Source organism: Harpegnathos saltator, unplaced genomic scaffold, assembly GCF_003227715.2.
Source record: "Harpegnathos saltator strain DR-91 unplaced genomic scaffold, Hsal_v8.6 scaffold454, whole genome shotgun sequence".
Taxonomy (NCBI): Eukaryota; Metazoa; Arthropoda; class Insecta; order Hymenoptera; family Formicidae; genus Harpegnathos; species Harpegnathos saltator.
In genome coordinates, this window is record NW_020230266.1 from 24531 (window position 1) to 93636 (window position 69106).

General features: G+C 36.9%; 4 protein-coding genes across 10 annotated transcripts; 1 reads left to right on the forward strand and 3 right to left on the reverse strand.

The window, feature by feature from the left end:
- Positions 1-1563: 1563 nt before the first annotated feature.
- Positions 1564-7004, reverse strand: LOC112589270 (uncharacterized). The gene is made up of 4 exons (XM_025301866.1): positions 6862-7004; positions 2347-2409; positions 1675-2178; positions 1564-1574 (listed from the first exon to the last, which is right to left on the reverse strand). Exons 1-4 carry the CDS (start codon positions 6923-6925, stop codon positions 1564-1566), a joined length of 642 nt encoding a protein of 213 aa, XP_025157651.1. The 5' UTR covers positions 6926-7004.
- Positions 7005-30949: 23945 nt separating this feature from the next.
- Positions 30950-47071, reverse strand: rho-4 (rhomboid-4). Of its 7 annotated transcripts, none has more exons than XM_025301868.1 (6): positions 46778-47071; positions 46435-46609; positions 33680-33758; positions 33288-33476; positions 32740-33185; positions 30950-32357 (listed from the first exon to the last, which is right to left on the reverse strand). In XM_025301868.1, the coding sequence occupies exons 2-6, from the start codon at positions 46485-46487 to the stop codon at positions 31844-31846; spliced, it is 1281 nt and encodes a 426-aa protein (XP_025157653.1). In that variant the 5' UTR covers positions 46488-46609; positions 46778-47071; the 3' UTR covers positions 30950-31843. The 7 variants fall into 7 exon arrangements, with proteins under 7 accessions (XP_025157653.1, XP_011135622.1, XP_011135619.1 ...); XM_011137320.3 differs by having other exon boundaries at positions 32740-32958; positions 33073-33185; positions 46435-47068; XM_011137317.3 differs by having other exon boundaries at positions 46435-47071.
- On the forward strand, positions 40045-48616 carry Mks1 (Meckel syndrome, type 1). Its single transcript, XM_019840403.2, has 5 exons — positions 40045-40344; positions 42732-43031; positions 44359-44764; positions 47633-47991; positions 48148-48616. Exons 1-5 carry the CDS (start codon positions 40256-40258, stop codon positions 48551-48553), a joined length of 1560 nt encoding a protein of 519 aa, XP_019695962.1. The 5' UTR covers positions 40045-40255; the 3' UTR covers positions 48554-48616.
- A 5589-nt stretch (positions 48617-54205) lies between these two features.
- On the reverse strand, positions 54206-60315 carry LOC112589271 (uncharacterized). Its single transcript, XM_025301867.1, has 3 exons — positions 60122-60315; positions 59661-60044; positions 54206-54470 (listed from the first exon to the last, which is right to left on the reverse strand). Exons 1-3 carry the CDS (start codon positions 60220-60222, stop codon positions 54206-54208), a joined length of 750 nt encoding a protein of 249 aa, XP_025157652.1. The 5' UTR covers positions 60223-60315.
- Positions 60316-69106: the final 8791 nt, after the last annotated feature.

Here is a 69106-nt window from a genome sequence, read left to right on the forward strand (position 1 = left end):
ATAACGATATTCCTCATCAAGTTGCTGCAGATGATACAACAGGTGTTCTGAGAAGAGACTTAATTAGCCAAAGACTTCCAATAAGACTCATATAAATCTTAAAACAGTTCTAATTTTGCTAGGAATGCAATATATTTTTTATTTTAAAGAAGTTTACAAGTTATTATCTTTTATACTTTTGTAACATAGATATAAACTAATATGTACATGTTTAATAAAATAAAAATAGTATAACATATAAAAGAATTCTTTATTTATTTTTATAATAGTATTATATTTAAAAATTGCCATTTCCGTGTTACTTCTAAAATAATAAGTACATCCTCTTCGTTATTAATTTATTTAGGACAGAAAGTAAAAGAATAAAATGAAAGATACATTTTGTTATTGATATTAATTTTATAATAGTTTATAATTAATTTTTAACACATACAATTACTCCCCTCGACAGAATAAACATAAAATACTTTGTATTGTCTTGAGGTACAATAAAAATAAAAGCAAGTTATATATATGTAATATTGTTGGTTATACATAAAGAACTAATATCACCAACCCTGCTTAACTTAATCGGTCGACCAAGCATTAATATTAATTAATCATTCCCTTCGACAAAATAAAAATGAAATACTTTGTATTGTCTTGAGGTACAATAAAAATAAAAACAAGTTACATATATGTAACACTGTATAAGTAATACTAAATATAATGTAATACTTAGTTATACATAAAGAACTAATATCACTAACTCTGGTTAACTTTTTCGATCGACCAAGCAGCAAAATTAATGAACCAATTTATTTTTCTGATCAATATGATTGATTAATTTTGTTATAATAGACTAATTAAGTTAACTGAATGTAGTAATTCTGTTCCACATAACTTTCATCAGAAATATTTACCAAACATTTTAATTGTTCCAACATAGAAAGAAAAATTTTATTTTATATATCAGTGTTCTTAACATTAAGTATCACTTATGCATATAACCATTATTCAATTTATCACAGATATATACAAGAAGTTATTAATCTTTTGCTATTATAACTGTTATTTGTACGATTTTCACAACTTTATGCGTTGCGTCTATGACCATGTTTACGCAACAACTTTATCTAACTAATTAACTATATTATAAAAATATGTATGTATAGGCATAAAGTTGAAAATCGTCAAAATAATTCAAATTACAATGGGAAGACATTAGTGAATACTTATGTGTATAAACTTAATATTAATTATTAATATTAAAAAATAAAGCAAATTTTAAGAATATGTTTAAAATATTAAGGAAGGCAGAACGCAGTATAATAGATGTACCAGCTACTATACTATATTTTACAAAACTAAATAAAATATTAATTGTACTAAAAGAAGTAAACAAGAAAATAAATGGTACATGTTTTATCAAAAACAAAAGAAACAATCTTATAATTTGTACAACTCCGTTTTATCTTTGTTGCATGTAAATTAAAATAAAAACATTTATAATTTGTCTAAAATTTTACCCATGAATTCTAGCATTTGCTTTTTAAAGTCCATGTTTTCTTTGTGCCTTTGTGATCACTGTTGTTCTCAGCCAATTTCCGACTTCGTAAAATTGATTCAGCAATGTTTGATGTACTTTCTTGTGCCTTGCGTTTCCGACAATTTGAATAGCTAAATTTTCATTACTTGAGTTTGCATTGTTACATATATTTGCATTTGATAAGTTAGATTCTCTATTAGATCTGGAATTAGAACACATACTGCTTGAAGAGGCTATTGCTGGAGGCGACATAAAAGGTCGTTCACCAAGCAAAGATTCCATGACTTCCATATAAGGCCATGTTCTAAGATTATTCCCTGATTTGCTATTGTGATCTTTTATAGATTTATAAGTTCGTTTCATTCCGTGAAATTTTGAAAGACATTGAGGTCCAGTGACATTATAGCCTTTAACAGATAATGCTGATGCAATATTATTCCATACTTTTTTCTGGGACATTTTACCCGATACAATGTTATTTTCTTGCAGCCGATACTTTTCTACCAGCAATAGAATTGCCGCATGAGACCATTTAAACATTGATTCATTATTATCCTCAGAATTGGAAGACTCCATTGAAAGACTTGCTGCATCAAAATCTGAATCTTGTGATTTTGCTCTTTTTAGAAGATAAGTAGCAAATATCGTATCTAAAAGAATAACGAATAATATCTATATATTAAAGGAGATATAAATCAATCACATTCTTTTATTATAATCTAATTTATTAATTTCCATTATATCAACTGATCTATCTTCTATACTTTGATAATTATTAGCATATAGAATACTTATATAACCTCTGTCATCATAATTACCATTTTCTGCACGCGCTGCATCATTTGGCGATACTTTTATTGTATATGTCACGTCGTTTTCATCTAAAAGATGAATTTCGACATTTTCAGATATTTGACTAACAAGGGACATTCGGCAACGCGGAAATTCAAAAAAATCTGAAACTCTGCATAATTGTAGAGCAGATATACCTAATAACAAAACAATTTTTCGTTGGTGCCCAAAAACGGTTTTAAGGGTGGAAACAACCCCTTGAACAAAGTTGATTTTTGTCTTTCTAAGCGAATATTATCGAAACTATTAAAGATATGAAAAAATGTTTTAGACAAAAGTTTTATGGTTTTAAAAGTACTTTATTATGCTATATTTAGATTTTTTAAAAATGTAAAATTGTGTATAAAATACCCCCCCTCCTTCTCTTTTTTCAAATTGTTAAAATCAATTGTCCAACCAAAATAAAGCTTATTTTATGACAAATTCAACCATATATAATAACATTATGTTTGGAAAAGGTAATATTGAAAAAAAAATTAAACATGCTCTTATATATATGCTACGCGTACCAAACTTAAGGATTCGCTACTTGACGATGGCATTTCTTTCTTTCTCAAATCTTCCTCATAATTGCAAACTGTAAAAGATAAAGAAGGAAGAAAATAGAAAATCTAAAAAAGCAATAAAGTTGATGTTAAGAAGTAAGTTGAAGAAGAACAGCATGATAAGGAGGACGCAAAGAGAGTGTATATAACCCTAATATAGATAATCTTTTAAATTCAATTGTAAAGAACAAATAAGGAAATGAATGATATGAAGAAAAAAGGAGAACACACACGGATTTAATAATGAAAAATATAATTTATAAATTTATTCAGTGTACATTTGTGTGTATATGTTTTGCTTCATTCAGTATATAGGTTTTATTAATTAAGTAGTCGATATAGATATTCGAGTGAAAGATATCTTATATTTTGGTATGGATTATAATATATACAAATTTTACAGGAATTGAGGACAGTAAAATATTATTTATTCTATATAATTATTACAATAATGATATTGCTCAAAGAAATGTTCAAAACAAAAATATTGCTTGCACCATGCACAACGTATAAAAGCCATTTTACCACAAATGCTACATTTTGGTATACGTTTTTCTTCTTTAAAATAACAATAATCGATTGGATTATGAAATTTTTCAGGCCGTGTTGATAAATAACCACTTTTATACCAGCTATATCTAAATAAATTTCGAAATCTTGGAGAAGACAGTTGATTGTGTGTTAAAGATTGCAATTTTATTATGTTATTACGTAAATGTAAATTTATGTCATAATTATTTATAATAACACTATCAGAAAAGCTTCGAACAAAATTTTTCCAGATTCTGAAACCAAAAACATCTAATGGCTGTATAAAAGCAGTTGTTTTTTTTGGTATTGTTAGAATATTTACATGTTTGTCTTTTGGTACAAGTTCTTCCAATTGGTTCGGGCAATGTCCTGTCCATGAATCAAGCAGTAGTATACTTTTCTCTCCAGTGTTTGGTAGATACACTTCTTGGAACCAATTTTTGAAATGTTCAGTTGTCAATTTCCCTGATTTTGAAGCCGCAATATAAATATTCACTGGTCTAAAAAGAGTTTGTTCTACTTGTGGTCCAAAAACACCAGTAGATTCTTTTAATACTATATACAAAGGCGAAAGGAGATGTCCATCTGCAGATATAATAGGCATAATGGTGTAGCTATGAGTCATAGCAGATAAAGATTGGATAGTAGCTCCAACTGTCTTCACTCCTACATTAGCTAATGTTCTTCCTGCATGTATTTCTAAATTAAAGCCACTTTCGTCCGCATTATAAGTTGATTCAGCACCGATTACATTAATATGTGGCTTTACTGTATTTACAAATTCCTCAGCGTTTTGACGTATAGTTAGATCAGTTAAATGAGAAGACCGCGTTTTAAATGCAGTTATTTTACGTGATGTAATACGATGTGCCTTTTTAAAATTCCATATCCACCAATTTCCTGCTTTAAATGAAGAAAAATCCACTTGTTCCTTTGCTTCTAGTGCCCATTTTCGCAGATTTATATCATGAATAATAAGTCCTCTATTAACAGCTTCTTGGAATTTTATAAGAACATATTCAGCAATAACTACAAGTTTGTCTGTATTTGAACCCCCACGCATTACATGTTCTTGCCATCTGTGCAATTGTTGAATAGATTTTACCTAGAAGAAAACAAATCTCAATATTAAACAATTCGAATTCAAAAATAAAAGAAGTTATATACGAATTAAATGTTCACGAAACATCAAATTGTAAAACTTAAAATAAAAAACAACGCGACTCTAACTATATAATTTACAGCTTTGGTCATAAGTATAAAGCATCTCTAACTCATTGTATTTTCCTAGAAATCAATGCATATACTCATAGTAAATATATAATCTCTTTACAATAAATATTATATTAATATTTTATAATATAATGTGTATATTATATTTATGTATATTATATTTATATTATAATTTATATTATATTAATATTATATTATATTATATTACAATAAATATTGTAAAATAAATATTATTTTCCACATATTCTTATATTATATTTTTTTACTATATTATTTTTCCATATACTCGTATACTATATTATGTTCTCCATATATTCATATAGTATGTTTTTGTTACACAATTTAAATCAATTTTTTGGAATGCTTTATACTTATAGTCAAAGCTGTATGTACAATGACCGACAATGATGCGTTCCGCGAGAGGGGAAATAGAGTTCTCTCTGTCGCGGAACGAATCACTGCCGGTCACTGTACACCGTAAAAGCCTCAAGTATTTTACTATGTATTATTCTTCTTATTTTTTAATTAAACTTTACTTTTATAAAACGATGTTGTACAGAAGTAAGAGATAAATGTCCTTTCTTTCCACTCTTCCAAAATTCGATTGCCTTTTTCTTATAATTTAAGTTTACATTTCCACCTTCATCATCCACAGTGCAAACTTCATTTCCATAATTATCTTCTTCAGCATCAATATCGTACACACCTACAAATTGTACGTCATGCGGTTCTGATGGATCGTCAAAATCAAGTCCCCACTCATGTTCGATCGTAATATCGTGATGTATAGCACTCTTTATTAAATCAGTAATTGTATCATGGAGTTCCACCTCTTGATGATTAACAGGAGTTATTGCAATATTTGTGAAATGAAATGTCGCAATTAACAAATTAATAACATTAGCTGGATTTATTACTGACATTATGATACAAATCTTAAGGATATTTTAATTAAACATTTCTCACAGCAATAATAATATACGTACTGCTTCAATAACTGCTTCAATAACACTGAAATGTATTCCAAAATGGACAGCTTTTATATGCAAATGAATGAAGATAACATATGTCAATATAATGAACCTTGATTGCACTGTACTTGATAAAGAGTGCTATTTTGGTCGCACAGTCATAAAACTTGTGACAAGTGTTTTGCATGTTGCCATGATGTACACACACGTGCGCACGTACAAAAACACACATACACACACACACATATTTATTTATATTTACGTGTCGTTTAAATTAATGAAAAAGGTAGCCGCAATGTTGGCAAAATAAACGTCTATTACGTGAAATTTTATAATTTATAACATTTTTAAATATTAGTGACTGTATCCTTATCATGCTATTTTCCTCCTACTTACTTCTTAACATCAACTTTATTGCTTTTTTAGATTTTCTATTTTCTTCCTTCCTTATCTTTTACAGTTTGCAATTATGAGGAAGATTTGAGGAAGAAAGAAATGCCATCGTCAAGTAGCGAATCCTTAAGTTTGGTACGCGTAGCATACATATAAGAGCATGTTTAATTTTTTTTTCAATATTGCCTTTTCCAAACATAATGTTATTATATATGGTTGAATTTGTCATAAAATAAGCTTTATTTTGGTTGGACAATTGATTTTAACAATTTAAAAAAAGAGAAGGAGGGGGGGGGGTATTTTATACACAATTTTACATTTTTAAAAAATATAGCATAATAAATATAGCATAATAAAGTACTTTTAAAACCATAAAACTTTTGTCTAAAACATTTTTTCATATCTTTAATAGTTTCGATAATATTCGCTTAGAAAGACAAAAATCAACTTTGTTCAAGGGGTTGTTTCCACCCTTAAAACCGTTTTTGGGCACCAACGAAAAATTGTTTTGTTATTAAGTATATCTGCTCTACAATTATGCAGAGTTTCAGATTTTTTTGAATTTCCGCGTTGCCGAATGTCCCTTGTAAGTGGTTGAGCCATTGTGAATACAGTTTCTCACAGTTTAATAAATTGTCTTTATTTGACTTTTGGCGCAATTGGTTTGTTCTTTCTGGTTGCACTGTTGTAATTGGTTGAAAGAACAGCAGTTAAAAAGAACAGATCATAGACTAACACTTTAAAGCACAATCGAACGTTCGAGGAGAGAATAAGCGCCAATTAGCGCTAATAGCATTTGCTGCCCTACCTCGAAAATGATAGCGAAAAATTGCGCGAATAATGACGTCACGCTGCTTTGAGAGTGATGTCATTATCGATTTTATAGCGCCACAAAGCGTCTCCTCGAACGGTCTTAGATACTTATTGTGCGAATAGCGTGCTCCCCGAACGCACCCACCGAAGGAGTGTATCCACAGACTTCTATAGTATAACTACACTAAGAAAAAAGTCTGGTAATACTTACCAAATCCATTTGGTTACGCATTTCAGTATAATATTTGGTAAATAGTAACCAATATAGTAATTGTTACTAAATGTTTGGTAATTATTACAAAATGAGTAGTAATGGGCTTACGATAACGAGAATGGAGCGAGTGAGATCTGAATCTGAAGAGAGCAATACACACTCTCATCTACAACTATTATATTTCATGGTTGCTCCTAATCCTACTCCCTTGCTGTCTCAAGCGTCGTCTACAATGGCAATAAGCAGTAAGAAGTAAGTGTAAGCGGTAAGAAATAAATCAATCACAGTCGATTATGACAAAAATAATCAACTGTGGTTGGTCCATTTCTTACTGTTCACGCTTACTTCTTACTGCTTACTGCCATTGTAGACGACGCTTCAAGCGTGGTCTATAAGAAGTAAGCATGAACAGTAAAGGCCATCACACGTAGAAAATTTTTAACCGTTATCGTAATTCGATAAAAATTGACCAATCTTAATCGCCTGTTATACTGTAACAAAAGAAAGAATCGACTGTGATTGGCCAATACGGAAATTACGATTACGGTTAGGTTAATGATTTTCACGTGCAAAGGCCTTAAGGACCATCACATGTAGAAAAATTGTAATGTCACAAGAGAATGGATCGACTGTGATTGGTCAGTTTTCTTACAACCTTACGGTTACGGTTAAAATTTTTCTACGTGTGATGGCCTTAAGAAATGGACCAACTACAGTTGATTATTTTTGTCATAATCAACTGTGATTGGTTTATTTCTTACCGCTTACGCTTACTTCTTACTGCTTACTGTCATTGTAGACCACGTTTAAAACGTTTAAAACGTAGTCTACAATGACAGTAAAGGTCTTTGCACGTAGAAAAGTTTTAACCGTAACCGTAATTCCGTAAGAAAATTGACCAATTACAGTCGATTATTACAATAACACAAGAGAAAGAATCGACTGATTGGTCAATTTTCTTACGGAATTACGGTTACGGTTAAAACTTTTCTACGTGCAAAGGACTTAAGCAGTAAGAAGTAAGCGTAAGCGGTAAGAAATAAACCAATTACAGTCGATTATGACAAAAATAATCAACTGTAGTTGGTCCATTTCTTATGCTACGTTTATAATGGGGTCGTAAAGTCGTGAAGTCGTAAAGTCGTGAGCTGGGTCCTATGGCGATGCTTGTATAAAGTTCAATTAGTCGCTGGATCGGAGTGTAAACCAATCAGAGAGCAGGATATTGTCCGTACATAATACGAATGATCGATTGTGTTTATGTGTGTTATTGAAATAGAAATATAATGGAATTCCGTGCAATTTGTAGTATTTCTTTGTTATTAAATGCTTACCATTTGAATTTAATATCGATATATTTATATCTAAAACAAAAAAGACAAAGAAGATAGTGGATAAGACCTATAAATAGAAGCAGAGATTATTTAGGATATTTCAATAAACAATTCAAAGAGGCATATGAGACAGATTATGAAAAATTTTTTAGTATGACACGAATGACACCTGTCCAATATGATTATTTGTGCCATATTGTCAGACCTTTTTTTAGAAAAAGGAGATATATAAAAAGATATATAAAAAGGAGATATATAAGATGATATATCTTATGAAAATCTGTTGATACCACAAAGCAAGGCTATTGTTTCATGATTAAATTGTATGTTCCACAAAAGTATTACTTTTAATATTCATATTGAGTTTTCTTCTTTTAACAGTACAACTGTTATATAGAGAATATAGAGAAGAAAGTTTTGCAACTGTGTAAAAATACGTGAATCTAATTGATGGTATGCTTTTAATCTTGATTGAATTTAAAAATATATACTAATCAGATCAATTTTATAACATTTACATAACTTTCTCTGCTGATTGCTGACAATATTCCATATAGAATCCAACTACACTATAACATATGCTATAATAGGACAATTATATTTTTAATATTTTCTATCAGCAATGACTATATAATTATTCACTCATGCTGAAATGATTCCGATATTTCCAACAGTTTGATAAAACATTTAATTTTTGGTTGCATAGGTACACGTTTTATTCCATGTAATAAGACTGTCACCATACTTTTCTCTTCTTTTGTATCTGGCGTGAAAGTTGTACTGTTCAGCAATGCTGGCAAAGCTGAACAGGCTGCAGTAACAGCCTGTGATGATTCCATAATTAGAAAATTCACATCAAGACTTATATTCTTTCTTTTCCTGATATCTGTTTTAGGCACTTTGAGGTTATGTTTATTTGCTGGATCAATATTCTCGCTATCTGAAATTTATTTAGAAGTGTTAAGAATGTAATTAATGATTAAGTTTTCTGTGGAAAATAGTAATTTATTAATCATTTACCTTCAGAAATATTAATAAAATTTTTATTGCAAGTAGGCAATTTTGCTGATAAATTCTTTATCATTGATCCTTGTGATACTGATGAAATTTGTAAAGGTGACTTTATCAAAAATGAATAAATAAGTGCCGTCCACACACCGATATCATTTTCCCACGTTGTTTTCATAGCGTGATATATAAAATCTTTCCTCTGATTGGTCTATTGTAGCTCAAGTCGTTACAATAGTCGCTGAAATTGGATTGGAACCAACTCAAGCGACTGTGCTTGTAAGCGTTTTGCGATCGAAAATAACTTTTCAGTCGACCATTGCTACGACTCTACGACCGTATTCTATGACTTTATGACTCTATTGTAGACGATCCTAACTTGAACGACAGCGATTACGATCTCTCAAGCGACTACCACCACGACTCTACGACCATATTTTATTACTCTACGACCCCATTGTAGACGAGGCATTAAATGCCATCACACATAAAATTCCGTAAGAACGTAAGACGTAAACTTAAGATGTAAGACGTAAAGTCCATGACATACAGTTGGCGTAAAACGTAAAAGTCAGCCAATGGAAAATGCAGAAAGATTCCTTTGCATTTCGTAAAGTTTAACCTGAAATGTCAATGTTAGTACCATTCCACCAAACAGTAAGTATGCTTCCTTTGTAACGGTAACGCCCGCGGGGTTCGGTGCGATCAGTCGCCCCACCGTCGCGCCCGGCTCGCCGCTTCCGCGACGCCACGCTCGCCGCCGCGTCGGTGCGTTACTCGGGTGAAGGGCTGGTTCTCGTAGAAAAGGTAGTTCAAGGTAGCTTCGCGGAAGAAATGGTGTGTTCAGCGTTTGAGATATTAACCAAAGTGGTGCGCGAGGCACCCTGTTTATTTAAAAAGAACAAAACAAGATAGGCTATATATATATATATAAGTGTATGTGGGCGGCTCGCTGTCCCGGTGTGGCGTCGGCGATGCCCGTTCCTCGGTGCCCGTGACTTCCCGCTTAGCCGCAAGGACGGTCTCCTGTCCGCGGGGTCAGAGGGGATGTCCCGCGGCCTCGTGGCAGTCCGACATCCTCGGCCACGAGTCCTGTTGAGGGCGATTTACGCCAGCTATCCTCTGGATAAGTTGGAGGTGGTTTATTCCGGGTAGCTCACCACAGTCACAAAGTCGGACTAGCACTGATGATTTCGCGAACAGATACTTCGGAAATATTCTTCGTCGGTGGCCAACGGCTGCCGACGCAGACGGACGAACACTTGTAAATCGGTGAACAGATACTTAGAAATATCCTGTGCCGGTGGCTAACTGCTGCCGACACAGACGGACGAGCACATATGAATCCGCGAACAGATACTTAGAAATATTCTGTGTCGGTGGCTAACTGCTGCCGACACAGAGGGACGAGCACTTATATTCACGAACAGAACTTCGAAATTATTCTATGTCGGTGGCCACGGCCGCCGACACAGACGGATGTACACTTAGAAATCGCGGAACGGCGGCTAACTGCTGCCGTTCGTTCAGAAACAGATACTTAGTCTAAGTCGGCGCGGCGGCTAATTGCTGCCTAACGTCGACGGACGAGCACTTAGCAATCGCGGAACGGCGGCTAACTGCTGCCGTTCGTTCGGAAACAGATATTTAGAAATATTTTGTGCCGGTGGCTAACTGCTGCCGACACAGACGGACGAGCACGTATAAATCCGCGAACAGATATCTAGAAATATTCTGTGCCGGTGGTTAACTGCTGCCGACACAGACGGACGAATACGGTAATCTCGCGAACAGGTACTTAGAATTATTCTGTGTCGGTGGCTAACTGCTGCCGACACAGACGGACGAATACGGTAATCTCGCGAACAGGTACTTAGAATTATTCTGTGTCGGTGGCTAACTGCTGCCGACACAGACGGACGAATACGGTATAAATCCGCGAACGGATACTTAGAAATATTCTGTGCCGGTGGCTAACTGCTGCCGACACAGACGGACGAATACGGTAATCTCGCGAACAGATACTTAGAATTATTCTGTGTCGGTGGCTAACTACTGCCGACACAGATGGACGAATACGGTAACTTCGCGAACGGATACTTAGAAATATTCTGTGCCGGTGGCTAACTGCTGCCGACACAGACGGACGTATACGGTAATTTAGCGAACGGATACTTAGAGATATTCTGTGCCGGTGACTAACTGCTGCCGACACAGACGGACAAGTACGGTAAAATCGCGATGCCTGGTCGGCCGACGAGGCTCGGCTGCCGGGTCTTGTAAAAGTTCCCGGTGGTTCGGTACGGTGTGGAAGCTGTACTCACCGGCGGATGCCTTGCCTTCTCGTCGACTTCTCTTCGCGGTTCTCGCTGGAGCTCTCCTTGGTAACTGATCTAGTGGACTCACTGTCTCTCACGGTCTGCCTCGATCTTTCGTCGAGAGCGGGTTTTATACCCTAAATTCCTCTCGACGATCGGTGGTCGATAATCGAGGGATTAGTTCCCCCCGATTTCCCGGAAAGTCGTGCATGCGATTTTCGCGAATTACTCCTTTCTGGGGGGACCGATCTTCCCCGACCGCTTCGCAGAATTCGGCTTTTTCCGGCGGTCTGGCGGGTTGCCGCGGCATAGGTGTTGCCGGGCGCTTAGCGATGATTTCTCGCGATCGTGTGACGATCGGTGGTCGCCGTCACACGATAGTAACGGGGGTAAAACTCCTCGTTACACCTTTTTATTGAATTTCAAATTTTACAATAATATAAAATGTATTTAGATGTATGAATATTAGAATCATTGACACTTTGATAACAAAGAGTGTTTTATAAAAAAAGAATGCATCATTTAGATTTTGTTTAAGTAAGGTTTAAGTAAGTAAGGTGTTCTATTAATATTTCTTTCAATGACAATTAGGAAAAAAATTGCCAGTTTTAGTAACAAACTTAAGTTACGTATATCTTGTAAAGGAACATAGTACAGAAGTAATTGTATATACGTATGAAACCATTTTTCAGGTCATTTATTGAAGGAATTTGTTAAACACTTGCAAATGACAGAAGAGGATATATTACTTACAGGAGGATATATTACTTACCATCAAATGCCCATCGCATAATAAGAGAAGCATATAATCAAAGAGACTTGTTAGCAAATTTCTTTGTCACTTCTGAAGGTAAACTTCCATGGCAGTATACATATGTCCGCAGAGGTTTCAATTGTGATGATACTCCAGACATGTAATTATATATGTTTGTAATAAATTTCCAATGTACGTATAATTACAAGATATTGTTTGAATGTTTCATTTATTGCAAAATATAAAATATCAATAATCTATATATTTTATATATTATATAAAGAAAGATTATATAATATTATATAAAGAAAGATACAGAAGAATATATATGGAATAACTCTCTTTCTCTGAGCACGTCTACATATAATTACAGTTAAATATCTTGAATATAAAAACGTAAGCATAAAATATTATAAAGAACAAGAAAATAACATAGCATCCTATCTAAAAATAAACATTAGGAACATTAGGAACACAAATACGAAATTAATAATATGCTATCTAAAACTTAAAATATAAAAATGGTTCGTAACTTTGCTGTCATTTTCGTCTTCAAGAATTATATAAGGTCCATACAAAATTTGCATAATTGCTTGCTGGCGTTCATATTTTTCATATGATGGTAACTTTTCTAATTGATTCGCGATTAACCTTGCAAAAGTTTCTTCCGAGGAACCAATAATTTCGGAATTACGATTATTCTGGAGACGTTGGTGCATAGTTTGACAAAGTAAAACTAGAGAACTCTCCAATGCGCTCGAGTTATCTTTTTCCTTATATGGTGGTTGTCGCGACACTGGCGTAGCTTGCAAACTCTTGAATGCTGAAGAAGGTATTGACTCTCTTGTTGAAAACAATGTAGATTCTTCAGATTCATCAAGAATACTAGGTATATTTGGACAACATTTGGGTGAAGTACTTGAACTTGAGTGATCATTTTCGAGTGAATTTATTGATGATGCAGCAGAGCCAGTGTCTGGCAAGGAAATGTTTTTAAATCGTGTTGAGAAGTTTGTACACGGTTGCACAGAAGGTTGCATCGGTACTTCATCTCCTGCATTAGAGAGTTGTGAGGCGATCTTGAAGATTGAGGACTCCATATTTTCCATAGTTGCACTGTCCATTGGAAGATTGATTTTGTAACGAGGCGCAAATGCACCTCGTTACTACTGGCCCGACCGACCACCTGTCGGGCCGAAGAACGGCGCTTTGCGCCACCCTTAGTCTATCGAAACGATCGCGCGCCGTTATTTCGCGCCGCCGCTATCGCGCGCCGCGGCGATCACGCGCTGCCGCTAGCGCGCGCGGCCGTGATCACGCGCCGTCGCCGTGCCTCGCGCTGATAGGCGCGCCGCTCGATCGCCGCCGTATCAATCGTAGCGCAGACAACTATAAAACGGCGGTGATCGACCTCCTAGAGACCAGACCGATCCATACCGCCGATTCGATCTAGACGCTTCATGCCGAAAGAGAGAATATCCGGACCGTTTCGCTCTGCCTTCCGCTTCCCGACTACCCGACCGGCGACTAAGAACACGGGATTGTGCGTCCGCAGTCTCGGTCGAGCGTACTCGATACTTGGCCGTCTTCCGTCTTCCTGGGCTCGTGCGTGCGCGTGCTCAGTCGAGCGTACTCGACAGTCTCTCGCCTTTACCCGCCGCCTTGAGTCAGGGGTTCGTCCGTCGGCGAACTCCGCTGAGCGTACTCAACCTTTAGGCGATCCGTCTAACGACCAAGAACCCGGGACGGTGTGTCCACCGTCTCCGCTGAGTGTCCGCAGCACTTGGTCGCTTTCCTCCGCGAACGTAGGGAAAAGGGAAGGTGCGTACGCCTTCTCTGTCGAGAATCCTCGGCCCCGACGGACGAAATCATTTCACGTATTCCGCGACTTGCGTGCGTACGTTCGACCGAGAGTCGAAATCTCCAGTCCGACGACCATCTATACGCGAGCGATTGTGAGCCGAGTATTGGGCGATAATTGTCCGAGACGCCCAGCGTCGCGAAGCGAGACCGATCACCGCGCTGTTACCGTCTACACGCATCGCGCAATAGGCCCCGCCTTCCGCGCGGCCTATCCGTCCGTACGCGCACGTGTACCGCATGTCGCACCGCACCGTACCGTATCGACGCGCCTGATAGACGCGATCCGCGACAACGCCTTCAGGGCCGAGCTCTTATGTTTCAGTAAGCATGGAATAAATCTAAGTTATTCATATTACCACTCTCAAGTGTCTTGCTGCTTTACTCCTCCTCGAACCCGGACTCCGACGAGCATTATCCGCGTGAAACGCGTAGCGACGACCGAACAGCGGAGTTCGACCGTTACAATTTGATTGTCTTTTTTATTTAACAGAGAGAGTTATTTTATATAACAGAGAATTCGTTGGTGAGATGTGTGTGTCAGGCTTATTAGCTGAGACATCCATTGTCTTTATACGTTTCACACTTGAAACATTCGTATAAGATCTGAGAAAGTCATATAACATTACACACTGATATATGCGTCAACATTTATTTATGTTCTTGACTCATAAACTTACTTCCTTCTTTTGATATGGTCATTTAGAAATGACATATTTTCGTAATATATAAAGCCACTTCGTTGACCGCCACTCCTTGAATCCAACTCCCTTTACCGTTTTTCTTTACCGAATCTTTCACGGAGTCTTATCCAACGTTTTGACAATCCGAAACTATAAAAACATTAATTTTCTTATTAATAAATAAATAAATAGAAGAGGTAGAAATATAAAGATCCCCCTCAGAGCATATAATAATTACCAGTGCATACTCTATTATTGTATATATTATATATTAGGTGCGCAACTAAGTTCCCGCTGTTTTTCAAGAGATGGCTCCAGTAGTAAGTGCTGGTCGATTGTGACATAACCAAAACGTCATGAACTAAGCTTAGACATATGGTAAACAAAACGCTTTGACACATTAGTGATTTTGTTTTTGCGTCATATACTTTTGGTTGTGTGAAAATGTTTTATTTTGTGCCAAATAATCGTCATTTGCGGGAAGTGTTGCTTTTCTTTTTTCATTCGAAGAAAACGGCGGCTGAAGCGCATCGAGAACTCCAAAAAGTTTACGGAGATGCTGCTCTAAGTGAAACAACATGTCGTGATTGGTTCCGTCGCTTCAAAGACGGTGATTTCGATGTTGACGACCGTTCGCGTGAAGGAAGGCCAAAAACCATCGAAGACGCTGAATTGGAGACATTGCTCGATGAGGATCCGTGCCAAACGCAAAAAGAGCTTGCTTCAGCATTAGGAGTTACTCGCCAAGCCATTTCCAAGCGATTGCATGCGTTGGGAATGATTCAAAAACAAGGAACTTGGGTTCCTCATGATTTGAAGCCAAGAGACGTTGAGCATCGTTTTTTCGCCTGTGAATAACTGCTCCAGCGGCAAAAAAGGAAGGGTTTTCTTCATCGCATCGTTACGGGTGATGAAAAATGGATTCATTACAGCAACCCAAAGAGAACAAAATCATGGGGACTGCCCGGTCATGCTTCTACGTCGTCGGCTCGGCCGAATATTCACGCTGCGAAGGTTTTGCTGTGTATTTGGTGGGACCAGGGCGGTGTTATTTATTATGAGCTGTTGAAACCGAACGAAACCATCACTGGGGAACGGTGTCGAACTCAATTGATGCGATTGAGCCGAGCACTGCGCGAAAAGCGGCCACAATATGAGCAGAGGCACGAAAAAGTGATTCTACAGCATGACAACGCTCGGCCTCACGTTGCCAAACCCGTTAAAACCTACTTAGAAACGCTCAAATGGGAAGTCCTACCCCACCCGCCATATTCCCCAGATATTGCGCCGTCCGATTATTACTTGTTCCGTTCGATGGCACATGGTCTGGCTAATCAGCAGTTCCGCTCATATGAAGACATCTCAAAGTGGCTTGATTCGTGGATAGCCTCAAAAGACGAATACTTCTACCATGACGGTATTCGAGCTCTGCCAGAAAGATGAGAAAAAGTTGTCGCTAGCGATGGGCAATATTTTGAATGAATCATTTGTAACCATTTTTTTACAATAAAGTTGCATTTTCATCAAAAAAACAGCGAGAACTTAGTTGCGCACCTAATAATTATCATTTAATAATAGGGAATTTTTGCAATATCGTCTTCCAAATACGGTAACGCTAAAGCCAGCGGCACACGGTGCTTGTTTTCGTGCTGGATTGCTTGCTGGATGAAAATACTGCGTTCTGATTGGTGCATTTCCATCCATCTTCGGAAATGTACCAATCACAACGCAATATTTTCATCCAGCAAGCAATCCAGCACGAAAGCAAGCACCGTGTGCCGCTGGCTTAAAGTACGTTCCGATATTCACTGCCAGTACTTCAAATCTATAGGATATGTAACACAAACTATATATTCGCAGTATCGGCAATGAATATCGGAATGTACTTTAGCGTTACCGTATCTGAAAGACAGTATTGCAAAAACTCTCTAATAATAGGCGATTTTTGGCGATCATTTGGTGCATGTACCAGGTTGTCACTGGCCTAGTTTACATTAAGCATTTAATATATGTACTAATATTCTTAAAGCACAAGTGTCCAAAATATATTCCAGAGATATCCAAATATCTTTGAGATGTTTTTATAATATATTAAACATTTATGCCGTATAGGTATTTAGTACATATGTTAAATATTTAGTATGAACTAGCCCAATGACAACCTGGTACAAACGACCGCCAAAAATTGCCTATTGTATTCATTTACCTGAACTGTTTACTGCTAAGGCTATTTCTTTCCACGAAATTTCTTTCATCAAATGGTCTTTAAAATTACGATTTTGGTGGTTATAAAGATGTGCTCTGGTGGTTATAAGGGTATGCTCTTACCGTATCAATAAGCAGTTCATCATTTTCTTTACCATCCTTATTTTCAAGGGATTCATCATTTTCCGAGTTATTAAACATATTACAATATTTATTGTGATCACTCATTTCACCTCACTTATCTCACTGCGACAAATGCTACTTAAATACATCTAACCTTACTAGCTTCGCTTCAAATGCCAAACTAAAGTGTATAGTCTGATCAGTTGTGATTGGTTGTCCACGTAGCCATAAAGACGTAGCCATAAAAATTTCATTCTTACTGAATTTTTCGACGTTACGTTTTACGTTTAAAGGCTCGTCTACATTAGCTGTAAGAGTAAGGCTGTAAGGTTGCAAGGCACGAAATGAAATATTTTCATTCGCTGACAGCTTACGTTACAGCCTTACAGCCTTACTCTCAAGGCTCGTCTACAATAGTTGTAAGAGTAAAGCTAAAGCTAAGACTCCATACATGCGGTGAGCTCCGGCAAACGGCTGCGGTGACCAATCAGGAGGGAGGCGCAAGTCCGGTTGCGGCAAGCTCCGGCATGCGTCTGTCTTCTGATTGGTCACCGCAGCCGTTTGCCGGAGCTCACCGCATGCATGGAGTCTTAGCTTAAGACTCCATGCATGCGGTGAGCTGCGGCAAATGCTGCGGTGACCAATCAGGAGGGAGGCGCAAGTCCGGTTGCGGCAAGCTCCGGCATGCGTCTGTCTCCTGATTGGTCACCGCAGCCGTTTGCCGGAGCTCACCGCATGCATGGAGTCTTAGCTTAAGGCTGTAAGGCTGTAACGTAAGCTGTCAGCGAATGAAAATATTTCATTTCGTGTCTTGCAACCTTACAGCCTTACTCTTACAGCTAATGTAGACGAGCCTTTACAGCTATTGTAGACGAGCCTTTACGGACAAAAGTGGAGGGGTTACGGAGAGCTGAATATTACATTGGGATTGGTCGATTTCCTTACGCTTACGTCTTACGTTCTTACGGAATTTTATGTGTGATGGCCTTAAGCGTGGTCTACAATGGCCGCAAGCAGTAAGAAGAAAGCGTGAACAATAAGAAATGGGCTAACCACAGTTGATTATTTTTGTCATAATCGACTGTGATTGGTTTATTTCTTACCGCTTACGCTTATTTCTTACTGCTTACTGCCATTATAGACCACGCTTTACGATTCACGCTTCTTACTGCTGTAACGTCCCACCATATTAAAATTCCCTATCTTCTCACCAAAACTTACCATACCTTTTCCTACCCAATCAAATCCTTACCTATCATCGACTAATCCAACTGCAACGCCTCCTACAAACACCTCTGCAATCAACAGGTACATCTGCCGTCTTTTATCGTTAATATAATATAATATCATTAATACTCGAAACTATTTACTGAATCATCATCTATCTTCTTCTTTCTCTCTCTTCCTTCTACCTTCTTGCTTCGTTTAGTAAGCGATAGATTATCAAACAACTAAATAACATAAAAATAATACTAAATAGCATACTTTGAAATAAAATTAACATTAACATAGTAAATATATAAAATAGGAAAGGAGAGAATAAGAAAATTTAAGAAATAAATTTAGAGCTAACTTATAAATTCATTTGTCTCGGAGACTAAGAACGATTTCGTTCGGGCACAGCCGCGCACATATTGGAATGTGTTTATGTTATAGATATCATCGAGTGATAGCTTTTTTTTTTGGTTACGCAGGGGAAATCCATCATGGATACCCCCGGCCCCTTGGGGGGGGCCGGGGGTTATGTCAGACTCCTACTGACTAAAGCCCCTATGGGATGCCTACCTGTCGGACCGAGGAGGGGGGAGTCAGGGGAACTATTCCCATATTCCCTCCCCAACCCCCCCGGCCCCAGGGCTCGATTGTCGAGCCCCCTGCCATCCTTTACCGCGCCCCGTTCCACAAAGAGAATCCGGGGCGCGGTCCCGGTCGGTCTGGGACCGACCGGTTGGCCTTCTGGTTTCGCCTATGGGGTAAGGGGGCATCCACCCTCACCCCTTACCCCCCCCTGGTTGGGGAAGTGAGGTTTTTGGGGGAGTGGGCCGCCTCCAAGCGGGCACCACTCCCCCCTAACCTAACCTTTCCGTGGCAGGGGGATCCATCTTCCACCACTACGTGGAGAAAGAGTCGGATCCCCCCTGCCGACGGAGTCAGGCCTGGGGCGGCCGAGGAGGAGGGTTCGAATCCCCGCTAGTCGAGGTTCCATCCCGCTCCTCGGCCGGTGTCCCACCGGACCCGCTGTCTGTTCCCCCCCCCCTAGGTTGCCGGCCACCCCATCGTCGCCGGCCACGACGGGTTTGCTGTGGCCGGCGCTCCCTTTCGGCGGCCTCCTTCTTGGACATTACGTCCCTGCAGAAGGAGGCCGCCGCTTCCCAATCCACCTCACTCCCGCACATGGCTGCGACCATGCGCGGGAGCGAGATTACCCCGTCGCGCCACCCCATTGCCCCGGCCAGGACACGGCGCACCCCCTCCCAGGCCGTACATTCGGCCAGGGTATGGAGCGCCGTGTCCATCGGCGCGGAGCAGTGGTGGCATCTGGTGGTGGGCTCCTTTCCTATCCGGTGCAGATACTTGCCAAAACACCCATGGCCAGTGAGTATCTGCACCAGATGGAAGGACAGTCCGCATCTCCTCCTGCCTGCCCACTCCGGCAGGCAGGGCGGACGGCCTCCGCTGTATCGGGCCCGTACCCCCGTGGGTCATCGAGTGATAGCTGTCCCACGTACTGCGAACTAAACAAAGACCTGAAACAAAGACTCGAAGAGGAAAATAATTTTCTTTCTTTCTTCTATTTTTCTTCTTTTTAAATGATATTAAATAATTGCCATCATATTTCGCAAATAATTCCTCAAATATTATTGTCAAACCGCCTATCCTAATGTATATGCGTTTTAGAATTGTAAGAGGATCTATTCGTATTATTCAACTTTAACGATTACTACGTCCGAATGAAATAATTCTTTTAAGTTTCCAAATTCTTATATTATACCAAAGGAAATCAATAACAACATTTCCATTTCTTAGTAAAACATAATTTTATTAATAAATCAGCCAACAACGAGACAATTGAATTACCAAACGCTACATATGATTAAGTATAATTTTAATTACTAGATAATAACATTTTTATATTTTTTAACCAATAAATAATGAAGGGTGAATTAGGAAAAGACTCTCAATTGATATCCATAGTGTCGGGCTTGGGTATAAAAAGGGCTCGGCCCTTCGCGCGCTAGGCAGTCTCTCGTCAGTCTCTAAGCAGTCTCTTGTTAGCCTCCAATTAGCCAACAGACAATCTTTCGCTGAGCCTCTTGTTAGCCGATTGCCGAAGGGTCTTGAGCCTGGAATCAAAAGGTCGGTATTAAAGATTATTGTTCTTGGGACTCCGTCTGCAAATGCTAAGACGTTTGTTAAGACGTAAAATCTAAATCATTAAAGGTCGAACGAGCCTCTTTTCCTCATAATGATACTATAGACAATCATTTCTTTTACTTGAATAAATATTGAGCTAGCTATATTAACTACATTAAATTTAGTGTATGAATTTTTAAACTTAACAATATAGAGTAATTTCATAATATATATATATATATGTGTGTACAGATTTCTTTACCTCTCTTCCCTCTTATCATCTTCATTCTTTTTCCAGAACGCCGTGTTTTAAAATTCCCATGAGCCACGTTCCACCGTTCTTCTTTTCTTTACCTTAAGAGTGTTGTGCTTGAACCACGAGCACCATTCCTCCCTTTTTCCCAGAACGCAGTGCTTGAACCACGAGCACAGTTCTTCTCTTCCTTACTTTAAGAGTGTTGTGCTTGAACCACGAGCACCATTCGCCTTTTTATTCTTCAAACTTAACCACGTCCCTTTCATCTACTCTATTATAGATATTGTTAAAATAAATATTACCTAAAAATCTCTCATGTTGAAAAGAACAAGAAGAGCTGGACGGCGGATTCAATTTAGACGTCTGTTAAAAAGTTATTATAATTCAGGCAAGCTCGACCTGGTTGTTTTCAAAACAGAACCATCAAAATCTTCGGTCCCGAGAATAAAATCTGAAATAAAGGGAAATATATTTGAAGTTAAATTCAACACTAGCGAGAATATTATTATTTTTTAAACCTAACAGTAACCCACCTCCAAAGGCAACAGATTCAAATAATAAAGATTTGGACAAGAATATTGATTCGAAGTAAACCAAACAAATCTAGACATTGCATGTTCTATGCTTGTCCAGGACGTAACACTGCTTGCGGCCATTGTAAACCACGCTTAAGGGGATCCCGCACGTATCAATGTAGTAGTGAAATTTTCAAGCACACTATTCTCACGCTTGGTTGTATAGAATTACAAATCCTTTTGTACAATCAAAGTACATACATTAATAGAGTTGGGACTACCAGAATTTATATGAAAAATGAAAAAAAAATTTATAAATTATTTTGCTTCTCACTCACTTCTTTCTCAGATAAGTTTCTCTCTCACTTCAATATGGCGGTCAGAGCAGTCACCTGCCAACAAAATGTGCTTCATACGAAAGTTCTGCAGTTTACACGCACATGGAAACGGTAGTCCCAACTGCGGACTGAGTTATAAAATATTGTTGGACCATTAGAATTGTGTTCAGAAGTTTAATATAAGAGAATAGTGTGCTTGAAATTAAGCATCATTGGGTGCGTGAAATGTCGATAAAATGTACTGAAATGAAGCGAGTTACGAGTTCCCGAGTCTACCGCTACACTATCGCGAGGGCGCTGCGACGCTAGAATAAGAGACGTGCCTCCGCGCGAGTTCCAAATAGAATCGCTGACCGTATCGCTATTTAGATATATACTGTATTGAATAAATAATGCAACTTGCATCTTGCAAATATGTACATTATTTTATTGTACCGATGCAGCGTCAGATATACTGACAGTTGCATTCAGTATAGTTTTATATTATATTTAACATGGCATATCATTGAGAGCAAATTTGGATCGTTTCTATCATACTACTTTCGTATTTCTGTAAAATTATACGTAATAAATATGGGTACCATATGAATCAGTCATAAACGACGCAACTGCTATAAATAGACAAACGTTGCTGCCAAATTAACGTTCATTTATTTAATAAATTACATTTATTGATTAATTCGGTACGATATATTTGTCACATAAATGTGATTAAAGTAATGATAAAGTTTAAAGGTATTAAAAAAATATTTTCCAAGAAAAAAACATTACTTTTATATATATATACATTATATATATATTATATATATTATATATATATATATATGTATATATATATATATATATATATATGGGGCATTCTTTGCGAAACCGACCACCCTTGCTCGTCAAATTTGGTTTCAACCAAAAAATGTTTTCCGGGGCTAAAAATTTTCTTTATGATGTCTACTTTCATTAGCCGTGTGGCCTTTTCGGAAATTCTCAATGGCGGATTCAGAATGGCGCCAGCAAACGCGGAAGAAGGGGAAAAAATTAGAATTATTTCTTTTCTTCACGATTGGTTTTAACAAAAAAAATGTTTCTGGGATTCTAAATACTCTTTGTGATATAGACATTCATTAGCCGTGTGGCCTTTTTGATTCAACATGGCGGATCCAATATGACGGATGAAACATCAAAACTGAAAATTTTACAGTTGCAAAAATATGATCATATTCTATGTCAAATTTGGAATACAAATGCTCTCTTGCGATTTTTCGATTAAACGCATCGTTGTCGAAAGAAAAATTCATGAACATTGAAATGTTAGTTAAACCTAGAAAAGCTGAATTTTAAATGTCGTATCGAACAGTGTAGAACCCACCAGATAAAAATTGCGGTCGTGATAAGAATATTTTGGAGTGGCTAAATACAAATCCGAGATGAAAGTTGCTAAATTCAAAATGTCGGATCCAATATGGCGGATGAATATCGCTTGAAAACATTTGAGCATAAGTTAACCAATCCTATGGGAACGCAGTGATCAAAGTAGTGATTGCCCAAGAATACTTGGGCAAAAAAGCATTCTAAAACGGTACAGATATTTTATTTCAGCAAAACCGAACACCAAAAAATTAGCAGAAAATTAAATACAAATAAAAATTTTCTCATACACTATATATTTTATAGATAAGATTTAGGGTTTTTTTTTGCAATTTAAATCATTAATAGTATATTTAACAAACACTAATATATTTAAGAAACGCAGTTTTATTACTTATTAATGTTTTCTGTTTCATTTTTATGCTTACAGAATAAAAAAAAACCATACAGCAGAGATCGAACCTCAGCCGTCACCTCGATAGTCCGTTACCTTCGCTGCTGTGCTACGCCGCTTCGTTAAATATCCTTCTTACTAACTCGTACACTCTATTGACTCTTTTCTTTAGACCGTTTTTTCTTGAAAACGAAGAGGTATTGCGTCGTATGCTATTACCATGAGTTATTAGTAGTCAAGTACTATTAACTCCGTAAGTTTCGTTCCAAACCGTTTCCCGGTCGATGCGGCCTTCCCTTGTCAGAGTCATCCGGCAATGTGTAACTCGTGTCAGTGTTCGATCATTTAAGTTCTTTTTGGTTAAAAAAAAAGAAGGACAATAATTAAAGAGTTCACGCGAAGAAACCGTGCCAGATTCTTATTCAGACAACATACAAAACGAATAATTTTCTTTTGTAGGGAGTATGGAAGCTCATTAAAAAATTTTTAGGGGTGCGAAATACAAAAAAGGTTGGAAAACCTTGGTCTACGACAATGATCCAACGAACACGTTTTCAGTCATATGAAATTATTTGATACGTGTCGTGTTTCTCCGCGACAAAGAATGAAATTACTCCAAAGGAGAACACTGATATGATTATTGCCTATGGGTTAGCGAGTGAAAATGCGAGTGCCGCAGCTCGCATCTATGCGGAACGATTTCCGAGCGTGCAAGATATCCGTCGAGAAAAATGATTTTACATGTAGGACAAAAGTTACATGAGACTATTTAATGCATAATTATAGATCACAGCTGGTACATTACTCACATAGCACATAATATTACAGCAATATCACAATAATATTATTTCTCCATTGCAATATTACAACGTAATATAATAGAAATATTACTACATTATTACAATGATATCATAATAATATTAAAATGTCCGCCGAAATGCATCACAGTAGTATCATGGTGATATACTACAGTAATATTGTGATAATATATCATAGTAATATTGTCATAGTGATATATCATAATAATATTGTAATACTGTAAAGAATACTCGTACGGAAAAAACATTCAAATTTGAGTGTATATTTGAGAGTAAATTCGAATAATTGAGTGTAAACACTCAATATTTGAATGTTTCTTTCATAAAAGTTAATTTTATATTAGTTAATCTAATATTAGATTTGAAATGTTATCGTTGAGATGTTATGTTTGTTAATCATTTTTACCTCCTGAAGATGTAAACAATTCAGTTTTCTGTGATGTATTCACATCTTTTAGTTCGGACTTTTCTACCTTTATTCTAAAATTTTACAACCGTTATATTTCGAAAACTAAATATTTTAGAAAAAAATGTTTTAGACAAAAGTTGTATAGTTTCAAGAGGTACATAGAATAACTATGTCATTTTGTTTACAGATGATGCCACTTTCAAGATATTCACTGATTATTACTTTTCTTAAATGGAAATCCCATTATTTTATTATCTTCTTTTTCTATCAATTAATTTGAACAACTTTTACCTGAAACATTTTTTTATTTGTCTAATATTTTTTTAAATATTTAAGGAAAACTTGGTAATTTTTTCAATATTTAACTTACGATATCTCGCTAACTATTTGTTGAAAGAAAAAATAGTGTCAGATGTTTTTACTCTATTTATTCTTTTTTGTCTGAAACGTTTCTCAATATCTTTTATATTTTTCAAGATTTTTGCCTGACTCGTTTAAAATGGGATGCCCTATATTATCCCCAAAATATTTTATTTATACTCCAATGCGATGTATAACGTTTAAGTTAAAGTAGCAAGTGACATTAAATGACGTTTCTAATGTCCACAAGACATAACAAAAACGTCATTTTTTACAAATCCAAAACACAAAGAGTCGAAACGTTCAGACAGACGAACAGACGAGAAGAGAGACGAACAGACGGATAGAAAGAGCAGAATAGGTAGGTAGAGAGAGTTAATCGAGATAGCTAGAAGGACGAGAAGTTTTTAAAGAATCGAAAGAACTTGTCGAGTCGAAAAGAAAGAGCTTAGAGGAGCTGGGTAAGGGCGAATCTGCCTGCAGCAGTCAGGTGTGAGCTGTTAACGCGTCATCTAATAAAGTTGGAATTATTTGTCGAAATTGTTACGAGTCAGGTTACGAGTCGGCTAATTACTGTAAATGCGTACGTGTTATATAGCCTGTATGTGAAATATATATAAAATTGTGATCGTGAACTATGGCGCAAACTCGTCACCCTTCTGGTATTCAAAAGAATACTCTGTTTATGTTGGTGGAAAATCGAAGTAAGAAAAGCCATTCAGACAATTTATTATTTTATTGAAAGGAATTTTACAGACGTTCATTTTAGTTAAATCTTCTTCTCGTAATTACAAACCAAAACTTTGTTCAATAATAATCACTAATTTACAATACTTCTGTCAAGTCCGGCTTACCGTTTCCCGTGCGCTCATTGGCCCAGACGTTTTAATTATTAGGAGGTTGCATTGAAAGCCGCTGTTTCTATGTTTTTTGAGCATTTATTTCAATAACAGAATGTGTGAATACATCAATCGAAGTATTTACTCGGAAGTTATGACTTTTTCTCACTTTTTTGGCAGAAGTTAAATTCCGCGACGAAAGAACTCTGTCTTTCGAACCAATCGATTCAGCACCGTAATTTTCGACTTCTCCGTAATTATGGAAATGTGTATCTTCCAAAGCGTGTTGTATCGATCGTAATAGATGGTAATCGCTTGAGGTCAGATTCGCAGAATACGGGAGAACGTACCATTCGAGCTCCATCGTGTTTGTTTTATGGCTATAGCACTATGGGGCCGAGCATTATCATGGAGAAGAATCACTTTTCAACGATTTGATGCAATTAATGAGGTTATTTTTGCATTAAATTATCATTCAAACGCTTCAATTGTTGTCAATAACATTCGGTGGTGACTGTTTCGTTCGGTTTCAACAACTCATAATACACGATACTCTCCATATCCCACCAAATAGAGAGCATTGCTTTGTGATCGTGGATGTTTCATTTTGGTCGACGTTGATGGTTGGTCAGAATCAACTCATGATTTCTTACGTTTTGAATTATCGAAATAGATCCATTTTTCATCGCCGGTCATGATACGCCACAAGAAACTCTTCTTTTTATGCCTTGCAGGCAAAGAAATCGAGATGTTTAAACGACTAGCAATGTCATTTTCGGTCAATTCATGTGGCAGCCATCTTTCTTCTTTCTGGATCTTTCTCATAGCTTGTAAACGTCGTGAAATGGTTGATTTATCGAGTTTAAGCTGTTGAGCTAATTCTTTGAGTGTTTGAGCAGAGTTTTTTCCAATAGATCTTATAGTTGTTTATCTTCGAACTTTTTCGATTAATCTGACCGTTGTTTGTCGCGAACGTCGGGTCGTCAACAATTATCACTTTTGAATCGTCGAAACTAATCTCTACATACTGTTTCCGATGGAGCAAATTCGCCATAAGTTTCCGCAAGCAATCGATGAGCTTCAGTTGCACTTTTTTTCAAATCAAAGTAGTGTAGAAGTATACATCGGAAAAATTTCTAAATTTTTTAATTCGGTTATAGAAAAGCACTTGTGTAACAAAGGATAGCATCTGATGACTGAATTTTAGCGGGAAATATTCACACTTCAAAATGACATAAGAGATGTCTGTCACTGCCCACAGCAGCTACAGCCATCTACACGTGAACAGCGGCTTTCAGTGCAACTTCCTAATAATAACTCAATAACTATTACGATTCTTGGACAATTTTAAATGACTTTATTGTTCATTTTCATCTATTCTAACTGTACAAATTGGTTTATATACAAATTTCTCAGACACCCTGTATATTCGTTCGAATATATAAGAACAATCTTACTTATCAGTCTAGTAAAAAATAATAAAAGTTCTTGGCTGTATTTGATATAACGTATACTTGCATTGTGAATACAAGTTGTTTTCATCTTTCAAATGATGTCCCTTTATCCTCATATTATACAGAGTATCCTATTTTAAGTGACTTCGACTATCTCTTGAACAATACATTTAAAAAAAAAGTTTCAGATAAAAGTTGGAGAATTCAAAGGGGACCAGTAAATCTTATATTTTAGGTCCATGATGAACCCAAGTCAAAATTTTTAAATGGAAACTTTTATGCTACATATTTAGATTCTATGCCTCAGAATAGAATGTTGTTTTTTCATTTTTTACTTAACCCTTTCTAATATATTGTTCAAAATTATTATTTTATGATTCATTACAAAACGTCAATTTTTGAATATGAAATTTAAAAAATGACAGATTTTAGAAAAAAATTATATACTTTAAAGTTTGGACGTAGCAATTTGATAATCCAATTGAATGTTGAGTCCAAATCCCAGCTTAGACCAAATAAAACCCACTTGGAATTAACTGCAATATTCAACTATTTAGAAGTCAATGTTTTATATTTTTAATTTATTCTGTACTTTTTTTTAATTAGTTTATATTTATATTTGTAATTAGTTTATATTTATATTTGCTCTTACTGCATGTTAATAAACATAAAATTCTTTTATCTAATTACATGTTCAAATACATGTTTTTATGTTCGTTAACCTATAACATAAAAGCAAGCGTAAATACGAAATAATTGAAAAATAAACTAAAAGCAAAATATTAATAGAGACATAGAACATTGACTTCTAAGAAGTATTTGATATATATTGCAGTTAAAAAGCTAAAAGAATTTACAAATAATAAATAATTGATGGCTTTTATAAAAAAAAAATTATATATATATATATATATATATATACATATACAGGGTGTTCTAAAAAGACATGTCAAAAATTTAAAGAGATATTCCTCACACCTGAAGGATAAAAAAATGTTATATGGATGTAGATGTGGAAATGTTTATTTCAGGAGTTATGTTGAAAATACTGTTAGCTGTATTACTTACACAAGGAAAAATTTAGGATTAATTATTGTAGACGACAATCGTTTAATTAGGCTTATTTACATTTGATTTTAATGTGACCTTGAGTTAGTTACAATAAATGTTGAAAATGTTCGCCATTCGCCTGAATACAAGCAGTGACACGTCGACGCATTGATTCACGGACATGTTAAAAAATGCTTGGCGTATTCGCAACTTGTAGTGATACGATCACGAAGAACATTTATTGTAACTAACTCAAGGTCACATTAAAACCAAACGTAAATAAACCTAATTAAACAATTGTCGTCTACAATAATTAATCTTAAATTTTTTCTTGCGTAAATAATACAGCTAACAATATTTTCAACATAATTCTGAACAAAATGCTGAAATAAGCATTTCCACACCTACGTCCATATAACATTTTTTCATCCTTCAGGTATGAGGAATATCTCCTTAAATTTTTGACATATTTTTTTAGAACACCCTGTATATCTAGGCTTTATTGGTTTTAAGTTGAAACTTGGACCCATTCAATCGGACCACTATCTCTACTATCTGATCACTATCTCCATATCTTAAAGTATATAATCTTTTTTAAACACGTCATTCTTAAAATTTCATGCTCAAAAATCTACATTTTATAATGAATTGCAATAACTTCGAACAATATTTATGCTTGTGGAAAAGAGTTAAGCAAGAAATGATAAAAATAAAATTGTTCTACTTTGTGATGTAAAAACTAAATCTGTAATATAAAATGAGTTTCTATTTAAAAAATTTAACTCGAGGGCCCCAGCACGGGTCCTAAATTCAAAATCTAATAAAATTGTCTTTTGGTCTCTTTTGACTCCTTCAACTTTTATCTAGAATATTTTTCTTTAAAATATGTTATTCAAGATACATTTAAGATCGTCATTTATAGAATAAGACATTCTGTATATTCACAAATGTAGAATCATCGTCAATATATTAATATATATTCTTGCTTTGTGAATCAGGTACATTACATAAATAATTCTATAAATAAAATTAATATTTAGAAACTTGAAACTTTTGACGATGTAACCGAACTATTTCATATATAAATTTAGTATGTAAGGTAGCACCATGTTCACATCTATACTAACATAGAACAAAATATGTATGATGTCTCAATATAATTATTGCTATATTGTCACAAAGAAAGAATTCGCTGGTTTCATCATCAAGACACATATATAATATGATCAATAAATCTTAAATGATCAATATTATATAGGGTGTCCCATTTTAATGTCCCACCTCAAATAACTCTTCAGTATTGAAGTTTCAAGGAAAATGATATGAATAAAAGTTGTAGGGATTTAAGTGAGCTACCTTATGATGACCTTGACTTTGACCTTGTCCTCTATTTTCAAGGTCATTTGAAGGTCAACTTGCGTTTTTTTTAATGGACACCCTTATTTTTTATTTCACTGTTTTTCTTTTCTACTAGTTAATTTGAACAACTTTTGTCTAAAACATTTTTTTATTTGTCTCATATTTTCTGAGATATTTGAGGAAAACTTGATAACTTTTTCAATATTTAACTTACGATATCTCGCTAATTATTTGTCGGAAGAAAAAGTGGTACTAGACTTTCTTGCTTTATTTAGTCTCAAGAATATATTGTTACAATAGCGCCCTGATTTTTATTAATTTGATGATTTTGAAATTTCCAAATTTCAGTAAGTTAACAAAAGTCAAAGCGTTATTGTAATAATATATTCTTGAGACTAAATAAAGCAAGAAAGTTTAATACCACTTTTTCTTCCGACAAATAGTTAGCGAGATATCGTAAGTTAAATATTGAAAAAGTTATCCAATTTTCCTCAAATATCTCAAAAAATATTAGACAAATAAAATGTTTTAGACAAAAGTTGTTCAAATTAACTAGTAGAAAAAAATAGTGTAATAAAAAATAAGTTCCCATTTAAAAAACGCAAGTTGACCTTCAAATGACCTTGAAAATAAAGGTCAAGGTAAAAATCAAGGTCATCATAAGGTAGCTCACTTAAATCTCTACAACTTTTATTGAGATCATTTTCCTTGAAACTTCAATACTGAAGAGTTATTTGGGGTGAGACATTAAAATGGGACACCCTGTATATGTATATATGCACGTATCTAAAAACTGTAATGAATGAATCACAAAATACTGCACATATTGTATAATGTATACATCTTACTATGAAATAATTACATATTACGAATTAGAATATCAATTAAATGTCAAATGTAGAGTATGAATCATTTTAGACAAAATTATACAAAATGATTTTTTCCGTAAGAGCTATAAAGACATGTTTTTAGAAAGTTTTTAGAAAGTGCCATACATCTTCTTAATTTAGGTTTCACATCTATTTTTATCTAACTTTATTTCTTAATCGATCTATATGTATAAATCTATGAGAGAATTATATACATATTTTTTTATTTAACATAAGCTCTTATAACAACAGCTTTTAGTTGTAACGCCTGATTTCTCGTTATTTTGATTCATGACGTCAAAAGTGAAAACCATACATGTTTAGAATTTTTGTTCATAAAATCAACATGACTAAATTTCGTAATTAAAAAGTATGTCACATATTACATTCACGACTGTTCATTGCACACAAATGACACTTCATGAATGTATCTTTTTATTTCAATATATATTTTGCAAGAGCTTTAAATGAATTTTTTTGCATTTCTGACGTCATTAATCAAAATAGCCACGGTAAAAAGAAAACAGGAATTTTAATTATGAGGTATGTTGCAATTCTTTTCTTCTTTCATGCTGTAGTTTTTATGCATTTTGTTGGAAATATAAATAAAATTTTGTGCTTGTACGTCGTATGATGATGCGTATTAACAGAGAGGTAGTATTCTTCATATTTTCAAACAATAGGAAACAATAATCTTAAGGTAGAAATTAATATTTCTAGCTTAGTTTTATCATTTGCAATTCGTCAAACTGGCAACCAACATAGCAAAAGTATCACAGAATACGATGTTCTACTATTTGCTTTCTCAACAACGGTACTTAAAAAATACTGCATTGTTTAATATTATTTATATACATATACATATAACGATATCGATGTAATCTTACAAAAATCTCATCTCTTCACAATAATATTCGTATGAAAAATATACTATTTTAAAGTAAATTTTTCACGTTAAACGCGAAATATATAGTGCATATATAATTAAAGTCTCTTTTTTGATACTAATTCTTTGTCTCTCGCTTTATCAGCGACGATTCATTTGGTCCTACCATATCGATGGCGAGTGAGTCTCGAGCAGCAAGTGTCGATAAATCTTGATCATGATTCGTAATACGATGTATATAATATGTTCCACAAAATAGCCGCGGTCATGAGACCAGTGTAAGTGAACATGCTAGCCCACCAGATAACTTTCTCCCAAGTCTTCACCTCGAGATTTCGGAGCACGTTTATACCCACCAGAAGTCCCGCTATAGCACCGGCCAAGTGAGCTACATAGCCGACCTGGTCGTTGGTGTCTAGAACGTAACGATTCCATACGGCTTGACCGATATCGACACTCGTGACTATAAGGAACACTAACAACTGCAGGACGGCAAATTCCATTTGTGACCAATTCATTATAATTGTCGCCACGTGCGCGGTAATCAAAGCATACACTCCACCTGACGCACCGGCCAAGTAAACTGTCGGATCAGAGACGGAAGTGCCAAGCGAACCAGCTACCACTCCGGCTATGTATATAATCAGTACTCTCCACCATTTGTGCACCATCTCTAGAGGAATACCCAACATAATTTGCACCAGTAGGTTAACGACCAAATGGAAAACTCTGTTGAATATGAGAACATTAAATTATAATTATTAGTAAACAAAGTATATAAATTGTAGCATATAATAATATAATGTTTACAATTACATATATCTTAATTAACATAAATATTTAACATAAATATTTTAATTATATATACATGTACACACGCATATACACATACAACTAATGTATAGAGCTCTTCTTCTTTTTATTCTAGTATATTAATATATACTATATAAATAATATATTATGCAATTGATTTAAAAGCTAATTTAATAAAATATTACTACTGAGTTTAATTTTATCTTTGGAGGAGTGTTGGATAAAAAAGAAATAATAAAAGATAAAAAAAGAAAAGTAAAATATAGAATAATCAATATAGAAGAGTATTAATACGTACCCTACATGTACGAACATATACGTTAGATAACGCCATGCTTGGTACCTCTTGTGCGGATTATAAATAAATAATGTAGCTGCTGGTCCTTCTACAGAAAGAGATTTGTGCTTAATCACATCATACATGAACAACATGATTTCTACTATTGATATGATTATCATCGCTACGGCCGGCGGTCGACAGCTGTACTCATCTTCGTACAGCCCATCCGGATAATCGCTAGATCGCAGAGAAGATTCCGTTATTGTGCTAGTTTGCTGCTGAAAGGTCTGGGAATCGCCAAAACTTGAAGGGGCATGCATTACAATACTGAATTGTCGCTGAGGGTAATACCTAGAGCCCACAGAGGTCTGTCTCATTGTGCGACTTGGCCGTTGGGGTATCACAGACTGAACATATCGCTGCACAAAGTGTCCGAATATGCCTTGCATATCCTTCCGGTGAATCTAAATACAAAGAGGAAGATCAATGAATTGTATCATATACATCTGATATGTGCAATGAATGTGATGTTGGATTTTGATGTACTTTAAGAATTCTTTACTAACCATTGCTATAAATTCAGGATATTCCAAGAAACCGGAATCATCCAGGTCTGCCTTGCGCATTATTGTGCGTACTACCCCAGCAGGAATATCATTAGAAAAATCTGGCCCACGTATCATCTCCTTCAGTTCTTGAAGAGAAATTTTTCCATCACCATCAAGATCATATCTTTCAAAGATGGCTTTCCAATGCTGTCAAACAGAAAACAAAATGATTATTTTTAAAAAATACAGACAGCTAAGAAATACTATTTTACAAATATTTGAAAGTGATGAATGGATCAATCAAATTAATTTATTTAATACTTTGAAATATATAATATATCAAGAGGATTCTTTATTAGCCATTAGATTATAACCAACTTTATATAGCCAGAGAGCAAAATGTCACTTACAGCTTCATTATATTGTAGCGGGATAGTCACTGCAGTCTCACCCTCTCGATTAGTTGCCATTCTTATCAATTTGAAGCTCCTGCAAAGGTAAATATCAGATTAGTTGCAACATCAGGTAGTGACTGCGTATTCTTCTACGTATGTGTTTTATGGAACTTGGCAAGCAATCAACATGTTGCATTACATCACATCTCACTTTCAAGAGTGCCATACAAAACTATGCGTTCTTTCCACTGCCAGACATTTAACTTCCAATATTAAAGTTAAGCAGGTGTAAGAGGATGTGCAGGAGAAAAAGCAGACACAGCTGTGTCTAATTGAGATGTTGGCCGACTACTGCGAGGAGAAATATCTCTCGAATCGTATTAATTTTGACGTGCATACCCTGCCGTATCCGAAGAAGAGCTGTCTATAAGAAATTTCAGCCGTGGATGGACCACGTTCTGTGAACGGAGCACGTTATCACATAACAGGTTAACAAGCGCGTACACGTGCAAACGTGCCAGGGGAACACGGATTTTATCTGTCGAAGTGAACACAGGTCGTCGGTCATTCGATCTCCCCACGAGGAATAGGCGTAACTCGTCGGGATACGACTTACGGCCAGTCAATCTCTTGTAACTCCGCTACGCACGGGCAGGGCGGACGCGCACTTCACTTGGTGACTATTGCACACATGCACGCCTTCACGCTCACCAAGCTTAAACTATCGCGGTCCGCATGCGTTCCACGATCTACGATAATACTGGCAACAGCGATGACACATTTCTCTTTATCTCTTTGCGCGCAGATACGCGCGAAAAATCGATAAAGTCGACATACAACACGCCGCCTTTCCGCTCGGAATGCACTCCGGCACGATGACGCTTCCGGAGAGTACGAGCAGTCCACCTGTTGAATACCGCGGCGCGTTGCTATGTGCGCATACGCGTGTGACGTAGCCCTCCGGCCCTCGAAAAACTCGACGGTGTTACACAAAAGATCTGTTTTTCTCCTAACTACTGTATTCTTTCGGAATTTACAAAGAAATAAGTATACAATTTAGAATTTTTGAAATAAAAAGAAAAGAGGGGAGCTAATGTAAAGTAGTGCAGCAATAGAAAATAAACTTGAGAACTCGATGAAATCAATTTTTCGAGCTATGGCTACAGAAAAAACACCTGGGATAGCGCAACTTCTAAAAGATGTCTGAAAGACCTCAAAAAAAAAAATCCTTTAGAAAGAGCTTGTGCTGTCTTGACATTTTCCATCAGTCGTCGTGGAATTAGAATGACGATTACATAATTTTATCTTAAGAGCAAAAATATAAAAAGTTTTATACTTCCATTATTTGAAAAGTTACGAGCTCACTAAAGTCGATGAAATGAAATTTTTCGCTTTTCACATTTTTTATTCTTAGAAAATAATTATACGACCGTTACCCGAGTACAGGGAACACATATTTATCATTGAAGAATCTGAATTCGTGAGAAACCTGTCGACTTCAAGTTCTAACTTTTAATCGGACCTGTAATTTGCAACTGACATACTCGGCGATACCATTTGAAAATCGATCAATTAAATTCCGATCAATCTTCAATTCAACAAAGGAATCAGGGAATGGTCTTGGAATAGAACACTAACTAGTGACTCCATTGGTTAATTATCGCAAAGATCATTTTTATAAAATGATTTTTTTTAATATAAGACGCTTAGAAAAGTATACTGTCAAATATAGACAGAAATGAAAAAAAAGATGCGGCGTATCCTGTTCGAGAATAATAAACTCCATTTATCGAACGAAGAGAACACGATATGAAACCGCTGAAACATCGTGACCATTTAGCAATAAGCACATAGAAATGATCCCAAGATCTGCTGCGCGATGAGTGGCGTGATAATATCACATCACATCATTTAACCGCGATTATCGTGGAATTAGATTCATCGGTTCTATGAAACTAACCGATAACGATAAATTTTGAGCCTCCGAGAGAGATACGGGAACGAAGAGGAGAACACGCATACGCGAACGAACGCTGCAACGCGTGCCACTGACCTCGCTGTTTCAAGTGCGATCTCTTTCTGGAACTCTTTCTGGAACGCAGAGCCTAAATTTTTTGTTCTCAGATACTCGCAGCAGGTGTCACGGAAACGTGTTCGAGAGAACGCTCATAACGGTAAAAGACGGCTATAAACGGCCGCCATTTTTTTCACAAATCGCAGACTTTCGAGTGCGAGACGTGACGTGACGTGACGTGACGCAAGAGTAGGTTTCAATGAAGTTTCGAAAGACGTACGGTACATAGAGAAAAATATCATTCTACTGCTGAGGAAAGCAATTACTCAATTTGTTTTTCTTTCTTAAAGTAATCAAGTTATCTTAAACAAAAAATATTTTCTCGATAAGTCTTAAAATATCTATCAGAAATATTAGAAAAGCTCATTATCGTACACTCAAAGGAAAGATTTATTTTTTCAAAAATATTATAAAACTTATATTCTATATAGAAAACAAATCGAATTTTTGTTTTAAATCGAAATTTTTTATTGAAGTGTTAAATTTGCTAAGGTTTAGAACATATTTTGAGTAAATTTCATGTTTATAATAAACTTGTGATATAGATTTGCAAATACATAAACTTGTGAAATATTTGAAACAAATAACATCTACTTGAATGTAGTACATATATTTCTCTGTATTTAAAAAAAATGTACCACAAGATTGTGAAATTTCTTTGTGGGCATTCTTTTCTCTTTTTTCCTTTCTTGCCCGACACAATCGCTCATCCATCTCTGATAGATAGACAATGATCCGTCTGTCAATTTAAGAAATGTCTTTCTCACTTCCCGCTTGAATAGTGTATCCTATGCGACTCTTCGTTCTTTTTTTCAGTTATATATATATATATAACTAAAAAGTATATACCCAGTATATATATATATATAATGAGTGAGTCAGTTAAAGAGTTGCAGACTTATATCTCGGAAACAAAGCATTAAAAAAAAAATATATCAGACAAAAGTTGTATGGTTTCAAGCGGGTCATACACTATAAAACAACTATATTAGTTTGTTTACAGATGACGTCATTTTTGAGATATTCACTAATCATGTTAACTTATCGACTTTTGGAAATTTCAAAATCATCAAATTAACAAAAGTCAGCGCGCTATTGTAATATACTGAGGCCAAATAGAGTAAAAATATCTAGCGCCATTTTTTCTTCCGACAAACAGTGAGATATTGTAAGTTAAGTGTTGAAAAAGTTACCGAGTTTTCCTTAAATATTTCAAAAAATATTAGGCAAATAAAAAAATGTTTCAGACAAAAGTTGTTAAAATTAATTGGGACAAAAAGATGATATGATAAAAAATTGGAGTTTCTGTTTAAGGAAAGTAATGAAAGTTGTTTTATGTTCCCCTTGAAACTATACAACTTTTATCTGATACATTTTTCTCTAAAATGGTTCGTTTCCGAGATATAAGTCTGTAACTCTTTAACTGACTCACCCGATATACATATATAATTAGTCAAGTCGTAGAAGGACTCGGAAAGATTTCAAAAATCGACCTATTTGCAAACAAACACGAAGTTATTAGCTGCCTGCATGTTTAATTGATTTCGTTATTTTTTGAATTTCACATCACAGATTTCTTTAATTTTACATATTTCATCCGTAAAAATTCTGTCTAGTATATTTACGATGCAGGATGTTGGCTAAAGAGAAGCCGTCAAGGTTTCATATATAAAATATCAATATTGTTACGTTGTTGCTCACTAGTACTTAGAATACGTCTAATCACGAGGCATCGATCATTTTCCAAGATATTCATCGGCATGGTGCATCACACAATGACTCATTGGAAACTCGTTGATGAAGCTATGAGGAAGAGAGGATCTTTCCAATGATGCTACATACATAAATATGCACACGCACATACTATGAAAAATGTCTGTCACGATGAAGTACATAGTATTTGCGCGAACGCGAATCTCGCGATACATTTATAAGAAGTTTTCTAAGTTAATCCAGAAGACAAATGCAAACGCCGCACTTTGCAGTTGATAAATGATATTTTGTCCTTGAAATTTTTACGGATGAAACATCCTCGACGTGAAGACGAAAACGAAGGCTTACACAACTCTCTTACGCAACTTTCGTGTAAGGCCGGGTCTACAATAGGTATAGTTAGGGTGACCATATGTACTCTTTTAAGAGTATATGTACTCTTTTTAAGGTGGTAAAAAGAGTACTCTCTACTTTTTACGTATCGTATTCTTGTATGTACTCTTTTTTCGTAATGTTAATTATACTTTGTCGATAATGACCAAAGAGCAGACTTCGGTGACGTTTTCATCACTCACAGCATTTGTGCGCCGCGAGCGCCAATACCGATTAAGCGTAGAGGTTCTACGCAACGGTGCACCGCTAGTTACTACGTAGGCAGTCTGAAAAGTTCTCCATCTGACACATACATGGCATTAGAAACTGTCAAACTATAATTGTATTGGAAAGTGGCATCTTTGATATAAACTGATATAAACCCATGTAAAATTTTATTCGATCTGTCAAGTCATTCGAGTAGTAGCACCAGTAGAGAAAGCTTTGTGCAAAATGGGTGCCGCATTTACTAACAATTGACCAAAAACGCAATTCGAATGCATATTTCTCAAACGTGTTTGGATCGTTTTAAGCAAAATAAAATGGATTTCAAGCGTCGTTTCATAACTGTTGATAAAACTTGGATCCATCACTATACACCAGAGCGAAAAAACCTTCCGGAATCACATTTTAATGATATTGAATTATTGGAAAAACGTTGGAATAAATGTATTGAAGTTTCAGGAGATTATATTGAAAAATAAAACATATTTCACGGCAAAAAAATTTTCTTTCATTATTAGGCCAAGAACTTTTCAGACTGCCCTTGTATAAATCGTGCAGCACAATCGACACTGGCGCGTAGCGTTCTGGCGTTGTGAGTGCAGAAAACGGCGCTGATGTCCGCTCTTTGGTAATGACACAGTGAAAACCGAAATTGTCATGCGATGTACGGAGTGCAAAATATAATTATAAAATATCTTAATAATATAATAAAATATATGTGTTCGACTAATATTTCTCGGTTTATTTAGTACCCACTATGTTTTATTTTAAATATTATACCTAGTAATCCATTAATCACTGTCCCAGATAAAACATAAAATAAAATCATTTTGACGTCAAAATGATATAATTTTTATATTATTTGACGTCACCTTGACTTTTATATGATTTTGTGTTCTACTTACTGTACTCTTTTGGGACCGTAATTAGTACTCTTTTATACTCTTTTTTTTACCCGTCTTTTACTTTTTTTTTATAACTGGGATATGGTCACCCTAGGTATAGTAAGCTTTAAGCCTTAAGAAATTAACTAACCCAAGTCAATTTTTACAAGATTAATCGAATAAGGTTAGCCAATTTCTTAAGGCTTAAAGCTTACTATACCTATTGTAGACCCGGCCTAACATTAACAATGAAAGATGATAATAAAATGAAAAAAGATGTGGAAAAATTACATTTATGATCTGAATGTAACGCAACATTCGCGCCTGCTATTTTTTATATATATTGGAATACTATAGGCGCGCGCTACGTACGCGCTATTTAGCTATATTAAAAAGAATACAACATTTGCACAATAAAAAAATAATTGCGGTTCTAATAAGTAAATTTTAAAGTCAACCAGCTCAGAACTCAAAAAGCTGCAAAATTCCGTGAACCTTAACCACAAATAACTACGAACTGTCCAAATGCACAACAGTGCACGTGCAGTGAAGTAAGGCGCGACGCGACAATCAATCAGTATCGCGGAAAAGAGACTTTAACGTTTCGGTAAAAAATAAATTTACAATGTTGATATGCCTTTTTTAGAAAGAGAGGGATCAGTGTGTTTAGAGCAATGATCCATATGGTTTCTGAAATGTTTCTGACGTTTAAAAAAAGTTAAAAAAAATTGTTGTAAGCTGAATATTCACATGTTTCATGCAAAATATCATTTATAATAAAAAAATTGAAGAAAAAATATGTTCCTAAAAAAACCAATGTCAATGAACTTCTTAAATGACACTATTAAATTATTTTGAATAATATAAGAGATTTTAAGACGAATTCAACGCATTATCGCAAATGTCACTTTTATTGATGTTTAATATTAAATTTATAACATTATTTTAAATAACAGTATATATGAGATTTGACTAGAAATGAAAACATAAAAACTGAAAGTTGTCTGAAAACTTCTCTCTCTCTCTCTCTCTTTCTCTTTCTCTCTCTCTCTCTCTCTCTCTGTCTTTATCTCCTCTCCTCCTCCCTCTTTTTTCTCTCTTTCTTTCTTTGTTTATTCCCACAGTTAAAAATTTAAAACACGACATACTTCGATCGATGCTGATACCACCCCCACCACTACATCCTAGTCGGCGATGAGGTTGCTTAGCGACAGATAAATCAACAAACAAACTATTCAAGTCATTGACAGCCAAGCTTATTCAGTGTTTCACCGTTCTGATCTCTCTTCGCAGAATAATCAAATCGGCGTATTAATACTCGTCATGGTTTTTGACTCAAAATATAAGACAGAGAAAAAGAAGACAGCGGCTATCTACAGGGTGAATGAACCGATGGACAATCTGAAAATAAGGTGTTGCGTCATTCAAATATTTATTTCAATAAACGATAAATAAACCAATGTACAAATTTAACTCGATAAATTTGATTGATATATCGAATTGGATGTGAGATACAATTTAATTCCCGACAACATTGGATCACTGGCAACTGGTAGAGTCGAAAAACAATTTCTCATAACTCTTTTCGGCACCTCGTTGGACCTCGAATAAAAATACAAGTTCGTTATTCCTTAATTTTCCTCATTAATGGAATAATGAACTTTTTGGTATAACATAAAAATAAAATTAATAAAGAAACAGAATAAAGAGGAATACGGAAACAAAAACAATAACAATTAAAATCATCAAGAAACATCATCGCGTAAAGAATCCTGCACATCTGATAACGCCAAGTTGACTTCGATTTTTCGCAGAGAAGTATAAAGGTTATAAATATAAAAACGAGGGAGGATGCTGTTTACACAAGTCTATAAAGTTTTCCAATGTACGTTATATAATCAATCGAAAGAGACTATAAGAGGTTTCCATTGTTTTCGTGATATTTCATATTTCATAGTGAGACGTCGATTATCCGCGTCAGTTGGAAAGCGATGAATGTCAATTATTCGTGCGACGAGCTGAATGAGACTTTCGGGTGAACAGAGAAAAATCGTCTCGAGAATAATCAGCCGGGAATATGAGGATTGAGAGAACAAAAGAGTACATTTACATGCGAGGAATTATTAACATAAACCTTTTACGTTCGAGGCGTTCGTTACATAAGCACCAATGGTTTTCTTTTGCTTCGCTTTACACGTCGTACTGTCTAACATTTATATCTACGATTATAAAAGTTGTTCAAGTCATGTATTTTTTGTTTTGTTTTTTCCTCCAAGATAATTATTCGCCTGTACATCTCACGAATTAACCCATATTACTTTCCAGTGAGGTGTCGAGGAACTCTACATGCGAGTCATTGTTCTTCTCTCATATTAGAAAAATAAATATAAATAGCGCAAGAAACATTTCTGTTTAAGAATGCTCGATTTCATTGACATTTGTACTCTCACTTTGTAAAAACATTTGCAGTTTTAGCAAATATAATGCAAATAGAAAAACAGTAAATTACAAAAGCTACATTGGGTCAGTATTTAGCAAACACAGTGTAACATATAATATGTAATATACTTATTAGTTGTAATTTCCTTCTCAACTATGTAACTATTATTTACACTATATAAAGTGTTCTATTTTAAATGCCCCAGGCAAATATTTTGAAAAATATGGAAGATATGGAAAAATATTTTAGACAAAAGTCATATGGTTTTAAGGGGGACATAAAATAACTATATTAGTTTGTTTACAGATGGCGCCACTTTTAAAATATTCACTGATCATTACTTTTCTTAAATGGAAACTTCCAATTTTGTATTGTATCATCTTTTTCTAATTTTAACTAATTAATTAACCAATTAATTTGAACAATTTTTGTCCGAAACATTTTTTAATTGCCTAATATTTTTTTTAGATATTTAAGGAAAACTTGATAACTTTTTCAATATTTAACTTACGATATCTCGCTAATTATTTGTCAAAAGAAAAAGTGGTATTAGACTTTTACTCTACTTGGTCTCAAGAATATATTGTTACAATAGTGCTCTAACTTTCGTTAACTTATCGACTTTTGGAAATTTCAAAATCATCAAAATTTCCAAGTTTTCTTTAAATATCTAAAAAAATATTAGGCAAATAAAAAAATGTTTCAGACAAAAGTTGTTAAAATAATGGTAGAAAAAAATTATATAATAAAAAATGGGATTTCCATTCAAGAAAAGTAACGATTAGTGAATATTTCGAAAGTGGTACCATCTGGTGCATGCATAAACAAACTGGTATAATTATTTTGTCTCCCTTGTAACTATACAACTTTTCTCTGAAACATTTTTCCGTATCTTCTATATTTTTCGAGATATTGGCCTGTGGCATTTAAAATGGGACACTGTATAGTGTAAGTAACAGTTACATTGTTGAGTAGGAAATTACAACTAACAGGTATGTTACATGTTACATTGTATAATTTGATAAAACAGCTATAACATCACAGTGCTGGTCATTAGGCACACTGTAACGGTACACTCAATGTACGGAAGTCGATGAGGACTGCTTGCGAGATTAACTCAATTTTGTCTTTGTCATAACTTGTTATGTCAATACTTGTTGTGCCAGTTTCTTAATCACTGGCAATTTGGCGTATAGATTTCACGGCTTCTTACGCGAAATTGAACATGAGACAAAGAGGAAGATCGAAAGAAAGAGAAGGAAAAAGGAGGACAGAGCATAAGCATCTGGCCCAGGCGAACCACTGTTATACTTTATATTCTATCAAAAAACGTTATCGGTATTTCGTTTATTGTTTCAGGGTGCGAGTCGTACAGCAGAGGTCTCTGCTTGCCGAGTTTTTGGAAGAGTTCGAGGGTGAAACCAGGGACTCCAACTATTTGGTAGAGGAGGATCGTATTTTTGGCTGGCAGGAAAAGGTGTTCAGCTCATTTGAAATCGACTTCTATGCGGACGGAAAAAATTGCCTCACTGATTATCAGCGGGATTATCATCGGCGCATACGTGATAACAATGGAGAGCTGCGGACCGGTCGATTATATTCCTACACGGAGAACGACTCCTATTATTTCGACAAGGAACTCCTCACAGAACCCTACAGGTAGGAATTGTTGCCATTCTGCGAAAAAAAAACAAGCCATCGTACGAGAGCTCTTCGTCGAGCAAGAACGAATATCTCTGATGAATTCATCGGACGCGAATTGATTACTTGCATTTATTAATAAACGCTCTCGTACAAACATTCATTTCTAAACCTTTCTTTTCTATTTTACAACGAATATATCCTGTGTACATGAATTTATTTCCTATCAAAGTTGAAAGAGATTGAAGAGATTTCAAAAAACAAATTTCACTAATCGAAATTTTATAAACCGAAATTTCAATCAAATTGAACGATTAACGAACATAACATGTAATAAATCTTTTAACTGTGTAATTTTGTCTGGTAAGATAAAAGTACCAAAAAAAAATGCCGGGACACTTACTTTTAGATATTTTTATTATTTTGATTTTTAAATATGAATAATTTGAACTTTCAACATAAAATATATGTACACACTCAATATATATACACACAGGATGAGATATCTAAAACAAGTCATCTGAATAACTTTGAACCTGAATAAACAACCAAACTGGAAAAAATGTTATGTTAAATGCAGAAATTGAAGGATTTTAAATGACGCATCATATAGTAATGTTAGTATAACTTTAAACAGCGTCTTCAGCGTCCTCACTATGGAAAAGTCACCTTGAATTTTTTAAATGAAAATCCTTATTTTTATTATATCGTTTTTTTCTACCAATTAATTTTAACAACTTTTGTCTGAAACCTTTTTTTACTTGCCTAATATTTTTTGAGATATTGAGAGGAAAACTTGGTAATTTTTTCAATATTTAACTTACGATATCTCGCTAACTATTTGTCAAAAGAAAAAATGGTGCTAGACTCTTTTACTCTATTTGATCTTAAAAATATGATGTTATAATAGTGCCCTAATTTTTGTTAACTTGATGGTTTTTAGAAATTTCAAAATTATGTTAACAAAAGTTAGGGCACTATTGTAACTGCATATTCTTGAGACTAGAATAAAGAGCAGAGTAAAAAAGCATAATATCACTCATTCTTCTGACAAATAATTACCGAGATATCGTAAGTTAAATATTGAAAAAGTTATTAAGTTTTTCTTAAATATCTAAAAAAATATTAGGCAAATAAGAAAAGATTTTGGACAGATTAACAATTATTCAAATTAATTGATAAAAAAGGTGATATAATAAAAAATGAAGATTTCCATTTAAAAAAATTCAAGATGACCTTTCATAGTTCCAAAATTAGGTACATATCTCGGTATTGATACTTTTTCCTTAAATCAGAATTCAAAATGTCACGTGAAAAAATTGCCTAAAAGAAATTTCACTTACAGGTCGTACCTGTCAACAAAAAATCAAACAGCACTGCCGACCTTGCGAAATCGCAAGCCTTTTCGGGAACGCTACAACAAGAGTGTAGTGGACACAGCCACGGAAGAAAGAATTCGATCGAGTCATTATTTGTACACGGCCTATACTGTCATGTATATAATGGTCGATCTCTCTCGGCATGATGAGCCTACGGTTGGGTCGAACCGCGACTCAGAAACGCTACTCTGCACCGTGACTTACAATAAGATGTGTAAACTGCTGACGATTAGCCCTGATTTTATTAGCGACGATGACGAGCATTACGACGTCACCAATAGCTACGGCATTAAGTACAATTATTGGATTGAACATGTCTCCAAGGAGCAGACGTCGCCGGAGCTACAACGACAACACAAGGATATGCGGCGCGTGAGTATATTCGCTATTCTCAACGGAAGAGAAGGAGGAGGAGAGGGACGGTGGAAAAGGAGAGAAGGGGAGGTGGAGGAGGAGGAGGACGGACCATTCTTTGAGAGAGTTCTCCGCATCGCTATCGTCGTGTCGGCAAGGTTTTTCGTGGAAAATGCATGTCTGCGATTCCTGCTCGTGTGAGATGTGCTTGTTTATTTGCGTTGTAGCGCGGTTACATTTATATCCGACGTTTTTCTCCGTGATCGCTGATCGGTCTTTTCCTGATGACTTACACGCAGTGGATGTTAATATTACATACACACGATATTTTTAATAATGTTATATTGGAAGTGACGGAATGCTGGTCGTGAGCCGAAAGTGGCCGATAGAACGAAATTACTTCCAGATCGAAATTAAAAACTCCTAACATAATTCGCACGCTCGTCATTGTTATTTCGAAAAAATTGCAACAGGATTGCACGCATGGCGCAAGTAATTAAGAGAATTCATAGTGATGACGACGCAATCGGGAAATATTGTAGTATGCGTCAACGGCTGCGAAATCCGCGGGAAACACTTTGTGTGTGTATGTGTGTGTGCGTGTGTGTGCGTGTGTGTGCGTGTGCGTGCGTGCGTGCGTGCGCGCGCGCGTATGTGTGTGTGTGTGTCATTTATCTCTTTCGTAATGCACGGTGTTAAGAAATAAAAAGAATTGCACGGCAATCGGCGGATTACTGTGACAATAATTAATGAAATTAATTCGTTATGTTGTAAATTATAAATTATACACGGAAAAATTCGCAGAATTATCTAGAAATAATACACGGAGAGTTCACAGTTGAAAGAAGCAGAACGTGTAATTCTCAGAGTCGAATTTAGTTCCGAAGAATCAGAAGTCGTTTCTTTTAATCAATAAAATGTTTTGGTTTATTCATTGTCACGTTGAGAAAGAGAGGGAGAGAGAAAGAGAAAGAGAAAGAGAGAGAAAGAGAGAGAGAGAGAGAGAGAGAGAGAGAGAGAGAGAGAGAGAGAGAGAGGGAGAGAGAGGGAGAGAGAGAGAGAGAGAGAGAGAGATTCGGCCGAACTTTCTTTTTCGTATACTTTTGAGTAATTTGGTCTCACAAAAACAGTCCGTGAACGTGCAGCGTCGCCCGATAATATCCGATCGATCAGGAAAACGTGACGCGACATGTGGAAGCTCGCGTGTCAGCCATGTATCGAATTATGACGATGATGAAACAATTTGGCAAGCCAACGCAGAGAAAAAGTTTGGTTGAATTAACATAATAATGAATGAACTAAACGCTTTGCACAGCGTTTGAAAGAAATTCTAATTCTTATGAGCGAAATTCAGGTCTAATAGTTGGATTGCAAACTTCACTTTTTTCAACGAATATTCCTTCGTCCAAAACGCATTTGGTTCATTCATTATCACGCTAATTTAATCTTCTTTTTCTATGAACACGTTTGTCTTTCACATTCGCATGAATAAACTCGAGTGCCGATTAACCTCGATGAAAATCCTAGCAACATTGATATGAGACAACGTAGAGTTTACTGTTACGAGTTCAAGCGTTAGAGGAAGTCATGAGTGTGTTCGCATTTTGTTCGGTTGACGTAATAGGCACATAAACAAATTTTCAATATTTGTGATTTGAAAAAAAAAAGAAAGAAAACAACACACATACCCCACGTAGGATACTTCCGAGATCTGTCGCATTACTCTCTGCGGATAGAACATGATGATTGTCGGTATGTTGTTATCGTTGTTTCATAAAAATTATTCCTCTCTCGGCATTCCGCATTCGCAGGATTATGGCATCTTCGGCGGACTGCCGTCAATTCACCGCTATCGTCGTTCTCCTTTTTCGGTTATTTGAAAAAACACATTCGGAAGTTTCGGAGCCCAACAATTTGATGGTTGTGCTCTCGCGCATAGTTGCTATTATATATTAATCGGCGAGCAGGAAATATATATATATATATACGAAAGTACATACGTATATATGTATGTTAACGACAATGACTAACCGACTGTTGAATGTATTAGACGGAGATGTTTCCTCATACACGTGTGCACATGTCTCAGAAGAAGTAAGTTGATCACTGCGCTGCCTACGCTCAACTGAATCCTATGGTTCTCCGAATGTCTTTCTGAACGTTCTCCTCCATGAAGTGTAGTATATAGTGTTATCGGCTAGTGTATACGTACATATACACAGTTTATATGTGCACAGTGGGACAGAAATATCTGCAAACACAGAGAATCGGCTTTCACGTAATTCTACATCGGCAGGGAGAAGCAGCAGTAGGGATTTATGCGCATGTATCAGCGCTGTATATCACCGCCGTCGAGATGCGTAGAATCAGATTAGCGATTTTTATCTCGCGCTTTGTTAGACACACAGCCACACGAATGTACGTGCACGAAGGATATGAAAATATGTCCGCTGTCGTGTGATTCATACATGTAAGCGGAAGCTTTATGCGCTTATATCTGCTAGCTCAGCAAACTTTTATTATCTGCCCGAGTTGTGCACGCGTCGCGAGCAGAAATTCATCTGGATTAAATTGTATTTTGCGGCTCGCCGTGATTGAGTGAGATTATGTGTAAGAGATCTTGTATCTTTCATAATAAACATACACGAAAATTTAATGAAAGAGAGAGTTCTACTCAATAAAAACAAGTTAATAAGATTAAGTTGATGAGGAAGAATATAAATGCAACTTCCAGTAATCACGTTTAGCGAATATATACAAGAAACAAAAAATATTTTCGTGCAATACCAATATTTTTCTCTTCATAGTTTGAATGTTAATGTTAACTGCTTCTGTCTTTGTTCCATAGCTTTCGTTAGTATCAATAATTGTTTTTGGATGTTGCAGGAGGCACAACAGCTTGCCTATAAAGAAGCGGAAATATACAAGGATTTACAGTTTGCACCAGCGAATCTATCTACAGTATTTTTAAGTTTAGATATCGTGTCAGCCCACGGTTTCTCTTACGACGGACTATTTATCAACTATTTCATCGATCTGCCACAACACTGGAGCACGAAGCAGAAAGAAAGATTGGTCGGGAGAACGCAAAAATGTCTTTTGGACAATAAATCGGCGTGTTTTAGTTATTGCACCGATATATTGTTATATTACCCGTCAAAAGAGACTCAAGAATCGAGTGCAAACGTATCATCGTTTTGGCCTCATTTATTATTCTCCGTGGCATCTCTAGATGATTGGACCAGGTAATTATATGGAGTTCGCGTCGACACACGTTTCTATCTCTTGAATATTATAAATTGAAATAAATATTCTAAAAAAATTATTCTGAATTTCGTCTAATTTCTTTCTTTTGCTGTTAAAATTATTATGCTCGTATCAATTGTTGCGTACACACACAGGTATCGAATAGAGGGATATGCAGCATTACCACTACCATTGACACCTGGCTTGTACAAGTTCACAATTCCTACGTGGCGTGCGAAAGGAGGTTTCATCGATGCATTGAAACGATTCTTCATCGGCGGCTCTTATGAACTTCAGGATATAACGTATTGTAGTATTCCAGCGATATACGAGGGCAAAATTTTGGACAAGTCAAATCTGAAAATCGTATCTAGCGGAGATATTAAAATTAACATTAACATTGCTCATCACAATCGTACATTTGCAAAGTATTTTAATTATCAAACTAATAATTCAAATAGAATAAATACTGATACGCTTGTGAGTAGTGTTGAAAATGTTCTTGAACAATTTAAAGCAGCTAAAGAACGTATGATACAAATAAGAGCAATGAATCCATAAGTTATTTTATATAGTAATAATTGAGAAGAGGTGTCTATCTATATTCTATTATATCTAAACTAATTTTTTTTTACTATTGTATTTTCATTATATTTTTATTATTTTTTTTTTTATTATTATAATTATATTATATTATAAATATAGCTAGAATATAGCTAGATATGAGACAGAATTAAAGTTAGAAATAATTTTATACCTATTGCATATATACTGTACATCTATTGCAATAAATGCTGTTTTACAAATACAATCGAAGTAAATACTTATGTTTCTGGCAATACATAATATCGACATTTATTTGAATAAAATTATTTCTTCTTTTTTCATTTAACATTATTATTTTTCATATGGACATATATGATTCATATGGACATATGTGACTATATATAGACAAAATTTATATGTAATTTATATACAGGGTGGTTGATTATAAATTGCCAACCCGAAATGTGAAGATAGATTGGGTTAAGATAAACATAAAAGTCTCATACCGTTTTGCGAGATTCGCAATAATTATCGAGTTATTAATGACAGAAATCTGAGGAATAGGAGCGCACCGACATAGATAATTGGAGAAGCGTTGCAGCTGCTTAGGCCGCAGCGCGGTCCAGTTGATCCAGAAACTGTTGCCAGTGCGCGGCGAGGGGAAAGACAATACGCTGCTATTCGTTATTTTATCTCGCCGGACCTATGTCTCGCAGGTGGCAACTTATAATCAACCACCCTATATAACCATATATAATTTTATATAATTATATATTGGGTCTGGGAAAAAGTTCGTGGTGTTTTTTTAGTAAAATTTAACTGGTTTTCTTATAGTGTGAAAATGAATTTATTTAAACCAAATATGCTCCATTATTATCGATAATGTTTCGCCATTTCTCGGGTAGAGCCATGATGCCATCGGTGAAGAACTTCTATGGTTTCTGGTTGAAAAACTGAATCAAGTGGTTTTCACAAGCTTCTTTTGAAACCAGCTTAATTACCAGCTTATAATTGAGAGAGTTCTGCAGAGATCGGAACAAGTGATAGTCAGAGGCTATGTCTGGACTATACGGTGGATGCATCAAAACTTCCCAACCAAGCTCTCGCAATTTTTGACGGGTCATCAAAGAAGTGTGTGGTCGGGCGTTGTCATGATGGAAGACAATACCTTTCCTATTATTCAATTCGGGCCGTTTTCTTTCAATTGCCTGGCGTAATTTCTCTAGTTGTCCACAATAGAGTTGAGAATCAATCGTCTGACCAACTGGAAGTAGCTCATGATGGATGATTCCCTTCCAGTCCCACCACACACACAGCATCACCCTTTTCGGCGTCAATCCTGGCTTCGCGAATACTTGTGACGGCTCACCATCCCTTGTCTACGATCTTTGACGCTTCCGATTGTCGTATGTGATCCATTTTTCATCACCGGTTATGACACGTTTCAGAAATGGCTCGATTTCATTGCGTTTCAGCAGCGCATCGCAGATGTTAATTCGGTCTATCATGTTTTTCGCGCTCAACTCATGAGGAACCCATACATCGAGCTTCTTTTTGTAGCCAGCTTTATGTAAATGGTTCAAAACAGTTTTGTGGTCAATGCCTAGCTCCATACCAATATCGACACTGCTGATATGCTTATCTTGCTGGACTTTTTCAAGAATTTCATCAGCTTTTTCAGTGATTAGACGACCAGAGCGTGACTCATCTTTCACATCAAAATTATACAGAACGAAAGCGAGCGAACCATTTCCGCGCAGCAGATTTTGATAAAGTACCTTCACCGTATACAGCACAAATTTTTTCACAAGCCTGCGCAGCGTTCTTCCCTTTGTCGTAATAATATTGCAAAATATAGCGCAATTTTTCATTACTTTTCTCCATTTTTAAACGCAAACAACTTTCCAACCACTGCACCAATTTCGATTTATACACTGAAAGTAACGCTCGAAGTGTCACCTTTCCAACGAGCGTTTAGTGGTGTCGCTGCAATCTGTGTTTCCGGAGTTATTTGCAATTGACGCCATCTATCGGGAAAAACGCCACGAACTTTTTCCCAGACTCAATATTATCATATACGATTCCTTTTTTTAGTAAGTTATGTATACGACCTTTGGCTATTAACTTATGTTAGACTTATATAGTTAAGAAATGTAAAACATATTAATGAAATACATGATAATTGATGGAAGTGAAAATAAAATATATTTTCTTCTATTGTACAATAGTATATATTTTCTTCTCTGGTGAAATTGAAAATTATCTTCAATAAAATTTACTATACTTCGTGCACCAAATAAAATTGGTGTTAAGTTAATCATAATTCTAAATTTGTTTTCAATCTTTATATTAGTGGGTTATATTAGGAGTACAAATAAGTTTCCGCTGTTTTCTATCAAAAATTAGGAATTTATTGTGAAAGAACGGTACATTACGTTTTATTCAAAGTATTGTCCATCACTAGCCATTACTTTTTCCCATCTTTCTGGCAGCATTCGGATACCACATCGGAAGAACTCTTCATCTTTTGAGGCTATCCACGAATCGACCCAATTTTTAGTATCTTTATATGATGTAAAGCGCTGCTTAGACAGGCCATGTGCCATCGACCGGAACAAGTGATAATCGGAAGGGGCAATGTTTGGTGAATACGGCGGGTGGGGTAGGACTTCCCAATTAAGTGTTTCCAAATAGGTTTTGACCGGTTTTGCAACATGTGGCCAAGCGTTGTCATGTAGGAGAATAATTTTGTCGTGTCTGGAGTAGTAATGGGCGCGTTTTTCCTTGAGTGCTCCGCTCAATCTCATTAATTGTGCTCTGTAGAGAGCTCCAGTAATGATTTCGCACGGTTTGAGCAACTCATAATACACGACACCAAGCTGATCTCACCAAATACACAGCATGAGTTCTTTTCCATGAATATTCGGTTTGGCTGTCGATGTTGAAGCATGGCCAGGTAGTCCCCATGATTTTCTCTTCTTTGGGTTATCGTAGTGGATCCATTTTTCATCACTAGTGACTATACGATGCAAAAAACCCTTTCTTTTATGCCTGGCAAGCAGCATTTCACACGTGCAAAATCGGCATTCAACGTCTCTCGGCTTCAGTTCATATAGAACCCAATTTCCTTGTTTTTGAATCATTCCCAACGATTTTAAACGATGTGAAATTGCTTGTTGAGTCACTTCTAATATAAGTGCAAGTTCTTCTTGCGTTTGGCACGAATCTTCCTCCAATAATGCTTCCAATTCCGCGTCTTCGTACACTTTCAGCCTTCCACTACGTTCTTTGTCTTCCACGTCAAACTCACCGTTTTTAAACTTTTGAAACCACTCACGACAACTTCTCTCACTTAAAGCAGTCTGCGCCTCAGCTGCAGATTTCTTCAAATTAAAGAAGTAAATCAAAAGTTCCCGCAAATGACGCTTATTCGGCACAAAACTTTACATTTTCGCACGAAAAGAATTATGTGATGCTGATACGGAGTCACTAATACTTCAAGATTATGTTGTTACCAGATGTCCAAACTTACGATATTACGTTTTACATCTGACAATTTCAACATAACCTTCTGGTGGGGCCATCTTTTGTCAAACGGCGGAAACTTATTTGTACTCCTAATACTATTCTGTTAACCACTGTACAATATTATAAATGCACTCCGCTTTCTGAAAATTGAAATAAGCGCTAAGCTTGTCTATGCGGGGTAAAAAAAGCATGTCTGGGTGTCTTGAATAACACTTTATCTTTGTCTAGTACTAAAAGTCTAAACCAAAGGCCAAATTAATTACTTTTTATAAATTTTTTTATCTTAAGGGTACATTTGCCTTTGCAGCGCTCAGAAATAGATTTTTCTGGAACTTTTTATTTAACTATAAACCTTATCAATATTTAATTTATATAAGCTTGTTCTCCTAACATTTTACTATATTTATAATTTTTAAAAGAAATATTTATTAAAAAATGCGCCCGTAAAATTGCTTGTTGCGAGTCGCCTCAGAAAAGTTTTTTCTTGATGGTGACCATCCTCGTCTCCGGGTAATCTGAAACAAAAAAACCAAAGTGATACATAATTTTCATACATGTAGTTATGGCATGAACTAAAATAAAGCGAAAAAAAATTAGAAATTAAAAAAATATCGTCTCGAAAAATAAATATTGATTTTTTGACGAAAATTGGTCATACTTTTTACAATGACAAAAGAAGTACAAACTGTAATAAAATAATTTTAGTTCATGCCAGAAAGAGATTTGTGTTTTATATTCTTTGCAAATTTGAAGTTAATCGGACTATTTGTTTTCGAGATATCGTGGTCGCCAGGTGAAAAAGTTGTTTCTAGAAAAACGCGTTTAAAGATTTAGATACAGTGAACTATAAAAGTTTAAATACTTACAATTGTTTGATGCTAATTAGCTATTCCAGGGGCATATAACAAATCCTCCTGTTCTTCATAAAAAGTTTATAATGCCGCTTTTGTGCCACTTGAGCCTTTTTGATTGCTTGAACGGACGATCTCTCAGCCAGTGTTCAATCGTTGGCTGTTGCAATACTCGGCAAATAATTTTCTTTGCGATCCAATCGTGATACCCATTACTATCATTATTTTAAGAATCATTGTTTGATAATTTTTTATCCATTTCTTGCTGCTCTATGCACGTTTTTCCCAAACAAAGATCGAGAGAGCATTGAATATACTTTAACTGAATTCAACGGTCGTTTTTGACCTCTTACACACATAAATATAAATATACATACATAAATACAGATATAATAATATAGCATTATACTGTCCTGTTTACATCTAAAGACCTTTTTAAGGGGGGAGAATCAAGTAAACAGTCGTTTTTTCTCGAACTTTTTTTGAAGAGAACATAGAGTTTATTGCTTTACAAGTAAGCACATGTTATTATTTAGCATTTAAACTATCTGAAATAATTTTTTCATGTAAAAATATTAATAAATAGCTGAGCAGCAGCTGTTTGAAGTTGCCTACTCGAAAATACGTTGAACGCACAGGTCCCTCTAATTATCTAAAATCAAAAAACCAAAAATTTTCCGTTAAAATATAATAATACGCTCAGCATAAACCTAAATTAAAAAAAAAATCGAAAATTAAAAATTCAGCACCATTTTGAAAAAGAAAATCATGATATTTTTTATAAAAAAATTACTAAAAACATTGTTTATTGTTAATTTTTTAAAAAATTTTTAGGTTCATGCAAAGGAGAATATGTTGAAGAATATGTGTTCAAAATTTCATCGCAATCGGTTGAGAATTCGCTGAGCTACATTTTACGGCGCGCGAAATTTAGTTTTGAGAAAAACGCGTTTAAAGTTTTCCGAATGGAAAAATAGTGTTTTAGGGAACTTACAGCAGATTTAAAGTCAGCGATGCCAGGGCCGTACAATAAGCCTTCTTCTTCAAATTCGTCCAGTAAAGCCGCTTGTTCTGTTTTTTGAACTGTTCTTGCCTCTTTTGTGCTCTCGAGGCTGCGGCGTTCCTCTCTGCGCACACGGTATCGTACGTATCCGTGAAATGCTTATAATGGAGTCTCCCCCCTCCCGATTTGCAGTTATAGATCGTTCACAACTTGCAAAATGAAGGTGTATCCATCATTGAATATGCTGGCAGCCAAAAATGCAGCAATTTCTATTATATTAGAACTTTAGTTTAGATGCTTAGAGGCCAGATGCCACACAGTAGCGTTAAAATTTTCATTAGCGTTTTGTGTATAGCGATCTAAGCATCTCTCAAGCAAATCATTGCGAGACAAATCTTCGTATATCGGCAAGATGAGCTTCTTCACATCTGGATGTACTTGCTCTGGTTTCAATTGATTCTTCTTCGGCCCGTTCTTCGGCGTTTTGAATTGCCGTAAACTGATTTCCACAATATTGTTACGTCCTGCGGACTTTGCGCATTCTAGACCTCTTTTATAAACAAGGAAAATTGAATTTATTATTATTATTATTATTATATGTTATCACACGACGCGATGACCCTAGAATCTTTGAAAATTCCAATCTCCAAACCAACTCCGATTTTGTTCCCACGCGCTCAGTCTACGTTAACAATACCGCGACATCCTACTTAAAAAATATCGACATTTCCTTCTTAAGATAGCTGCCACATTTTGTAAACTATCTAAATCCTCTTATTGCTACATGCTCCTTATCTCCTAAAAGAAAAAAAATTTATCTTACGCTCTTGACTCAACTTCTAAAAACATTCGAAGCACAGTCCTATGACCATATTTGGGCATAAAAAATTAGACCCCACTTCCTCAACCGAGCTGACTTTTTGAGAAAAGTCAAAAGTCTCAGCCACTTCTCGCCGAGCCAGCAGCCAAGAAAGAAGCTCCTCTTAAACCACTTAGTCCAGTGCATACATTTTTCACTCCTTCAGTTCTCTATAAATTGGCTCGGTTGACTCACTGTCATCACCAACTGTAACCAGTCTGCACACCAACCCTGAAAATATGGACGCCGTCCAGAACCTAAGGCAGTCATCATACGATATCTGAACCCAAAGTCGAGGCCGACAACAGGTTATTATCCTTCACCCAAAGAGAACCACCATACGGCAACAGTAAGCCTTTCTTTTTATTCTGTTTTCTCATTTATTGTTTTTTTTCCTCACTACCTGCTCTCTTCTCTTATCTTTCTTCTCTCTCTCGTTTTTCTTTCCTTTTTCTCCCTTTCTCTATCCCCCTTGGCATGTCTCCTTAATTGTGGAATCCGATTGCAGTGGCTCAATGTTATCAAGTTCAAACGGACCTAACTACCTCGGAAAGGTACGAAAACCGCGAAGATTTTGAAGTCACCTCATTAGAACTTGCATTACAAGATCGCCCGGACTACATTGTTCGCCATAACGAATCAGAAGTTTCAAGATTTGCACGTTCTCATCTGTTGTTCCTTCCCGATTCTCCCCCCGGAACTCCTCCTATATCTTACTCTCCAACATCCCTGAGTCCCACCGAAGACCGATCTCCTATAGGTCCTCCTTTATTTTGGAGTTCATCCCCGACACCTTCTCCTCCAACCTCACCTCTACGAGGGGGTACGCGTGGCTTCTACGCGGCCTTACTCCGTGGCCTCATTCCTATTTCTTCTCCCTCTCCCTCGGAGGCATCCTCGCGTCGATCTTCTCCCTCACTACGCGCTTCCCTGACACCTGATCTTCTCGTACCTGAATATCTCTTGGAATAATTAAAAGTTGCCTCTAGAACCGCGACCACATATATACAGGGTGTTCCGCAGCAACATATACAAAATTCGTGGAGGCCTAGCACGGCTTGAGATGAGCATAAAAGTCCCATACCGTTTTGCGATAATCGTAATAGTTTTCGAGAAATTAATTAAAAACGTCCAGCAATAGCGTCCGCCGAGATGTGTAAGAGTCGAGCCGCCCGAGTATCAGGCCGGCCCACTCTACCCATAAATAGACACCGACGCGCGGCGAGGGGAGAAACAACAGACCACTACCCGCACTTGCGAGGCTTCTCCTCCTACGTCTTGCCGCACCGCTCCGCACTGCACCGAAACTCGCAACGATGTCGCCGAGCCGCGAACGTTCGCGATTACAATTACGATTACTTAATAAGAGAGCAAAAATAGCCAATTATTGAAACAGTTATAAGCAATGTGTGATAAAAAAGAATGGAAAGAGTGAAAGCGATGGAAACCGATAGAGTGTGCAGACAATTTAATTATTTTCTGTCGTAATCTATCGTTCGCTATTAGAAGAGTATTCAATCGTTCGTTCGTATCGAAATATGATAGAATTTATACAGAGACTTTACGCGTCCTATCGTTTTATTGGACTCTATTATGAATAGATCACTGAAAATCTGTCGTAATCAATGGGTGCATAAACGATAGGTGAAATTTGTAGTTCTCTATCGCATACGTACGAAAGGAAACCTATCGTTGTCAAATTTGTTATTTTTTCTCCTACTTTATGCAAACGAAATGATAGCATATGTAAGAAATTCAAAACGTTTAGTAGAAAAGAAAAGAATATTAAATTCAGTTCTTTAGTAATGCGTACAACTTTTAATTTATTACACGATTGACGAAGCGACAAGAGGCGATCGCGCGCGACGAGGAGCGAGCGAGCTTTTTCTTTATAGCTTTTTCCTTATAGTTCGCTCGCTCCTCGTCGTTCGCGCTCGCTCGCTCTTCGTCGCGTTCGCTCGCCTCTTGTCGCTTGTGCTCGCTCGCTCCTCGTCGTTCGCGCTCGCTCGCTCCTCGTTGCGCGCGCTCTTGTCGTTTACGTAGCCCCTCGCCGCGCGCGCTCGCCTATCGCCACTCGCTGACTCCGCCTGTATCAAATGTCTACGTGCTTACTGCGGCCGCCCTCCGCTCTCTACGCGCTCGTTGGCTCACATGTTTTAATTAATAACTCGGTAACTATTGGCAATTTGACATTATGGTACATGACTTTTCTTCTTGGCTACTCCCAATCTATCTCCAACTTTTGTCTGCATGATCAGCTATCAAACACCCTGTATATATAGTTACACAACGTATATATCTGAAAATCGATTTCCTTACAACTTAAAATTAATACTTATATCAATAAATGCACAATTTGTAAATAATACGCAACCATTCGTCACCAATAATTATTTAATGTAAAAATCCTCCCTCTCCTCAACCGTCGCTCACGGTCCTATCCCAGGTAAAGAGATTCAGTTCCCTGACCTAATAAAGGACCAGCGACGTACGTCCGCGCTATAAAGGGATCATTCCGATCCTTGATCTATACCGCAGACTTGCAAGTACGTCGGAGCTTGCGAAAGCAAGCGTCAAGTTGCGTTCCTCCTCCAGGACGTAACATATAAAATTTTGGGGCTCGTCCGGGATGAATTGAGCGATAGTTGAAAAAGGGTATGAATGCGCGATCGAATTCAGATAAATCCGAGGTTGAAAAGGCATACCAACAGGCCATACAGGCAACGCCTAAACCTTCTAAAACAATTGAGCCGCAATACACATCCACACCTTACGCTCCTTCTGCACCCTCTGAGTCTTCAAGTACTCCCCATGCATCTACTCTCTTACCTATAATTGAACCCTCCACTCCTGAAATTCGGAGAATTTTGAGTGACAGTCCACTTTCAGAAACTGCATTCGGGTTAAAACCGCGAGCTTTTGATAATCCTCTTAGTTCTATTCCAGACGAAAGTTTAGAACAGACCACATGATTGATAGAGCACTGTAACAAAGCACAACCTACAGTAGATAGACTAGAGGGATTCTAACCCAAATTGCTAATTAATTATGCAAAAGACGTTATTTATTAATTAATATTTTTTAATTAATCCCTCCCCTAATTGATACCTCCTCTTAACTGATTCCCCCTCTTAATTGATCCCCCTCTTAATTGATATCCCCTCTTAATTGATACCTTCTCTTAATTGATATCCCCTCTTTATTGATACCTCCTCTTAATTGGTCCCCCCTCTTAATTGATACCCCCTCTTTATTGGTACCTTCCTTCTCCACCCCAGAATTTTTGATTCTATGAGCAAGATGGCGGCCGTGACGTCACGAGAGAAAAACGCGTCGAGCTGTAGGTAGATTCGAACCTGGACCCCGCGGGTTGTTATCGGACGCTCGAACCTCCTAGACCATTGCTGCCTGTTGCTAGTAGACGTCTAGTGAAGGTTTTTACAGTATGTGTGTGATGACGTCACGCATACGTCAAAGAAAAAACATGGCGGCGGTGTAGGCCAGACTCGAATCTGGGTCCCGCGGTTGCTATCGAGCGCTCGAACCTTCTAGACCACCGTCGCCTATTGCTAGTAGACGTCACGTTACGGGTAAGATGGCGACCGTGACGTCACGCATACGTCAAAAGAACAAACATGGCGGCGGTGTAGGTAGGGTCAAACCTGGGCCCCGCGATTATTATCGAACCTGGGCCCCGCGATTACTATCGAACGTCTATCGGACATTTCTCGAACGTCTATCGGACGTCTCTCGAACGTCTATCGGACGTCTCTCGAACGTCTCTCGAACGTCTATCGGACGTCTCTCGGACGTCTCTCGAACGTCTATCGGACGTCTCTCGAACCTCCTAGACCATTGTTACCTATTGCTAGTAGGCGCCTAGTGAAGGTTCTTATAGTGTGTATGATGGCGTCATGCATGCGTCAAAAGAAAAACAAAGTCGAAACTAGACCAGATTCGGACCCGGACGCTTCGTTTACTGTGCGATGGTCCTACCATTTAGACCAGTGCCCGGAATTATTTGCACGATCGGGCCGATTTCTGAGAGCTACGCCTCCTTACTTCCCCTTACCGCTCCAGCCCGCACGGCGGACCTAGAAACTGACAGTCGCGAGGCGCTGTCTCAGGCACGTCGCATGAGAGTCACATGAGATGCTTCACAGTTTAACATAGCTGAAACAAATTTATTTATTAAAACAACTCCATAGGCATTTTTTATAGTTTACTAATATAATATAGTCTTAATATTAATATAAATATATGTTAATAGAAATATCAATATAAGTAATATTCTTAATATAACTATAATATACACTGTATACACTGTAATATTCTTAATATAACTATAATATGACTGTCTCATGCGACGTGCCTGAGACAGCGCCTCGCGACTGTCAGTTTCTAGGTCCGCCGTGCGGGCTGGAGCAGTAAGGGGAAGTAAGGAGGCGTAGCTCTCAGAAATCGGCCCGATCGTGCAAATAATTCCGGGCACTGATTTAGACCATCATAGGTTAGGTTAGAAGGGAATACGAAACGTTCGTCGAAAGAGTATTTTACCATACCGACTTGCACCAGGCACTATCCTCATCGTTCTGAGGAGGGGGAAGGGAAGTAAAATGGGAGACATATAGAATTAATTTATACATAATTTTGTTTTAGAATATCATTTATTTGTTCACGGCTTCATACATTATATTTTTTACAGCGCATGCTAACAATTCACAATCAATGAGCGACTCGCGGTCAAAGTCGCTGCTTTCTTGTATTGTTTTTGTTGCAGTATATATATTAGTAATATAATTCTTCTTTTCACGAAGAATATTTACAAAACTTTTGAATTTTACACTAACTATACAGATATTTTTTGATAACCATCCATACATGTGACTGATGCAATTTTCAAATGTAAATAATACATTTAACGTATCAGGTGTTACATATAAGCAATTATTAAAAATTGTGAGTTTCACAATTTGTGAGTTGTACATCTTACATGACGTTATTGTTAATTCTTCTATATGCATCGGGGGAGACGATGACTTATAAAAATTGGCCTGCAGAAATCTCTGGATGTCAGCACGTTGCCCCATTAGCGCATTCCAAGTTTTGATCGGCAATAGCAGTTGTTTGCCACGATTATCATCAATGACTATGTCTATGACGGGTTCAGCTCCTACGCTGATTCCGATATTCAAATATTTATAAGCAGTTGCAGTCAAAGCGTATCGGGGTCCTAAGATATGCACAGCAGGAGGTCGTGGAACGCTGAAAAGATATAGAAAATTTACATGTCTGAATCTTGGAAAAATTACTACGGATAAACTAAAAGAAATAACACTCACCTTTCGCACATTTTCTTGCTCGGTGGAGCCTCGTCCTCATGTTGAGCAGGCATGTAATAATTTGCGTGTTTAGCGTTCACTTCAGCACCGGCAGCATACATTTTTATTATGTAGACATACCCAAACTTTACTATGTAGACACACAACCGATGAATCTCGTGTTCACAGAGCGACTGAGAGACAGAGGTTTTTTTCCGAAGCTTAATATTAAAGCTACTATAGGGCATCTCCTCCTCTTACTGTTCAGAGTTGTAGCGCATGCGCAGATATATTCCTCAAAACAGGAAAGTAAATGAGATGTAGATATCTTTGGTTTAGACTCAGAATGGCGTTAGAGATGTCGCTTCCGAGCGACATCTTTTAACGATATCAGGGGAGAGGAGAGTGTCTTGACCATAGAGCGTCAGGTAGCTCAGTGGGTTTAGAGCAGTCGCCCTGCAAGCGAGAGACCCGAGTTCAATTCCCGGTCTAGCGACTACCGCACTTACGCGATATTTTTTCTCTCTTCGGGACGAAATAAGAAGCAAGTCCCATCGCCTAGTACGCCCTCCTTCTTTCACGGTCGTCATTTGACTCATGCATATCCGAACGTGTTTTCTAACGGAGAGAATATAAAGTAAAGGATTCCAAAGAGCCGAGTATTCTCTGTAGTTAATAAAAAAATGGAAGACTTCACTCAAACCGAACGAGAACTGTTGGAGCAATCCACTCGTCTGAATTCGCGAGAGGCTTACGACGCGTGGGTGCAAAAGCTTGACAAGTGTATCAGATGTTTGGAAGAACAAAGTCGAGCAAAACGACCGCGATTGTCGATTGGCGCCGCGCAATCAGTGGTGGCTCGTATTGCACGACTCGAGGGACTGAAAATTTCTGTGCAAGAACGCTTCATACATGTGGGTGCTGGGCACGCATCAAGAGATGCAGAATTGGTATGGAGAGAAATTGATACAGCATTCGAAAGCCGCATATCAACCGGCGCAGTTATTAACGTGAACCATATCGAACCTCTTCGATTTCTCCAAGATGCGAAGAGTACAGTGCTTGAGCACGTGCGAAGTGCTATGGAAAAGCACGGCAATCTTAAGGTGAACACTGTGTTCAATGGCGAGTTTATCTCAGGCGACAATCATGCATTCAAAAGCATTAACACGAGAAACAGTGAACTCTTTTCTGCTTTAGATTTGGATAAATGGTACGAGCAATGCGTCATCGAGCCTACTTTGGCATCTTTGGAAGAATTTCAAGAACGTGATAGTGGGTGGGCACTGCTGCGCATACTTGATCTCACAGTTAATGTGAACAAATACAATCCACTGCATGCAGGGTGCAACATTGAGTTGCCTCGCGAAATAAAATTAAAGAAAGCCGTGATAAACGTACGAACTAAAGACAACGCATGTTTTGCATGGTCCGTGGTCGCGGCATTATATCTAGCTGCAAGACATGGAGACCGGGAATCTTCGTACCCACGTTACACCAAAATATTCAATCTTCAGGATATTGAATTTCCAATGACGATTAAACAAATTACTAAGTTTGAACAGCTAAACAACATATCCATCAACGTATACACCATTCAAGATAAAAAGAAGCAAGAAGAAGTATGTACGATCGTTCCGATACGTCTCGCCAGTAAGAAGGAAAAGCATGTAAATTTGTTATATGTGCAAGATCCACAAGAGTGCAACATGGGACATTTCATGTGGATCAAGAATTTGTCACGTCTTGTGGACATGCAACTAAGTAAGAAAAAATGCAAGAAGTATATATGCGATCGGTAAGGAGATATTCACCATAAATACAATATAACAAATATGAAATAAAAGAATAACTCGTAATATCCATTTCTTTTCAGTTGCTTGCATTATTTTTATTCCAACGAAAAACTGGAGAATCATATCATAGATTGCAACAAGTTGAATGACTGTGCAGTCATCCTGCTAACAGAGGCCAACAAGTGGCTCAATTTTACTAATTACAGCAGAAGGGAACGGATTCCATTCGTGGTGTACGCTGACCTGGAATGCATTCTAGAGAAAACGCCAAACGAAGAAAAAAAATCGTATGTGTATCAGCATCATAAAGTACATAGTATAGCTTATTATGTACGATGTTCCTACGATGAATCATTATCCGCATATCAGTGTCGTCGCGATCCGAATTGCATTTCGTGGTTCGTCGAGGAACTTAAACAATTGGCGCATCGTATAAAAATTATTCTGCGTAATAATGTCCCTATGGAAATTTTATTACAAGAACAGTGCGCAGTATTTTAGTGCAACGCGTTGTCATATATGCGAAAAACTATTCGCAGTGGAGGATATACGCGTACGCGATCACTGTCATTTAACCAGACAATACAGGGGTCCGGCACATTCCAATTGTAATTTAAATTATACAGATTCCTATTATTAGGAGCGCAAAAAAGTTCTGAGCCCTAGATTTCATACTACTGAAACCACAATTTAAATTGCATTAATTTTCCCGCCCTCTTGCGGTTTTAAAGCAGTGACGTTTGGTCTTTCGAAACATCGTGCGATTTGGCGTTTGATGCACATAACCTTAAAATCAGCAGTGTTCACGATGGCAATAACAAAAGAGCATATTCGATTTTCCATCCACTTCGCGTTTCATCTGAAGAAAAATGCTGCTGAAGCCACTGAAATGATCTGTGTTGCATATGGAGAGAACGCTGTAAGTTATGCTACGTGTAAAAGGTGGTATCAAAAATTTCGCCAAGGAGATTTCAGTCTTGAAGATGAACCGCGTGCTGGACGCCCTCAAAAGATTGAAACGGACGAACTGCAAGCATTGTTGGATATAAACTCTGCACAAACTGAAAAGGAGCTTGCAGAGCAACTTGGCGTTACGCGACAAGCCATTTCCACACGTTTACATGCAATGGGAAAAGTTCAAAAGGAAGGCAGATGGGTTCCGCATGGACTGTCCGAAGACAACAAAAATCGATGGCGTGACACGGCACTCACTTTGTTTTCAAGGTTCCGGAAAAAGGATTTTCTGCACCAAATCATTACAGGTGATGAAAAGTGGATACTTTATGATAATCCGAAGCGTAAAAAATCATGGGTTGACCCTGGTCAACCTTCGACATCGACGCCAAAGACCAATATCCACGCCAAGAAGGTTTTGCTTTGCATATGGTGGGATTGGAAAGGTGTATTGTATTACGAGTTGTTACAGCCGAGTGAAACAGAAACGGCAGATCGCTATCAGCAACAATTGAGCAATTTGAGCGATGCGTTTGAAGAAAAGAGGCCATTTACTGGCAAAGGACGTCGTAAAGTGATACTGCTTCATGACAATGCCCGACCACATGTTGCGAAAGTGACTCAGGACCATATCTTTGCGTTAGGCTAGGAACTTCTCCCGCACGCGGCGTATAGCCCAGACATGGCGCCTTCCGATTACTACCTATTCCGGTCTCTGCAGCATTTCTTGGCTGATACACATTTTGTGACACTTGAAGAGATACGAAAATGCATTGATGACTTTATCGCCTCGAAGCCGGTGAGCTTCTACCATCAGGGAATTTGCAAGCTGCCCGAAAGATGGCAAAAGGTCATCGATGCAAACGGGGAATATTTCGTTGATTAATATAGTTTTGTTTGTTTTTAAATAAATTTTGAATTTTGCAAAAAAAGGCTCAGAACTTTTTTGCGCTCCTAATATATTCCGATAGTTTTTCATAACTTATCAGGTTATGACGCTCATTTTATTATCAAGGAAGTAGCCACCGCGTTCGAAGGTCGATGTACTACCAATAACGAAAGAAAAATATATTTCATTTACCAAACATATTGAAGATACAACAAGTAAAACATCAGACTGGCGAAATCATATTAAATTGCGGTTCATCGATACGTACAAATTTCTCAGTACCAGTCTCGATAAATTAGCATCGTTTCTCACTGGAGACAAATTAAAAATTCTTCAATCCGAATTTAAAAACTTATCCGACAAAGATTTTGATTTATTAACTCGAAAAGGTGTCTTTCTATACGAATATGTGGATTGCAATGACAAGCTGCAGGATCAATGTTTATCACCGCGCGAGTCATTCTACAGTTCGCTGACAGGTGATACAGTATCTGAGAGCGATTGCACGCACGCCGTGAACGTATGGGAACGGTTTTCTATTCAAACCTTAGGCGAATATAGCGATTTGTACCTGAAGACTGATGTTTTGTTATTGGCTGATATTTTCGAAAATTTCCGCGATAGTTGCATCAAAAGTTACGGTCTAGATCCCGCGCATTATTACACATTGCCAGGTTTCACGTGGGACGCGATGTTAAAACATACAAAAATTAATTTTGAATTATTCACAGATATTGATATGGTAATGCTTATCGAACGCGGTATACGTGGCGGCCTAAGTCAGTGTTCCGGTAGATACGCAAAAGCCAATAACCAATACATGCAATCTTACGATCCATCGAAGCCATCCTCATACCTCATGTACTTTGATATAAATAATTTGTATGGCTGGGCAATGTGTCAACCGTTACCATACGCTGAATTTAAGTAGGTTGATGATACGTCGAATTTTTATGTATCATCAATCCCGCTAAATTCGCTCACAGGTTATATTCTCGAGGTTGATTTGGAGTATCCTCAACACTTGCATGATGCACATGCAGATCTACCGTTCTGTCCGACGCGAACGAAGCCCCCGAACAAACGGCAAGAAAAACTCCTTGCGACTTTATATAATAAGCAGTGTTATGTTATTCATTATCGTAATCTGCAGCAGTGCATACGCCATGGTCTTCGTATCGAAAAGATTCATCGCATACTCCAATTCGCATAAACTTCATGGCTACGCAACTACATAGAATTAAATACTCAGTTTCGAACGCATGCAACAAACGATTTTGAGAAAAATTTATACAAATTGATGAACAACGTGGTATTCGGCAAAACAATGGAAAATGTTCGTAATCATGTCGATGTAAAACTTTTGGGCCAAAACTTTTGGGACAAAATGGGATGGACGATACGGCGCAGAGGCAATGGTCGCTATGTCAAATTTTCATAGCAGGAGCATCTTTTCAGAAAATTTAATTGCCGTTGAATTGCGAAAACTCGAAGTGAAGTTCAACAAGCCGATTTATGTGGATATATGTATTCTCGACATATCTAAGACCTGCTTGTATGAATTTCACCATGAGTACATGTCACCTCTGTATCACGAGAAATGTAAAGTACTGTATACGGACACAGGTAGCTTAATTTACCACATAATGTCCGATGATGTGTATGAGCTAATGAAACGTGACATTGCTAGGTTTGATACGAGCGATTATTCTCAAAATAACATATACGGTATGCCGCTTAAGAACAAAAAAATTCCAGGGCTTATGAAAGATGAAAATAACGGAGCTATAATGACAGAATTCGTCGGGCTCAGAGCAAAAACGTATGCGCTGAAAGTAGAAGGTAAAAAGGATACTAAAAGGGCGAAGGGTGTTAAGAGGAATATTATAGCACGAACGATCAATTTTGACGATTACACGCATTATTTGAGAGAGGAAATTGAAACGAGTCGGCGTCAATCGTACATAAGATCCAAGTTGCATGAGGTATACACGGTATTCGAAACGAAAACTGCTCTCAGTCCATACGATGATAAGCGATTTATTATGCCTAATTCGATAAATACATTACCATGGGGACATTATAGTATGCTATTATAACGTTTATTTGTTTTATTAGCTATTTTACAATTAAATATGTCATCAAATGTTCTAACAAAATTGTATTCATTTTTTATAATACATTATCTTTTTGTATCCATGAATTATGCGAATTGTCGAATCCCAACCATTTTACATATACTTTGTCACCTTGCCTGCGCAATACCTTTTCTACTAAGTATACATCTGGATTGATGACACTATGTAGTTCGTGTTCGTAGAAACCCCCGGCGATAGGTTTCCCGCGCGAGTCTGCGAGTAGGTAAGTTGCAGGATTAGTTGTCTGCACTTTGACGATTTTAAACACTTCGGTTGTCCAATTCGGTGTATAGCCTTTTTCAAAGATAGTTTTGAATTTGCTGACACGTACCAGATCACCCACTTTGAATTTCGCAGGCGCTGCAATCTTTATGTTACTATAGACTGTGTTTAAGAACTTATTAACAATCGTAGGAGTCACATCGATAGGACGCATGCCAATAGTTCGATGTTTTCGTGTGTTGTATTCAGCGACGAGGCGCGGTAACGAGTCGATCCATTTGTAAGTTCCGTTGAACATAAACATTTTCCACATGTTGTTCTTTAACGTGCGGTTGAATAGCTCCATAACAGATGCCTTCATTACTGAATAAGTCGAATAATGATTGACACCGTGTTTCTTCACAAGTCTCTGCAACTCTGTATTGTAAAACTCCTTTCCCTGATCAGTTTGCAAGTTCTTCGGACATCTTCCATCCGTTCGAATTATCTTTGCGAATGCCTCAGTTATCTCCTTTCCGCTTTTGCTCTTTAACGGCACGGCCCATGCGTGCTTGCTCAGTACATCGATAATGGTGAATATGTAGTGGTGGCCTCCATTGAATCGCGAGTAAGGACGCATTTCCACCACATCAGCCTGCCAAAGATCATCGTATCCACGCACTATGACGCGTCTGCGAGGAAAATTTCGTCTCGCTGGAGCGTGTAATAATTCTTTCATTAGTTGTTCTTTTTCGGAATGTTTCTTCTCATTATTTTTCCCCGTTACTCGCCGAGTCGTTTTCCCATCATGCGTGAAGCTTTGTCGCTTTACACCGACAGAAACAGCTGAAATAGTACCGATGAGTTGCTTCTCTGAACTTTTCTTCTTTTTGTTAAATTTTGACGATTGTTTCACCATTGCAGCTCGTGATGATCCGGCTCTTGCTTATGTCGATACTATATGTCGATTCAACTGCAATATTCTACTTTTATATTTTCGACGATTTCTTTATCTCTGAATCTGTCCAGTCTAAAATTCGTTCTGTTCTCATGAATGCTATTTATGCTCAGTATGTTTTTCTTCTGGTAGTCTTCCAGCCAATCCTTCAATTTTTTAACATTCTCATCTACATACTGCTTCGTCTCAACGTTACTCTCATGCAGCAGAAGTTTTACAGACTTTATACTCTCATCCACATAATTTTTGTGCGCAACATCATTGAAGGCTCTCGGCCGCGTTACATGATGTATCGCGTGCCCTGTTGCGTCAAAACCTTTGTCATCGGCGGTTAGACAAAGGGCATTTTCATGTACGTATCGTTTGGTTGCAACATCATTCAAATGATTTCTCATACCTGCAACACATTCTTCCACGTATTGTTTGGTTGCAACGTCACTGTCGGCTTCAGGCTGCGCTACATGTTTTATCTTGCGCGATTTTGCATCAAAAACTTTAGCAGCGTTTAAACAAAGGGCATTTTCATGTATATAATTTTCAATATGTTCATTCCATTGATGCGCTCGATCAGTTTTTCGCACTATTGTTTTCTCGCGACACTCCAAACTTATTCATCGACATTTCGGAACAAGTTGTACCGACTGACTGACTTGTGTCAATGCCACGCTGCTTAATTTATAATGAGACCAGCTTCACGGAGTTCTTCGATAATCGATAAAATTTCGTGCTCGTGCGAGTTGTTGCCAGCTTGGCGCGAAGCGTCAAGCAATCGCAGACGATCCACCAGCTCGTTGGGATCATCCCAATGTAATCGATATTGTTGTCATTTAAGGTCATCATAGCTTGCGATGCGTATAAACCTTTTCCTCCCACTTTATTGCTCGACGCATCTGATACTAGGGGCGCGATTATATGTTTATATTTGTGTCCCTTGTTACCGAGTATAGGATTTTGCTGGAGGTACCCGCGTCTGTGAGTATTTGTCGCCAATAGTATATTTTTGTATTTTTGCATATCAGCTTCGGTATACACAGAATCGTCGGGGATTCTTTTGAATATTAGCTCGTAAAGACCGGGTGTTCCAATGTATCCTGTTTCGCCTATGATTATATTATCGTCTCTGTCCACATCGATACGTTTATCACCGAGCATCGCTCCATCGTTAAGACGTACGCCGTAAACATAATCTATAGTGTTATCTTTTCCACTACTTAGCACAGCTCCCATATATTTTTAACCCAACGGACCAAAATGATCACGTAAAGTTTGTTGTCCTTTGTACGTTCACAACTGACGTCTAACGGATGTCACTACCGGTTTATCGGGGGTTTCGGAAACATTCTCATCATCATCATCATCATCAGTGAGTAGATTGTCGATCGGTGAAGGTTCATGCGACATTCCATGTAGTTCCTCATGTTGTAGAGCTCCCGTCGATGTAGGAACTATCAGAGGATCGTTTAATAGTTTCCGGTGTAGTCAATGCGACTGGTGAAAGTTTTGCCTTACGCTTTATCTTTTTTTCGGGTTTAATATTACACTCTTTGTTTCTTCGCTTGTACTCATTGATAGTGGCTCAGTTTTAACATCAACGTTACTTTCCACATTAGCGCTGCTTCCCGCGATTTGCTTGAGAGGTTCAATAATAGGTTTAAAGTATCTCTCCAATGCAGCATTTTCCACCATTCTACCGGTTTTTAAAGCGCGATTCTTCTTGCGGATCGATTCGTTTCGTTTTCGCAATCTCTTTCGCTACCTTTTCACGATCCATGATCTTTACGCTACTATTCATCATTGATATGTTTGTCTGTGAATGTTGAAGATGTTACCACGTTGAGGTTAAAATGACGATTGTGCATCTCACAGCACAGCAAAGTCGTTAAATCCTTTTCTGTATCGTCCGTCGGTCATTGATTCCTTATCAATCACTGTGAAACCATATTTATCCTCAACATTTGCAACACAATGTACTGAATCCTCATATGACAGTCATGTGTTCACATGCATCGTTGTACAATGTTCAAGTTTGGTCACCATGCTTTAACTGTTTGAGTCCCAGGGGGTATTGAA

Excerpts from the sequence above, each read along its gene's own strand:
- LOC112589270 (XM_025301866.1), bottom strand. The coding sequence starts at position 6,925 with ATGACATCACTCTCAAAGCAGCGTGACGTCATTATTCGCGCAATTTTT. Across the intron at positions 2,410-6,861 it reads TTTTCGCTATCATTTTCGAG|ATGAAAACGACGTGACATAT; the intron begins GTAGGGCAGCAA and ends TTCATCTTTTAG. Across the intron at positions 2,179-2,346 it reads TGCAGCGCGTGCAGAAAATG|ATACGATATTTGCTACTTAT; the intron begins GTAATTATGATG and ends TTATTCTTTTAG.
- LOC112589271 (XM_025301867.1), bottom strand. The coding sequence starts at position 60,222 with ATGTATGCTGCCGGTGCTGAAGTGAACGCTAAACACGCAAATTATTAC. Across the intron at positions 60,045-60,121 it reads AGCAAGAAAATGTGCGAAAG|CGTTCCACGACCTCCTGCTG; the intron begins GTGAGTGTTATT and ends ATATCTTTTCAG. Across the intron at positions 54,471-59,660 it reads GAAAATTGCATCAGTCACAT|AGGTCTAGAATGCGCAAAGT; the intron begins GTATGGATGGTT and ends TGTTTATAAAAG.
- Mks1 (XM_019840403.2), top strand. The coding sequence starts at position 40,256 with ATGGTTTTTGACTCAAAATATAAGACAGAGAAAAAGAAGACAGCGGCT. Across the intron at positions 40,345-42,731 it reads ATGGACAATCTGAAAATAAG|GGTGCGAGTCGTACAGCAGA; the intron begins GTGTTGCGTCAT and ends TTATTGTTTCAG. Across the intron at positions 47,992-48,147 it reads TCTCTAGATGATTGGACCAG|GTATCGAATAGAGGGATATG; the intron begins GTAATTATATGG and ends GTACACACACAG.
- rho-4 (XM_025301868.1), bottom strand. The coding sequence starts at position 46,487 with ATGTTCTATCCGCAGAGAGTAATGCGACAGATCTCGGAAGTATCCTAC. Across the intron at positions 33,759-46,434 it reads TCGGAAGTATCCTACGTGGG|GAGCTTCAAATTGATAAGAA; the intron begins GTATGTGTGTTG and ends TTACCTTTGCAG. Across the intron at positions 33,186-33,287 it reads ATCCTGAATTTATAGCAATG|ATTCACCGGAAGGATATGCA; the intron begins GTTAGTAAAGAA and ends CTTTGTATTTAG.